This window comes from Haliotis rufescens, unplaced genomic scaffold (genome assembly GCF_023055435.1).
Source record: "Haliotis rufescens isolate VD_foot unplaced genomic scaffold, xgHalRufe1.0.p SCAF_77, whole genome shotgun sequence".
Classification (NCBI taxonomy): Eukaryota; Metazoa; Mollusca; class Gastropoda; order Lepetellida; family Haliotidae; genus Haliotis; species Haliotis rufescens.
In genome coordinates this window covers 1,398,484-1,470,572 of record NW_025964369.1, presented here as the reverse complement: position 1 = coordinate 1,470,572, position 72,089 = coordinate 1,398,484, and the positions used below count along the sequence as shown (strand labels likewise).

At 40.7% G+C, this 72,089-nt stretch overlaps 3 protein-coding genes across 3 annotated transcripts; 1 reads left to right on the top strand and 2 right to left on the bottom strand.

Moving 5' to 3' along the window:
- The first annotated feature begins 13,265 nt into the window (after positions 1-13,265).
- LOC124111653 lies at positions 13,266-15,825 on the top strand. Its single transcript, XM_046471409.2, has 5 exons — positions 13,266-13,535; positions 14,141-14,266; positions 15,240-15,267; positions 15,410-15,462; positions 15,749-15,825. Exons 1-5 carry the CDS (start codon positions 13,277-13,279, stop codon positions 15,823-15,825), a joined length of 543 nt encoding a protein of 180 aa, XP_046327365.2. The 5' UTR covers positions 13,266-13,276.
- A 14,061-nt stretch (positions 15,826-29,886) lies between these two features.
- On the bottom strand, positions 29,887-35,336 carry LOC125376777. The gene is made up of 3 exons (XM_048388697.1): positions 35,256-35,336; positions 30,937-31,068; positions 29,887-30,267 (listed from the first exon to the last, which is right to left on the bottom strand). The coding sequence occupies exons 1-3, from the start codon at positions 35,299-35,301 to the stop codon at positions 29,999-30,001; spliced, it is 447 nt and encodes a 148-aa protein (XP_048244654.1). The 5' UTR covers positions 35,302-35,336; the 3' UTR covers positions 29,887-29,998.
- Positions 35,337-45,814: 10,478 nt separating this feature from the next.
- On the bottom strand, positions 45,815-67,827 carry LOC124111672. The gene is made up of 4 exons (XM_048388719.1): positions 67,747-67,827; positions 52,193-53,067; positions 51,696-51,719; positions 45,815-50,955 (listed from the first exon to the last, which is right to left on the bottom strand). Exons 2-4 carry the CDS (start codon positions 52,986-52,988, stop codon positions 45,854-45,856), a joined length of 5,922 nt encoding a protein of 1,973 aa, XP_048244676.1. The 5' UTR covers positions 52,989-53,067; positions 67,747-67,827; the 3' UTR covers positions 45,815-45,853.
- Positions 67,828-72,089: the final 4,262 nt, after the last annotated feature.

The following is a 72,089-nucleotide window of genomic DNA, read 5'->3' as shown; positions in this document are numbered from 1 at the left end:
ATAATACATTCTCCCTTGTGTGTACACTGTCTCTAAGGGACATACATAATACATTCTCCCTTGTGTGTACACTGTCTCTAAGGGACATACATAATACATTCTCCCTTGTGTGTACACTGTCTCTAAGGGACATACATAATACATTCTTCCTTCTGCGTACACTGTCGCTCGGGGACATACATTATATATTCTCCCTTATGTGTTCACTGTCGCTAAGGGACATACATAATACATTCTCCCTTGTGTGTATACTGTCTCTAAGGGACATACATTATACATTCTCCCTTGTGCGTACACTGTCGTTCGGGGACATACATAATACATTCTCCCTTGTGTGTACACTGTCTCTAAGGGACATACATAATACATTCTCCCTTGTGTGTACACTGTCTCTAAGGGACATACATAATACATTCTTCCTTCTGCGTACACTGTCGCTCGGGGACATACATTATATATTCTCCCTTATGTGTTCACTGTCGCTAAGGGACATACATAATACATTCTCCCTTGTGTGTACACTGTCGTCGGGGACATACATTATATATTCTCCCTTGTGTGTTCACTGTCGCTAAGGGACATACATAATACATTCTCCCTTGTGTGTACACTGTCTCTAAGGGACATACATAATACATTCTCCCTTGTGTGTACACTGTCTCTAAGGGACATACATAATACATTCTCGCTTGTGTGTACACTGTCGCTCGGGGACATACATAATACATTCTCCCTTGTGTGTACACTGTCTCTAAGGGTCATACATAATACATTCTCCCTTGTGTGTACACTGTCTCTAAGGGACATATATAATACATTCTCCCTTGTGTTTTACACTGTCGCTCAGGGGCATACATAATACATTCTTCCTTGTGTGTACACTGTCTCTAAGGGTCATACATAATACATTCTCCCTTGTGTGTACACTGTCTCTAAGGGACATATATAATACATTCTCCCTTGTGTTTTACACTGTCGCTCAGGGGCATACATAATACATTCTTCCTTGTGTGTACACTGTCTCTAAGGGTCATACATAATACATTCTCCCTTGTGTGTACACTGTCTCTAAGGGACATACATAATACATTCTCCCTTGTGTGTACACTGTCTCTAAGGGACATATATAATACATTCTCCCTTGTGTTTTACACTGTCGCTCAGGGGCATATATAATACATTCTCCCTTGTGTGTACACTGTCGCTCGGGGACATACATAATACATAGTCCCTTTAGTGTACACTGTCTCTAAGGGTCATACATAATACATTCTCCCTTGTGTGTACACTGTCTCTAAGGGACATATATAATACATTCTCCCTTGTGTGTACACTGTCTCTAAGGGACATACATAATACATTCTCTCTTGTGTGTACACTGTCGCTCAGGGACATACATAATACATTCTCCCTTGTGTGTACACTGTCTCTAAGGGACATACATAATACATTCTCCCTTGTGTGTACACTGTCTCTAAGGGACATACGTAATACATTCTCTCTTGTGTGTACACTGTCTCTAAGGGACATACATAATACATTCTCCCTTGTGTGTACACTGTCTCTAAGGGACATACGTAATACATTCTCCCTTGTGTGTACACTGTCTCTAAGGGACATACATAATACATTCTCCCTTGTGTGTACACTGTCTCTAAGGGATATACATAATACATTCTCCCTTGTGTGTACACTGTCTCTAAGGGACATACATAATACATTCTCCCTTGTGTGTACACTGTCTCTAAGGGACATTTATAAAACATTCTCCCTTGTGTGTACACTGTCTCTAAGGGACATACATAATACATTCTCCCTTGTGTGTACACTGTCTCTAAGGGACATACATAATACATTCTCCCTCGTGTGTACACTGTCGCTCAGGGACATACATAATACATTCTCCCTTGTGTGTCCACTGTCTGTAAGGGACATATATAATACATTCTCCCTTGTGTGTACACTGTCTCTAAAGGACATACATAATAGATTTGCCCTTGTGTGTACACTGTCTCTAAGGGACATACATAATAGATTTGCCCTTGTGTGTACACTGTCTCTAAGGGACATACATAATACATTCTCCCTTGTGTGTACACTGTCTCTAAGGGACATACATAATACATTCTCCCTCGTGTGTACACTGTCGCTCAGGGACATACATAATACATTCTCCCTTGTGTGTCCACTGTCTCTAAGGGACATATATAATACATTCTCCCTTGTGTGTACACTGTCTCTAAAGGACATACATAATAGATTTGCCCTTGTGTGTACACTGTCTCTAAGGGACATACATAATAGATTTGCCCTTGTGTGTACACTGTCTCTAAGGGACATACATAATACATTCTCCCTTGTGTGTACACTGTCTCTAAGGGACATACATAATACATTCTCCCTCGTGTGTACACTGTCGCTCAGGGACATACATAATACATTCTCCCTTGTGTGTCCACTGTCTCTAAGGGACATATATAATACATTCTCCCTTGTGTGTACACTGTCTCTAAAGGACATACATAATAGATTTGCCCTTGTGTGTACACTGTCTCTAAGGGACATACATAATAGATTTGCCCTTGTGTGTACACTGTCTCTAAGGGACATACATAATACATTCTCCCTTGTGTGTACACTTTCTCTAAGGGACATACATAATAGATTTGCCCTTGTGTGTACACTGTCTCTAAAGGACATACATAATAGATTTGCCCTTGTGTGTACACTGTCTCTAAGGGACATACATAATACATTCTCCCTTGTGTGTACACTGTCTCTAAGGGACATACATAATACATTCTCCCTTGTGTGTACACTGTCTCTAAGGGACATATATAATACATTCTCCCTTGTGTGTACACTGTCTCTAAGGGACATACATAATACATTCTCCCTTGTGTGTACACTGTCTCTAAGGGACATACATAATACATTCTCCCTTGTGTGTACACTGTCTCTAAGGGACATACATAATACATTCTCGCTTGTGTGTACACTGTCTCTAAGGGACGTACATAATACATTCTCCCTTGTGTGTACACTGTCGCTTGGGGACATACATAATACATTCTCGCTTGTGTGTACACTGTCTCTAAGGGACATACATAATACATTCTCCCTTGTGTGTACACTGTCGCTTGGGGACATACATAATACATTCTCGCTTGTGTGTACACTGTCTCTAAGGGACATACATAATACATTCTCCCTTGTGTGTACACTGTCTCTAAGGGACATACATAATACATTCTCCCTTGTGTGTACACTCTCGCTTGGGGACATACATAATACATTCTCGCTTGTGTGTACACTGTCTCTAAGGGACATACATAATACATTCTCCCTTGTGTGTACACTGTCGCTTGGGGACATACATAATACATTCTCGCTTGTGTGTACACTGTCTCTAAGGGACATACATAATACATTCTCGCTTGTGTGTACACTGTCTCTAAGGGACATACATAATACATTCTCCCTTGTGTGTACACTGTCTCTAAGGGACATACATAATACATTCTCCCTTGTGTGTACACTGTCTCTAAGGGACATACATAATACATTCTCCCTTGTGTGTACACTGTCTCTAAGGGACATACATAATACATTCTCCCTTGTGTGTACACTGTCTCTAAGGGACATACATAATAGATTTGCCCTTGTGTGTACACTGTCTCTAAGGGACATATATAATACATTCTCCCTTGTGTGTACACTGTCTCTAAGGGACATACATAATAGATTTGCCCTTGTGTGTACACTGTCTCTAAGGGACATACATAATACATTCTCCCTTGTGTGTACACTGTCTCTAAGGGACATACATAATACATTCTCGCTTGTGTGTACACTGTCTCTAAGGGACATACATAATACATTCTCCCTTGTGTGTACACTGTCTCTAAGGGACATACATAATACATTCTCCCTTGTGTGTACACTGTCTCTAAGGGACATACATAATAGATTTGCCCTTGTGTGTACACTGTCTCTAAGGGACATATATAATACATTCTCCCTTGTGTGTACACTGTCTCTAAGGGACATACATAATAGATTTGCCCTTGTGTGTACACTGTCTCTAAGGGACATACAAAATACATTCTCCCTTGTGTGTACACTGTCGCTTGGGGACATACATAATACATTCTCGCTTGTGTGTACACTGTCTCTAAGGGACATACATAATACATTCTCCCTTGTGTGTACACTGTCTCTAAGGGACATACATAATACATTCTCCCTTGTGTGTACACTGTCGCTTGGGGACATACATAATACATTCTCGCTTGTGTGTACACTGTCTCTAAGGGACATATATAATACATTCTCCCTTGTGTGTACACTGTCTCTAAGGGACATACATAATAGATTTGCCCTTGTGTGTACACTGTCTCTAAGGGACATACATAATAGATTTGCCCTTGTGTGTACACTGTCTCTAAGGGACATACATAATAGATTTGCCCTTGTGTGTACACTGTCTCTAAGGGACATACATAATACATTCTCCCTTGTGTGTCCACTGTCTCTAAGGGACATATATAATACATTCTCCCTTGTGTGTACACTGTCTCTAAGGGACATACATAATAGATTTGCCCTTGTGTGTACACTGTCTCTAAGGGACATACATAATAGATTTGCCCTTGTGTGTACACTGTCTCTAAGGGACATACATAATAGATTTGCCCTTGTGTGTACACTGTCTCTAAGGGACATACATAATACATTCTCCCTTGTGTGTCCACTGTCTCTAAGGGACATATATAATACATTCTCCCTTGTGTGTACACTGTCTCTAAGGGACATACATAATAGATTTGCCCTTGTGTGTACACTGTCTCTAAGGGACATACATAATAGATTTGCCCTTGTGTGTACACTGTCTCTAAGGGACATACATAATAGATTTGCCCTTGTGTGTACACTGTCTCTAAGGGACATACATAATAGATTTGCCCTTGTGTGTACACTGTCTCTAAGGGACATACATAATAGATTTGCCCTTGTGTGTCCACTGTCTCTAAGGGACATATATAATACATTCTCCCTTGTGTGTACACTGTCTCTAAGGGACATACATAATAGATTTGCCCTTGTGTGTACACTGTCTCTAAGGGACATACATAATAGATTTGCCCTTGTGTGTACACTGTCTCTAAGGGACATACATAATAGATTTGCCCTTGTGTGTACACTGTCTCTAAGGGACATACATAATAGATTTGCCCTTGTGTGTCCACTGTCTCTAAGGGACATATATAATACATTCTCCCTTGTGTGTACACTGTCTCTAAGGGACATACATAATAGATTTGCCCTTGTGTGTACACTGTCTCTAAGGGACATACATAATAGATTTGCCCTTGTGTGTACACTGTCTCTAAGGGACATACATAATAGATTTGCCCTTGTGTGTACACTGTCTCTAAGGGACATACATAATAGATTTGCCCTTGTGTGTACACTGTCTCTAAGGGACATACATAATAGATTTGCCCTTGTGTGTACACTGTCTCTAAGGGACATACATAATAGATTTGCCCTTGTGTGTACACTGTCTCTAAGGGACATACATAATAGATTTGCCCTTGTGTGTACACTGTCTCTAAGGGACATACATAATAGATTTGCCCTTGTGTGTCCACTGTCTCTAAGGGACATATATAATACATTCTCCCTTGTGTGTACACTGTCTCTAAGGGACATACATAATAGATTTGCCCTTGTGTGTACACTGTCTCTAAGGGACATACATAATAGATTTGCCCTTGTGTGTACACTGTCTCTAAGGGACATACATAATAGATTTGCCCTTGTGTGTACACTGTCTCTAAGGGACATACATAATAGATTTGCCCTTGTGTGTACACTGTCTCTAAGGGACATACATAATAGATTTGCCCTTGTGTGTACACTGTCTCTAAGGGACATATATAATACATTCTCCCTTGTGTGTCCACTGTCTCTAAGGGACATATATAATACATTCTCCCTTGTGTGTACACTGTCTCTAAGGGACATACATAATAGATTTGCCCTTGTGTGTACACTGTCTCTAAGGGACATACATAATAGATTTGCCCTTGTGTGTACACTGTCTCTAAGGGACATACATAATAGATTTGCCCTTGTGTGTACACTGTCTCTAAGGGACATACATAATAGATTTGCCCTTGTGTGTACACTGTCTCTAAGGGACATACATAATAGATTTGCCCTTGTGTGTACACTGTCTCTAAGGGACATACATAATAGATTTGCCCTTGTGTGTACACTGTCTCTAAGGGACATACATAATAGATTTGCCCTTGTGTGTACACTGTCTCTAAGGGACATACATAATAGATTTGCCCTTGTGTGTACACTGTCTCTAAGGGACATACATAATAGATTTGCCCTTGTGTGTACACTGTCTCTAAGGGACATACATAATAGATTTGCCCTTGTGTGTACACTGTCTCTAAGGGACATACATAATAGATTTGCCCTTGTGTGTACACTGTCTCTAAGGGACATACATAATACATTCTCCCTTGTGTGTACACTGTCTCTAAGGGACATACATAATAGATTTGCCCTTGTGTGTACACTGTCTCTAAGGGACATACATAATAGATTTGCCCTTGTGTGTACACTGTCTCTAAGGGACATACATAATAGATTTGCCCTTGTGTGTACACTGTCTCTAAGGGACATACATAATAGATTTGCCCTTGTGTGTACACTGTCTCTAAGGGACATACATAATAGATTTGCCCTTGTGTGTACACTGTCTCTAAGGGACATACATAATAGATTTGCCCTTGTGTGTACACTGTCTCTAAGGGACATACATAATAGATTTGCCCTTGTGTGTACACTGTCTCTAAGGGACATACATAATAGATTTGCCCTTGTGTGTACACTGTCTCTAAGGGACATACATAATAGATTTGCCCTTGTGTGTACACTGTCTCTAAGGGACATACATAATAGATTTGCCCTTGTGTGTACACTGTCTCTAAGGGACATACATAATACATTCTCCCTTGTGTGTACACTGTCTCTAAGGGACATACATAATACATTCTCCCTTGTGTGTACACTGTCTCTAAGGGACATACATAATACATTCTCCCTTGTGTGTACACTGTCTCTAAGGGACATACATAATACATTCTCCCTTGTGTGTACACTGTCTCTAAGGGACATACATAATACATTCTCCCATGTGTGTACACTGTCTCTAAGGGACATACATAAAATATTTGCCCTTGTGTGTTCTTTGCCCCACAGGGAAAAAACAGGATGCACCTCATATGCTGTCTGTACACTGCCCAACTAATGGATCAATGAGTTTTACGCCGTTGTTATCAATATTCCAGCAATATCACGGCGGGGAACACCAGAAATAGAAATTCACGCATTGTACCCATGTGTGGAATCGAACCCAGGCCTTGGTCGTGACGAGCGAACGCTTTAACCACCAGGCTACCCCACCGCCCCCTGCTTATCAAAGTAATAGAATACATATCGCATGTTATCCGTACACTATACCACAGGGATATCCTGAACACATCTACCAATGTTTGTTTGGTTGGTTGTTGTTTAACGCCGCACTCAGCAATATTCCAGCTGTATCACGGCGGTCTGTAAATAGTCGAGTCTGGGCCAGACAATCCAGTGATTGACAGCATGAGCATCGTTCCACGCAGTTTGGATACGATGGTATGCAACCAAGTCAGCGAGCCTGATCACCCGATAACGTCAGTAGCCTCTTACGACAAGCAACACTGAAACAGAGAATTGTTTGTACATGTTGTATGTACACTGCCGTTTCTTTGAAGTACAGATTTCCTCATCGCAACACAGAGTATATTTAACGGGTTTCGTGTACTCTTCCAAATACCGAAAAAGACAAGGAATAGGTACCCGGAAGTACCAAAGGCTGCTTAAGTTGCATGAAACATTTGGATGGACTTGATCCAATGTTCGGGGTACATGATCATGATTATGATTATTATCAGTGTTTGGTGTTGTAATGATGTCATGGTAGAAAGGTACTGATAGAAGTGGCCACAATTTCAATTTCTGAAGGATTACTGAACTTAAGTCGCATTAGGACATATTGATATGGGTTCATTTTTAATTACCCAAATGAGGAAACAGAGAGTAGATTAGAGACAAGCAATCTTGTTAAAATATTCATGAATAGCGCCGCACAGGCATAACATCCTCTCAATCGGAAGCCGACGATTGCGTTTCCCCAATCTTGACAGCAACATCTTATCAGGTGTTGCATCCGACGAAGGCAAAACTGACACTTGTCTCCAAAGAACAAAGAAGTAAGTAGCTTTCTTTCCTTACTGTTTTCAGTTTCTGTCAACTGTTTTAAGAATTATTTGAAGAAATGTAATAACATTCAACATAATAAATCTAACGTTATCTAACTTAGGAATATTGAAATTAATTACCCTGTCTGTTAACAATATATGTATTTACATAGCGCCGATAATCACACTTATAGTGTGCTCTATAGGATCGTTGACGAAATAGCCCTAGCTCAGAGGGTAAGCTTTCTTGAATACAAATATTTAGAATAGTGCTTTGATTGCAATTTAAGTCATTAGGCCATGGATGCGTGCGTGCATGCATGCGTGCGTGCGTACGTATTATATTATATGCGTAACTGACGAAATTATTCTGGAGCGCCTAAAGTTTAGATTAATCATAATAAGCACCTCAGTAATACATGGAAATCATTTTCAACCCAAAGAACGATTATTTCGCAAGACAGTAAATTTGTACTGAACACCAAGGGCATTTTCCGGTGAAAATGTACAGTAGCAAGGTTGTGAAACGCGCTTTCCTAGGTCAGAATAAAATTATCAGTATTCAAACAATCATGAAACTGTGATTCGAACAATTCGAAACTTACAAAGTGATGTACGGTGCGTATCAACATGCACAGATGACAGGTGATTTTCATACACTAGACATAGTTAATATTTCTATTAAAAAACAACTCGGAGTAATAAACCAAATTATCTGTGACATCACTGTTTGAACACACCAAGAAAACACCATGCTCTATTTTAGTTGACCCATGAAGATCCGGGATAGAATAGGTCTTCAGCAACCCATGCTTACCGTAAAATGCGACTATGATTGTCGTGAAGGCGACTAACGGGATCGGGTGGTCAGGATCCCTGACTTGGTTGATGCATGTCATCGTATCCCAATTGCGTGGATCGATGCTCATGATATTAATCACTGGATAGTCTGGTCCAGACTCGATTATTTACAGACCGCCGTCATATAGCTGGAATATTGCTGAGTGCGGCGTTAAACAACAAACCAACCAACTCTCTCTTAGTTAATCCCAAGCCAAGGCTAAACAATAAGTTTCTCACGTTATAAGTCTAACAATCTATCAACATGATTCAATAGCAGAAAATTCATAATTTTGACATTTTTGGTAACTTTGAGAGAACAGCGGGCGAACTCGCCTGAAGCAACAATAGTTGGTATGCTTCTATCTGGATGTAAACTATCCTTTAGTGAGTGAGTGAGTATGGTTTTACACAGCTTTTAGCAATATTCCAGCAATATCACAGAAGTGGGCTTCACACATTTTACCCATGTCGGGAATCGAACCCGGGTCTTCTGCGTTACGAGCGAACGCTTTAACCACTAGGCTACCCGACCGCACCAAACTATCCCTTAGGAACAGTGAGAATATTAGATGGATGGACTTCTCTAACTTCACTACCATACAGTATATTGACTCCGAGACAACCAGTCCTTGCTTTAGCCCCTTAGTGCCGACAGGGTAACAACAGGTACCATCTTTTAACGTCTATTGGTATGACGTGGCGGGGATAGAACCCCCGTCCTTCCGCACTCCGGGCGCTCTACCACTAGACTATGGAGGTGGTCTTGTAGTATGTGATTAGTGAACCCCCGACCTTCCGCACTCCGGGCGCTCTACCACTAGACTATGGAGGTGGTCTTGTAGTATGTGATTAGTGAACCCCCGACCTTCCGCACTCCGGGCGCTCTACCACTAGACTATGGAGGTGGTCTTGTAGTATGTGATTAGTGAACCCCCGACCTTCCGCACTCCGGGCGCTCTACCACTAGACTATGGAGGTGGTCTTGTAGTATGTGATTAGTGAACCCCCGACCTTCCGCACTCCGGGCGCTCTACCACTAGACTATGGCGGTGGTCTTGTAGCATGTGATTAGTGAACCCCCGACCTTCCGCACTCCGGGCGCTCTACCACTAGACTATGGAGGTGGTCTTGTAGTATGTGATTAGTGAGCCCCCGACCTTCCGCACTCCGGGCGCTCTACCACTAGACTATGTAGGTGGTCTTGTAGTATGTGATTAGTGAACCCCCGACCTTCCGCACTCCGGGCGCTCTACCACTAGACTATGGAGGTGGTCTTATAGTATGTGATTAGTGAACCCCCGACCTTCCGCACTTCGGGCGCTCTACCACTAGACTATGGAGGTGGTATTGTAGTATGTGATTAGTGAACCCCCGACCTTCCGCACTCCGGGCGCTCTACCATTAGACTATGGAGGTGGTCTTGTAGTATGTGATTAGTGAACCCCCGACCTTCCGCACTCCGGGCGCTCTACCACAAGACTATGGAGGTGGTCTTGTAGTATGTGATTAGTGAACCCCCGACCTTCCGCACTCCGGGCGCTCTACCATTAGACTATGGAGGTGGTCTTGTAGTATGTGATTAGTGAACCCCCGACCTTCCGCACTCCGGGCGCTCTACCACTAGACTATGGAGGTGGTCTTGTAGTATGTGATTAGTGAACCCCCGACCTTCCGCACTCCGGGCGCTCTACCACTAGACTATGGAGGTGGTCTTATAGTATGTGATTAGTGAACCCCCGACCTTCCGCACTCCGGGCGCTCTACCATTAGACTATGGAGGTGGTCTTGTAGTATGTGATTAGTGAACCCCCGACCCTCCGCACTCCGGGCGCTCTACCACTAGACTATGGAGGTGGTATTGTAGTATGTGATTAGTGAACCCCCGACCTTCCGCACTCCGGGCGCTCTACCATTAGACTATGGAGGTGGTCTTGTAGTATGTGATTAGTGAACCCCCGACCTTCCGCACTCCGGGCGCTCTACCACTAGACTATGGAGGTGGTCTTGTAGTATGTGATTAGTGAACCCCCGACCTTCCGCACTCCGGGCGCTCTACCACTAGACTATGGAGGTGGTCTTGTAGTATGTGATTAGTGAGCCCCCGACCTTCCGCACTCCGGGCGCTCTACCACTTGACTATGGCGGTGGTCTTGTAGTATGTGATTAGTGAACATGGTGACCAGAAACTAAAGTACTGACACTGCTGATGTGTTACAGGTGATGGTTTCTAGACGCAGCAACACTCATGGCGACCACGCCCTGATACTGATGCTTCTAGTGATGGTGGTGTCATACAGTACGTATTTTCTTTCATCTCACTGATTGTGATGGTGTTGTCATACAGTGCATTCTTTTGTTGATATCACTGATTTCGAATACGTTGGCATTCATTCATTCATTCATTCATTCATTCATTCATTCATTCATTCATTCATTCATAGAGAATGGGTATTCAGAAAGCCATGCTTGCCTGAGGAAGCGACTATGCTTGTCGTAAGAGGCGACTCAGGTGGTCGGGCTTGTTAACTTGGTTGATGCATGTCAATTGCGTGGACTGATGCTCATGATGTCAATCACTGGATATTGGTACATGTCATGGTGTTCCAGAATGGTCCTCAGCCGGCTCCAGGTGTCCCCCCTTGTCTTCGGTATGGGGATCATGTTCACATTCATCAGCCTCTGCCTGGTCTTCAGCATGGATCGATGCTCATGATGTCAATCACTGGATTTTCTGGTCCAGACTCGATTATTTACAGACCGCCGTCAACAACAATAAACTAACAAACAAATCTTTCATTCATCTCACTGAATGTGATGGTGTTGTCGTGGAGTGTGCTCATCCGCCTTCCTAACTGATTCATTAAGTGTATAATAATTGGTGAACATGGTATACGGTATACACAAGCTGTACAATGATCTTGACACATTTGAATTATAAACATACCATTCACTCAATCATCATCACTTGTCTTGTCTGTATTGTCTTGAAACGCTACAAAAAACATTTCTTCACAGGTACAGAACACGTCTTTTGCCCTGAAATAAGTCCGTTGGGTATGCCTGCCAATCTGACCTGTAATAAAGCAGACAACTTAAATGTCCATTCCTACTCAACACCCAGTGGACATCCTGCTGCCTCGTGTGATCTCGCAGATGGAAGATGTGTATCACAGGGGGACTTCACAGCATCTGTCATCAATACTACAAGCAGTGTCCTCACCATACCCAACGTGCTGCAGTCGCATGGAGGAGACTGGGCTTGTGTTGCAGACGCAGATGACCCGCGCCCTTCTACTTGCCGCATGACAGTTGCCAGTAAGAGCGAACAGATGCGTGAGTGTGTGAGTGAGTGAGTATGGGTGTATGCCACTTTTAGTAATATTCCAGCACTATCACGGCGGGGGACACCAGAAATGGGCTTCACACATTGTATCCATGTCGGAAATCAAACCCGGGTCTTCAGCGTGAAGAGCGAACGCTTTGACTACTAGGTTACCCGACCGCCCCGCGAACAGATAGACACGGGCATCCTGACAACCTAACGCTTATCTTAGTCTTAGTCCAGTAACAGCTGTCGGTGTGGTGGTCCATGTTGAAATTGTTTCATTACTTTATTGAATGTATTTATTCATCACTGAGTTTACGTTATATTCCGTAAGTGAAAAGGAACGAACGAAGTGTTCATTTGAGATTTGAGTTTTACTTAATTCGTTTAGTGATTGAGTATGATTTTTCGTCACGTTTGCAATATTGCAACAGCATCACAGCAAGGATACCAGAAAAGGTATCTGCATACCCAAGGGGCGAATCGAACCCGGATTTTCAGCGTGAACACTTTGACCACTGGGCTACCCAAACGATTGCAACGAGCAGTGGAAGAACTTATTCTTACAATAGCGGAACTGTTTTGAATTAATTTGGCACTCCCACAAAAACTCGCGGTTATATTTGGTTAGATTAAGTTCATACACTATACATGTATCTAAAAGATAAATTTATTATAAAATTTAAATTCTTGGGAAAATCAGATTTCCAACATCATTTGTTCTTCGCTCAGTAGTTGAATGATCTAACAGCTTGGGTTGTTGTCCGCAGAGTTCCCGTCCTGCAACATGGTAAGTGTCCAGGAAAGCAGCAGTCTGACTGTGGGACGGGAGCTGAAAGTGAACATCACAGGCTTCTTCTGCTCTGAGGACATGCAGCTCGAGCTTCTGACCGTGACGGATTCGTATTCCACACCTCCTCTACACACCACAGCAGACATCACTGAAAGGGCCTTCAACACGACAGGAACCCAGACCAAGCTTCTCTTTACCTGTGGCAGTCACACCCAGAGTGTGTCATGTGAAGGTGTTCAACAACAGGGTCGCAGTGAGTATGTCAATAGCCTCCACTTCAATTCACAATATGCCCTTGTTTAGTTTAGTAATACCGTAATAGCAATGTGCCAGCATATTTTTGTTAATTGAGGAAAGGGTTCAAGTGTAGGCCTGATGCCTGCTGATTTTTAAATGTGAGGTGAAATGGGGTTTGTGTGTGTGTGTGTGTGTGTGTGTGCGCGCGCGTGCGTGCGTGTGTGTGTGCGTGTGTGTGTGCATGTGCGCGTGTGCATGTGTGTGTGTGTGTGTGTGTGTGTGTGTGTGTGTGTGTGTGTGTGTGTGTGTGTGTGTGTGTGTGTGTGTGTGTGTGTGTGTGTGTGTGTGTGTGCGTTTGTTAGTCCGTACGAATGCTGATTTAATACTGCAAACTCACTCACTATGCCCAGCCGACCAGTCCTTGTTTTAGCCTCTTAATGACGAGCACCAGGCAGGGTAACAACAAGTACCATATTTTAGCGTCTCTTGGTAAGACGCGGCCGGGTATTGAACAGCGACCTTCCGCTCTATGGGCAGACTAGACCACGGAGGCGGCCTTTATGTTGAAAGCGCTCAATCAGAACTGCCCGAACAGTATTGCTACATGTCTTGATGTTCCAGAACATGCAGAATGTCCCTCAGCCGGCCTCCAGTTGTCCTCCCTTGTCCTCGGTATGGGAACCATGTTTATGGTCATCAGCCTCTGCCTGGGCTTCTGGAGCATCTGCAGATACTGCCCTAGTTCAGGTAGACCGTTTACTCCTTCTACCTCCACCAGTGAACCTCCCCCTTCTTTAATCCAGACCCTGATACACCAGCATCCCTGCCTCCAAATGAATGCTGTGTGGAACTGTATAGCTTCCAATATATTACATGCATGGCACCTTGCCTTGAACAACTGAACTGCAATAAAGGTATTACTAAAGAAGAGATTATATGGATCTCATCTTCTGTATTATGAGGAACACAACGTGCTTACTCCTTCATCAGGTGAATGAATGCCACGAAGCCATGATACATGTCGACATGTAGTCCATAACTATTATCCTATTTTCGGATATGTCTGAACTCTAGACAGTGTCCCAGTTGGAGGTATCACCTTGTTAAGGTAATAGAATAACGTATCACAATATAATGATAATCATGCCTTGAATATTTATTTTCTGAGACATTTTACTTTTACTTTGTACTGTTTTTGTTACTGTGCTTTGTTACAAACTAGACCCGGGGATCCGGGGTTAAAATAGGACTTTAGGAACCCATGCTTGCCGTAAAAGACGACTATGCTTGTTGTAAGATGCGACTAACGGGATCGGGTGCTCAAGCCCATTGCCTTGGTTTATGCATGTCATCGATCCAATTTATGTGGATCGATGCTCATAATATTAATCACTGGATTGTCTGGTCCAGACTCGATTATTTACAGACCGTTGTCATAAAGCTGGAATATTGCTGAGTGCGGCGTTAAACGACATACCAACAAGCCAATGTTACAAAGAAATACGCAGAATTTTGCAACATTCAGAAGTGTGATACACATCTGGAAATATTACCACGATGTTATTAGTGCAATGGAAAACTACTTATGGCCAACTGTGTGTTATGAAATAAGACGATAAAGCCACGACCATTACTAATGACTTTCATAGTGATAAAAAAATACATTGCACACCATACACAGTTTATACTTAACACAATGTATTTTTTATTAATTCTAAAGGTGGACGCACAAATGAAAATCACGAAAGGTTGGTAAACTATTTTCTTTCAGTGCTTTTTAAAGTAGCATCATGCTTTTTATTACTGCTTAAGTACGAATCTCTCCGATATTATGTTTTGTTATTTCTGGATCCTATTCAGACTGGAATGATTATGCTTATGTTCTTGTAGTGACGACCCAGATAAACCAGCACCGGTAACATCAATTGGTTCAGGGCCTGGAGGTAAGCATCCAAAACAGCTTTTGAAAATAATATTTGCATCATGCTTGGGCTTAAGTTTTCAAATGAGATATTAATATGTCGTGGTGCAGTTGAACATTCTGCCATAACATCAATATGTTGTAGATGTGCTATCTGTAATTAACAGTTCAAGAAACATCATTACTTTCGGACCATAAATATAGAACATCAAAAAAGAAAATACTATGCAAATGATATTACAGATAAGGACATTAGTTGCTTTGTTTTTTATTAGATGATGTATACTGTCATGCTGACCTTTCATCAGAAATTGGCTACGCGTCCTTGAAGAGAAGAAAGGACTACACTGCCACCTTCTATGACATGGTTGAGGATTATATGTAATCTTGGCCTTAAAGGAACTGAACTGAAATACTGATACTGGGACTTCAATTGAAATTATTCTTCACACTTTCCTTGACAACTTTGATATTTTATGACGTGGTTGAGGATTATATGTAATCTTGGCCTTAAAGGAACTGAACTGAAATACTGATACTCGGAGTTCAATTGTAATTATTGTTCACACATTCCTTGACAACGTTGGAATTCTTACAAATGCCCCTATGTAGCAGTGTTATGTACACAAGCTGTTTACCACAGTTCAACTCAACAGCACTATGCATGTATTGTATAATTCTTTTCTTTTCAATAAAATCATGAAGTTAATCTATGTTATAATATGTTTCAAATCGATGTGACAAGTGAGCGCATTTCACTATTGCAGTGGCATTGCGATAACTGGAAACGTTTTTGTGATTCTATTACAATCCATTTTAAAGCATTGCAATAGTACTGCGATAGTTTCATTGGAACGTGCACCTGCCTAAATCGTTGCCTTATGGACTTTGATACCAAAACAAAACACTACGACAACCCCCAAGTTGCTACGGATTAAAGGTGGTATGGTCTTATTATAATTAAAGTATGTAGTCCAGTATTATTATAAATGTTTTCAGCCTCCGTGGTGTAGTCACTAGAGCGTCATGTACCGACTGGATACTGGTTGCCCACAGATATACCACATCACAGATTACACAAATACCCCGGCCAACACAGACTGACACTACACTGACTCCGAGCCGACCGGTCCTTGTTGATCCCTTCAATACAAAGCCCCGGCCAGGGGAACAACAGATTGTTTCAATAACGTTTCTGAGATATTTGTTTAAAATCCATATAATACTGCATGAATTCAAAAATAGTTGTATATCTGCGTTCTGTTTTAACTACGTATAGACTGACCTTACACGGAGTTATTGCTTTATTCAAGGAAATCATTCACCGTGTGAAATGGCTTTGAATCTTTTTCACAAATGTTATCGGTTAAAAACATGTATGCGTGCTAGTTTGTAAGCCGGGGAATGATAACTTCCTCAATCACGATTTCCTCAAATTCATTGCCGACGTCATAATATCAATCATCAATATTACAAAGTAATTATGTTAAATGCCTTGCAGGTCCACTCAATAAGTCATCTATTCAAAACTTACGGGATATTACTGGATTTAACTTCACGTTCATGCGCCTCTTTTCGAGTGGTACAGAAACTTATGAAACCACAGCATTGTTGAGACAACGGATTGATTCATACTTCCGACTGGAGCCACAGACCAGAGTTGGACACAAGTGTAACAGACAAATGCAAAACGTATTCAATCGGCATTGTAACGGGATGTATGGGAGAGGAATTGTAATACCCAAGGAAATGTTTCTATTTGGCTCGTCTAAACCGAAAGAGGGTTATGTCATTGGATGTAGTGCGTCACATACCGTCCAATCCAAAAATGTAAAACTTAACTCTTGTTTGCAATTCAATGATTCCAAATCTAACCCCGAAGCCTGTGGGGATTCCCAGATAGAGTAGGCCCATAGCAACCTGTGGGGTTCCCAGGTAGAGTAGGTCCACAGCAACCTGTGGGGTTCCCAGGTAGAGTAGGTCCACAGCAACCTGTGGGGATTCCCAGATAGAGTAGGTCCACAGCAGCCTGTGGGGATTCACAGATAGAGTAGGTCCACAGCAACCTGTGGGGATTCCCAGATAGAGTAGGTCCACAGCAGCCTGTGGGGATTCACAGATAGAGTAGGTCCACAGCAACCTTTGGGGAGTCCCAGATAGAGTAGGTCCACAGCAACCTGTGGGGAGTCCCAGATAGAGTAGGTCCACAGCAACCTGTGGGGATTCCCAGACAGAGTAGGTCCACAGGAACCTGTGGGCATTCCAAGATAGGTTAGGTCTGCAGCAACCTTTTTGGGTTTCCCAGATAGAGTAGGTCACAGCAACCTGTGGGGTTCCCAGATAGAGTAGATCCACAGGAACCTGTGGGCATTCCAAGATAGATTAGGTCTGCAGCAACCTTTTTGGGTTTCCCAGATAGAGTAGGTCACAGCAACCTGTGGGGTTCCCAGATAGAGTAGATCCACAGGAACCTGTGGGCATTCCAAGATAGATTAGGTCTGCAGCAACCTTTTTGGGTTTCCCAGATAGAGTAGGTCACAGCAACCTGTGGGGTTCCCAGATAGAGTAGGTCCACTTCAACCTGTGGGCATGGTCAGATAGAGTAGGTCCACAGCACCCTGTGGGATTCATAGATAGAGTAGGTCCACAGCACCGTGTAGGGATTCCCAGATAGAGTAGGTCCACAGCACCGTGTAGGGATTCCCAGATAGAGTAGGTCCACAGCACCCTGTGAGGTTTCCCAGATAGAGTAGGTTCACAGCAACGTTTTTGGATTCCCAGATAGAGTAGGTCCACAGCAACCTGTGGGGATTCTCAGTTGGAGTAGGCCCACAGCAAATAAACTGGAAGGAGAAAACATAGCACTACCAATACCGGATACCCCTACCATGAATTCAGGTAAACTATCAGTTGGGCATGCTGATAACAAACAAATCTGCACAAAAGGAAATTTAATAGTACCACAATCTATCGATCAAATAAAACGAAGAGGCTAATACTGCTTCATCTCCCAGAACCATGGAACGAAACAATGAAATCAGTAAATCATTACACAAGATCTCTGAATAATCAAACCATTATATTCCAACACACAGTTACAATAAGAAAGGCAATGGGCCAAATAAGTGACAGTCTCAGGCTCTTGAATTAATGTTAGCTGAGTGCACTCACGACATGTTCCGAATATTGTCTCTGTTGAATGTCTTGAAAGAGTCCAGAAAAGTGTTGGAAGTCGGCAGGAATTCGTTGATTTCAAACATGTATCCAAACCGCGCTTGATCATTAGATAAAAAACAAGTCAGGTCAAAAGGTCTGGAATCGCGTTCTTGTCTCTCTTATATTGGTACTGCCAGCCTTCTAGGAACTGCCCCATCCGGAAACTGCTCGATCGATCAAATCAGAAGTGTTCATGTACACAACAAGGGCGAATAACTCTGAATTCGAGAACATTCTGGAAAGCTCTAAAACTACCTCCACTGTCTCTAAACACCGCCTACACCAATCTGCCGCTATTTCTATGGTTGCTAGTTTGACTTCCACCGCAGCCCTACATCCAATGCCGTTGTTTTATGAATGTGACTACCATATCACTAACAGTTACGTCTACCACTACACCATACATGCCGTTACCACGGGACCGCCTCCGTGGTCTAGTGGTAGAGCGTCCGCCCGGAGAGCGGAAGGTCCGGGGTTCGATCCTCGACCGCGTCATACCAAAAGACATTAAAAGATGGTACTTGTTGTTACCCTGTCTGGCGCTCGGCAATAAGGGGCTAAAACAAGGACTGGTCGGCTCGGAGTCGTATACTGTGTCTGAGTGGGGTATCTATGTTAAACTGCGGCATGGTATCTCAGTGAGCTAGCACTATAAATCGGCATCAGTCCAGACTAGTACAAGCAGCCACACAAACACACACACGTGCATGCACGTTGCTATATAAGTGCAATAATCTTGGACGCGACGTTAAACCCAATTTCACCTCACCTCTGCTACATGATCTGTCTTGATGCTCCTGTCTCGTTATCTCGAAAGTCAGGATATCTCGAAATTACAACACAGTCACGTTAGTTTCGAGATAACGAGGTTCGACTGTATATGCAATTCCTTTGCAATTACTTGACATTATTGAAAGAGCGACAAAGAAAAGCAATATGTTTCCAGTGTTTGTAAGTAAATCATGACATCATTCAGTCACACAATCTCTCGTTCCTACGATCCAATTATCGATTTCTCTTTCTCAGGATCCTTTGTCGACGTCGCGATACCCATACGTCGACAGGTTGCATGTGTATCATCTCATCAAGCAAACTCGTCGTGATGTAACTGAAATCTGTTCAAACAGGCGTCGTAGCCATTTCACGCACTCACTCACTAAAATGATCTCGCGCTTGAGAAGAGTGAGTGAGTGATTATGTTTTTACACCGATTTTAGCAATATTCCAGCAATATCACGGCCGGGGACACCAGAAATGAGCTTCACACATTGTACCCATTTTGGGAATCGAACCCAGGTCTTCGGCGTGACCAGCGAACGCTTTAACCATGAGGCTACACGACCGACCCCCACTTCAGAAGAGATCACTGGACTCTCACAACAAGGACGATCCTTTGTTGACATCGAGCTGCAGCTTAAAATATAATCGTCTTTGCAGTGAGAGAAATTTCCTAACATGTGGAGTATCATTTATGTATGCAACGTCAGACACAGGTCACCAACGGGGAGCATGCTGTTTCACCCTCCATGTGTGTAAAGGAAGCTGTTCATTTGAGTCATTGGAAATGATTAACCCTCTACATTTTGATGCTCCATGAACTGATGTAGCTTTCATATCATGTGGGCTGTGATGTCACCTTGATTCATGAATTCACATACTGCTCTTTGCGACTGCATCAAAGGCCGACACGAGCCAGCGCGCACGTATTGTTTCAGCTGAGGTACTCTACTCAGCGCTAATAAGCGGTGCTATTTGGTGTGTGATTGGATTAATGTAAGGTTGGATTAAGGTGAGGATCCTCCTGTAAACCTGACAGAGGACATTTTGTTTAGATATAAATCCACAGATGCTTGAGAGGAGGGGGTGTCGCATTCATATTGAGTCGCTTTTTTGGCAAGGGGCCAGCAGTCGCATTCTTTTGGAGACGCATTAATTTCACGTTTTACAGTATATTTCTGTCAAGAAAGTCTACTATGGGGTTGTTTAATTAATTGCGTCTCGAAAAAGTGATTGGTTAGTCTAGTCAGATTTAGACCACAGGACTATTCTTCTAGACTCACTCCTGACACATGCTTGTCCCGCCTTGTGGTAGCTGAGACCTGGGGTGCACATGCACCGTCCCTTGCAGCACAAGGAACCATTGATGTAGCAGTCGTTGTCATCCACACACGGCTGACGCATGCCACCAGGTTCTGCAATATAGAGAGACTTTATTTTAAGTTTGTTTATATGTTTGTTGTTTAACGCCGCACTCAGCAATATTCCAACTAAACTGAGTGCCAAAAGAAACGTTACGAACATTAACTGATTTGCCACTTTGAAAACAAAGATGCCAACCTATTCAAAAACAGTAAAGAACACATCTCACGAATACAGCCTTCATGTTCTCTGCCGTTCTTTGCACGTGCTTTACGGATTTGGGGAATATTTTGGTGTTTTTCGACGTGCCAGACTGACGTGGTGCAGGCAAACTCAGCGATGGCAACAAAGGGAATGGCGGCGAGTGTTCTTTAGTGACGAGAGCAGGTTCCACCTCTTCAAACCTGATGGGCGGTCGCGAGTTCATCGACGACGCGGTGAACGTACAGCTCCTTGTTGTGTCCAGGAGGTGGAACCTTACGGGGGCGGAAGTGTGATGGTCTGGCTCGGCATTTGCGGGGACGAGAAGACGGAACTTGTCATAATCGAAGGCAATCTGACAGCACAACGCTACATTTACAATACCTTACGGCCAGTGGTTCTTCCTTTCATCCAGCGTCAACAACGGACGGTGTTCCAACAAGATAACGCCACACCCCATAAAGCCCGTATTACTAGAGACTTCCTCAACGCCAACAACGTGACTGCCCTGCCGTGGCCAGCTCGATCACCAGATCTGTCGCCCATAGAACATCTCTGGGACCAGCTGGGGCGTCGTCTTCAACATCCTCCCTTCACGAGACAAGCGTTGATCGTTGCCCTCCGTGAGGAATGGAATCGGATACTTGCAGTCAATGTGAGGACGCTTGTCTACTCAGTTCGACGCCGCATTCGAAGATGCACTGCCGCTAATGGAGGTCATATCCCGTATTGAACGGTCTGTGCCGTCGTCACCTTAAAGTTGTAACCAATGTTTTTATCGAATACAGGACGAATCACCCCTTGTCAAGAAATGTCCCTGTTGGAGGTCAAGGACGTTGTTGAATTAGTAAATTCCAATTTTACTGTTCCGATTGATGAATTTCTACAATACAATTGTTATTGCTGCTTCAAATTGTGTTGGTCATATTTTATCCTAGAAATATCGTTGGTAACGTTTCTTTTGGCCGTCAGTTTATATGACGGCGGTCCGTAAATAATCGAGTCTGGACCTGACAATCTACTGATTAATATCATGAGCATCGATCCACGTAATTGGGGGAGATGACATGCATCAACCAAGTCAGCGAGCCTGACCACCCGATCCCGTTAGTCGCCTCTTACGACAGGCATAGTCGTCTTTCACGGCAAGAATGGTTTGCTGAAGACATATTCCACCCCCGATCTCCACGGTTCGAGGCAGGATTTATGGTAGCTACAAGGATTTACACTGGGTGCACACAGGGTTTTATTTTAACACATCCCTACAAAAATACAAGTTAATTCTAAAATAAAAGAATAATTTAACAAACAATTAAAGTGTGTTTTTTAATACAAGTCTACAAAACAGTACTTTCTCGGTTAGCATACTAATTTAAGATACTTATCATGCATCTGTTCAATATAGACTGCTGTTCCACTTCTTCTAAATGTGTCTTCTTTAGAATTAATATTAAAGACAAACTTACGTCCTTTAGTTTTGGGGACACGGGTGCCGCTATTCGCTGTACAGAGTTGCGTCCCTTTGGCACGCCTGAAACCTATGACTGTGGGCTCGAATCCCGGTTCGCCCCAATATTGTTTCTTGGTTTGTCAGCACCATACCCGTGCTCGTGGGTTTCACCGAAGTGGTAAACGTCTGAGACCTGCATCACTTCGGGCTTTCCTCCCACATTAAGCTGACACGCCGTGATATGACTGGAATACGGCGGCGTTAAACACAACTCACTCACTCACTCACCTTTAGTATAGACAGTGAATCCATGCTTGCCCGTTGCTCTCCGTATGCCAAGACAAAACGCCTGACAGGCACCCGTTGCTTCAACAAAGCCAAACGTATAACACCTGACATCAGCGAGACACAGTGATGTGCACTTCAGCTTACTGGACACATTGCCTACGCTCCATGCAATCTCCGTCTTTTCTTCAACCAAGACCCTCTTGAAGTATTCAAACCGAAGATCCGTGCTAACTTCTTGGTGACACATCAGATGGAACGTAACTGCTTTGAATAGGTGTACCATAGTTGGGCGGCAATGGATCAAATAAGTGGTCTTAAAATGTTCTAACAACGACCAAGTTACAGTTTCCAAAATGGGAATAGTTCTCAAAGCTGCAAATGTGCAGTACTCCCTTTCCAACAGACTCAGAACCCGTCTGAGGCCAGTAGATTTGTGAAACAGAAAGGAAAGAATTGCATCCGTCTGCTTAAGTTGGATGATAAACCCTTCTGGGAAATCCCTCTAACAAACATCTTTGCAATGGATATTTTGCTGAGCAACCTGTTTCTTCTTTACAAAGCAATAATGAAATATGGATATTCCTGTGCGCACGCTGCTTCATAATATTCATGTATGTTTCATTCCCAAACCATTCCTGAAGCAACTGTTTCAGGGTTATTTTCTTAAAAGGTTATTAGAGCTTTGCTGAAAAGACAAACTGACAAATTCATGGTTTGAGCAAGACAATAACTCTATAATTTCTAAAAGATATTTTGTGGTAGGTATATGTTAAGATTTCAATACGTCTTTCAACGAAGTAAAAGTAAAATAGGGGGTTGTGCGTTTTCTTGTATCAAGTTACATTTGAAACAAACTAAGTCGAAGTGGAAATATTTTCATTAATTTTTTTTTAATTCATTCAGATTTTGCCCTTTGATGTGTTCCAGAGTATAACATTATGTTCTCATGAAAATCAAACAGAAGTAAGATGTGTATTAAACAGAAGTTTTCAATGTACACTGAACAGCATAAGAAAGTAGCCACCAATTTCAAAGCCTTTAAAAAGTCTAGTTGGTAAATATCAAAACTGTTTACTTCATAGACAGGACAGGTGTTTACTGGATCACGTAACCCAAATGGCTCACAATCAGTGATCCGCCAATATTCAATTAGAGTGATGAAAGACAGAGGGGTCTTGAACAAAGGTTCAGCAAAAACATTGACTGAGTGGGGCAGGTGTGAGCTTCTCTTAGTACAGGATATGGCAACTATATGCGTTGACACGGACAGTGCAAGGTCTTCTTATAGACGTCGTTAAAGTCTGGAAGAAGACCGGGGCTACTTCCATCCATTACCTGACCAGTACTGCCTCGAAGGTCCAGCACAGTATGTGACACACTGGAAGCAGAGATTCGGTGTCCAAGAGATGCTCATTCGGGGCCATATCCGGTGAGGTTGAGGGCCTTGACATATGAGCAAGGGTGTTGCTTTTTAGCAAGGAGTGAGTGAGTAAACATTTCACGTCACATCAGCAATATTTCAGCCATATCGTGACGAAACAAAACTACACAATAATAACATATATAGGTAGAGTGTATCAAATACTGTCATCGATGGACAGTACAATAATTCGATTATCGCAGACTGTATTTAAAACTTGCTTGCGGGCATGTGAAAGATTAAACTATCATCTAACGACACAATATATAAAGGGCTATAGATTGCGATCAACTAAAGTTGGGCCACGATGCTAGGGAGCGTGGGGACTTTTTTGGCAAGGAAGTCCAGAGAAGCACGTGCAGTATGCAGTATTTGGCGTTGTCACCAACACTGCTCCAAAACCATTAATATTTGTAAATGCAAAGATATTCCAGGCTTTCAAATGCATGCAATCGTTACTTACCATACAACTAACCATAATTACTTTGCTTACTTTGAAATTAAGAAATGTCACGAATGTAACATTATCGGCGGTACACCAACATAGATACATATGCATAGTTGCTGCTGCTACCCGGACTGGACATCTGTCAAATAGCAGTGAAAAATGTGCGTTCCCTAACATTAATGGTGTTTATGCAATGACAAGCTTGTGAAACACATCAGCCAAATGAAAGGTTGTTGACGAACACTTACTTTTATATGCAAAATTGTGTGAGTGGCGGGTGCTACCTGTTTGCTTATCCTTTTTGCAAAGATCTGGTGTCTTCACTCATTTTCAGTGATCCATTCATATAATCTTTCATCGCTATATTGCCTTTTACCCTCACTGGAATGTCTTTCATCGGATAATCGGCCCCGATTCTGTTTCTAGGTTTGTCAGCACCATACCCGTGGTCGTGGGTTTCACCGAAGTGGTAACGTTTAAGACATGCATCACTTCGGGCTCTCCTCCCACATTAAGCTGACACGCCGCGATATAACTGGAATACTGTTAAAAGAGGCGTTAAACCCAACTCACTCACTAAACTAGCAAAACATTTCTTATATCATATTCACACGTTTATACTTAGAATATCAACTTGTAATACATAAAGAAACAAATATTGAAGATTAAATGTTAGGGCCAACGATTTGATATCTGGTAGTCTGCTTCCGAAAATACTGGAAAATATTATGTTGTAGGTCAAATATACACTGTTTTACTCTTTCTTTCAGACAAGAAAGGTCGCATGTCTTGAAGCGTTTACTGTACAAACGATCTGCCCCAAACAAACATGTTCGATCCCCATGGCCTCGTTATACAAACGACATACCCTGACTTCTGCTCGGCATTAAGAGCGTGAGTGAGTGCGCCATTTGGGTTTGGCGAGTCCAAGGGACGTAACTCCTCACAACGGATTGTGGCGCCTCTGATGACTCGACAGCCCGTGCCTCTGATAAGAAACAAGGTCTGTCAGGGTACTATTCGCCTACGAGACCAGTGCTTGTTTAAGCCCCTTAATGCCGAGCGCCAGACATGGTAACAACAAGTACCACCTTTTAACGTCTTTTGGTATGACGCGGTCGGAGACCATCTCCGGGCACTCCTCTCACTGGGCGGACAGTCTACCACACGACCACGGAGCAGGTCTTGTCATTATTGGAACGCCAAGGTTACTTTTTCAATAGAGCATAGACGTTGAATAACTCTAATAAAGAGGTAAATGAGTGTGTTGACACATCATAACCTGTACATGCTCGGAACTTCAAGAGGACAACTAAAATATCAATGATGTGACAGTTGTGTGTGTCCCCTTTTAACATGCATTTGTTTGTAGAGATACAGACAGTCTCCAAACAATATCATTGATTTATTCTGCACAACAGGGATGTCAGGTCAATATACCAGGAACAGGCCATATGAGCAGGTATGTGAATCACAACATCATGCGGTCAAATTCACAATACAGTAAACTACGTTTATAACGAACACGCTTATAACAAACTGATCGATATAACGAACTTATTTTTTAGTCCCGGCCATGTTTTGCATACATGCTGTATAAATTCATATAAAAAACAACGGTTATTACGAACTAAAATTGGTGATCTCTTTGAGTTCGTTATGACCGTAGTTTACTGTATCTTGTTCCTATACGTCTTTACCTATTTCTCAGCGTTGAGCGTTAAGTAAGGAAAACGTACACCTTTATGGATAACATCTTATTTATTGCATAAATCGACGTTTCAGTGTAGATTCGTACACCATTATCAAGCTTGAGTGAACGTTTTGATGGAGATTCTTACACCATTATCAAGCTGGAGTGAACGTTTCAATGTAGATTCTCACACCGTTGCCAAGCTAGAGTGCACGTGATACTGCGATACTCCAAAAACACACAATGTAACACTGATCCAAATTCAGACTAACTCTGACTGTCCAAGATGCTGTTCTTCTCTAACAGTTTGTTTGTTTTCTTGTTGTTTAACGTCGCACTCAGCATTATTCAAGCTATATGACGGCGGTCTGTAAATAATCGAGTTTGACGGTATGAGCATCGACCCATGCAATCGTGATAAGATGACATGCATCAACCAAGTCAGCGAGCCTGACCACCCGATCTCGTTAGTCGCCTTTTAGGGCAAGCAGGGACTGCTATTCTACCACGGATCTATTCGGGTCTTTTCCCAACTGATTCACCTGACATTCAACGTACAGAATCAATATTTAATGACCCCATTCACGTTTATGTACAATCGTCTGTAACTACTGTGTCTTTAAATTCACTTGTAAGTATTAATGAAACGATCCTTACAAGTAATGAACTACCATTTACCAATCACTCAACCACACAGGTCTTATGATTAGAGGGTATTATATGGCCGTTTTCATATCATGCCTTACATCAGCTCGAAATCCCAATTTCAGCCATTTATCGTATACCATAACATCAAAGTGAAAAATATATCGATTTGAAAGTGGCTCTACTGCATATGCAAAATACCTTTAATTATCTTTAATTTATCCCATACTTTCTGAGGTGTATCGACCAATAGCCTTACAGTTATAAGGTACACTGAGTCTCCAAGGAAATGTGGATATAACTTTCTTATTTCCCTTTCATAGGAATGTAAACTTATTTATGTTGCACAAATACAACGGGATGAAAATCACAAATTGCTTAATGATTCCGTAAAATATTTAAACAAGCGGTTTAAGTCATAGATTTAATAGCATTACAAAAGCGTTTCATTTGTCAGAGTCCTGTCAGCATATGCGTTACGTGTCTACACTGAAGGATGATAAACACTGACAAACACTTAAATGTCAGTTCAAGTCCCCTGTACTTCTTAATTTTGAAATATTTGATTTTACAGGTTCAATCGCTGAGATCACAACTCAACACTTTCTTAGTTGAACAAGGGAGATTCAGTAAACTACTGATTATAACGAAAACGCTTATAACGAACTGACGGATATAACAAACTTATTTTTGGTCCCGACCATGTGCTGTATATATGCTGAAATATTATTATAACGAGTGAGTGAGTGAGTGAGTGAGTGAGTGAGTGAGTTGGGTTTAACGCCGCTTTTTACAGCATGACAGTTATATCACGGCGTGTCAGCTTAATGTGGGAGGAAAGCCAGAAGTGATGCAGGTCTCAGACGTTTACCACTTTGGTGAAACACATGAGCACGGGTATGGTGCTGACGAACATATAAAACATAATCGGGGCGAACCGGGATTCGAACCCACTATCACAGGTTTCTGTTGTGCCGAACGGTTCGATAATATGCTTATAACGAACATCGGTTTTAACGAACTAAAATTAGTGATCCCTTTGAGTTCGTTATAACTGCAGCGTACTGTATATATATATATATATATATATAGCTTCCTTAAGACAATCAATGCGATGTGTCGGTTTAGATACCGTTATCAAGCAAGCACTCGCATTGATTGTAATAAAGAAGTTGTATATCCATAGAATTATCTCCCTTGTTAGTCGTACCATGTTCCAAATGCCAGTTAAAGACCCTACTCAGTTGTCACAAGTTGGCAGTCTTAGGACAAAGGTATCCCATGGCAACGAACCGGAAGTAGCGTATAAGTGATATAAGACGTTATGATGATGCAGGAACCCTGGTGTTCACGAAAACCTCATAAAAGATGTAAATGTTATAAGTGAGTGATTGAATTTTGTTTTTAGCACTATTCCAGCAATTTCACGGTGGGGTACACCAGAAATAGGCTTCACACAATGTACCCATGTCGGGAATCGAACCTGGATCCTCGGCGTGACGAGCACATGCCTTAAATACTAGGCTGTCCTAACAATTGCCGTCAGTTATAACCAGTCACCCTAACATTCACACATACGGCATGTTACTTGTGCGACTTGCATGTTTTAGCATTGTGCTTGTGACGTTTGATACTGTTCAATTAACTGTGTGGCTTTGATACCAACACACGCTTGTCCCATCTGTCAACTATGTTATTGGTTCAGTATGCAAAGCCTAAAGGAAGCTTTCGTATACATACATATGCACCAAAGCTTCCTTTATGTTTTGCATACCTGAAAGGATCCGCTGACGTATTTCTTCAGGTGTTATTGCACTCGGTAAAGTTTGAGAGCTTCTTATCCATAATATCAAGCACAACTTTTGCACCAGGAGAAGGAAAGCGAGTACTTGACACTACGACTTTTCAACTTTTTGCATCACTATACCACACGATAAACTTGTATGGGTAAGGCATAAGTAGAACCATGGGGGAACCAGTTGTGCTCTCCTTTTTGCTGATCTGAATCGTTATGCATTTGAATCCGAATGGCGGTTCGGATGGGCAAAAAAACAAAACATGGTCTATTTGGCCAAGACCTTTACATTAAGCTTCACATATATGAATATGTTATTATATTGTTGAATAACGTTCACAAAGGCAATTCCTTTCCATTGATGTACCTACCTGAACAAGTGATAGAGGAGACAATTGAGACCGCCTCCTCCGTTTCATACCAAGATATGTACATAAAGATTCAAAGACAAAAAACCTCTCCACAAGACTATGCTAAGGGGGATGACACCAACTGTCCAATATTCTAGCAGTTTCAGCTTTTGGTTGATTTACTTTCAGTAGAGCATGCTCTTTCTACGAAGTTTTCAAAGAGCCTCACATGAGTGTTGTTCAAACAAAACTGTTCGATCAAGTTCCCAACATTCAAGGCATCAGTAAAGCAATCAAAAATTGTATGGTAGACATCTGAATGATGTATGTTTGTTTTGTTTTGTATTTTTAAGGAGTTTAATGCCGCACTCGGCAATATGCCAGCTGTATGACGGCGGTCTGTAAAATAATCGAGTTTAGACAATCCAGTGATTGACATCATGTGCAACGATCCTCGCACTTGGGATACGATGACATGCATCAATCAAATCAACGAGCCTGACCACCCGATTCCGTAAGTCGCCTCTTACGAATAATGTATGATGTTTGTAGCTCTGTAAAAAGTAGCTTACCTGCTGTGGGCGAGTCTGTCTAATACATATAGTACCATAACAGGTGAGCTGCACAACCTAGGGCTCAATTGTACAGTTCTGTTCAGACATTCAAGAAAACAGCGAAAGGATGAACTCATGTACATAGCATTATTAATATTTAATCTTGATTACCTTCTTTCATAGATAGTGTATGTTTTACATGAGACATTTAATTTCAAAAATGACTGAAAACTGTTCTGGCATTAATAGATGACGTCACCTACTTTGGTTCATTGTGGTCAAGAGGGATTTCACGTCCATACACCAGCGACAAACACAACGGGAAAACTACTTGAACACACAACAGACAATAGCATTATTTAGGGGTATTCACAATCTCGGGTTCCAAACAGCCAACCAACATCTCCAGATTGTCTGTCGCTTTTGCTTACGTCAAGGTACCCGGAGCTAGACAGGAGGCAAGTGGTGCCATTTGAAGACATGTCCACACTCAAACACAAAAAGCTTTTTTCAGCCGTACACTTATGGATGCATTTTGCATTTGGTGTCAATTGCGATACGAAATCATTGTGCTCTGTTATGGACAGCTCTTCGTAAACAGACATGATCTTCCCATACACCCTGCACCCTGAAATACAAAGGTGCGAATTAGTCTCTGTTGATGGCTAATCTATAAAAAACATTTATACCATGCCAGTCAAAAAAACTAACAGAGAATAGGCCGGAGAAAAAAACTCCCTTGGTCGATCCAGTCCACTGGTATGACATTGTTTTAGAATAATATACTTTTCAACACTTTGCCTTGAAATATCCAATCCTCCCTGTTGAGGATACCCTGACCCGTGAAGGTCCGTGGTAGAATAGGTCTTCAGCAACCAATTCTTGCAGTAAAAGGCAACTATGCTTGTCGTAAGAGGTGACTTATGGGATTGGAAGGTCAGGCGCGCTGGCTTGGTTGATGCATGTCATCATATGCCAATCGCATGGATCGATGTTCATCGCACGAATATTTATGGACCGCTGTCATAGAGCTGGAATATTTTTAAGTGCAGCGTTAAACAATAAACAAACAAATGTGGGTCCCAGTTCTTTCAGATATTTCACGTTTTCTCTATAGTAATAACCTGTTTGAACCCCTTGAAAAGACTCACATATAATTTGATTTGCAATCGAAGAGGTTTTGACAAAAATGAACACCAAAATTCTCATTATATTTTAGTGATAAAAGACAGCGAGAATCATGAGATCATAACTGTGTCCGAACATGATTTGTTTGTTCGTAATTTTAATGACTCACTCCTGACACATGCTTGTCCCGCCTTGTGGTAGCTGAGACCTGGTGTGCACATGCACCGTCCCTTGTAGCACAAGGAACCATTGATGTAGCAGTCGTCGTCATCCACACATGGCTGACGCATGCCACCAGGTTCTGCAATCCAAAATGACTTTATTCAAATTGTGTTCAATGTATTGTAATGTTTAATGGATTATCTGAACTGAACGACAAAAGAAACCTGATGGAAATGACTGTAATTAATCAATTTAAAATAACAAGAGTTTGAGGTAAAGTGTATTTAATAAACCTCCAATTACACAAAGTATTGAACAAGGTGACAATTCGTGGTTAAATATTGTACACCAGACAAACAAAATCAGTGGTAGCTTAAATCTCAGTTGTGAAGTTTTCACTGCAATTCATTCAAACAGGGAAAGTGGTCACAGACACTAACTTAGTCACTTTAATACCGAATGTGGCTACCCCGTGCCTCCATACAAGCAAAGACTGAGTTGGCGGGAGGGTGTCTCGCCTGTCCAAGACGTCCCAGAGGTGTCCTTTGTGTGATTAGTCAGAAGAACATGCCGGACACGGTTAGATGTTGACGTTGTTGTTGGCGACTTCTTGAACGCAGCAAACAGCTGTCCGTTCAACTTTGCGACGGTAAACACGTTTGCCATCAACTCTAAACAAACAAAAACCAGATTTCGTCCGTAAAGACCACACGTTGCCAATCCCGACGCTTCCACCGTCACACTCTATTAGCCAATCTTATTCGACTGCGTCGATGTTCAGCGGTCATCATCTGTCCTCTAAACAGTCGGTAGGCCCTGATACATGCTGCCCAAAGTCTTCTGGTCGCTATGTGTGCTCACCCGCCGACCTAAAGCAGTCACTGCCGAAGACGTCACTGTGAGGAAGCGCTTGCGGAGGTGCAACGTTCGCAGATACAGGTCTTCCTGTGGTGTAGTGACCCGTGGTCTCCCTGTCCCTGGCCTGTCCGACGTCCTTCCAGTCTGTCTGAAACGGTGCAGCAAGTTTCCAACGGCAACTTGGGAACAGCCAAAGGTTATTGCCATGAGGGTGTGTATGGCCCCCATCTAGACTATCTCAAATGCTCTCTCGCGTTGTTTTGATGTTAGTCTTGGCATTTCAATAGGTTTTTCTATTGTTATTCTATCTTGTGTTTCCTTTGCACTTCACTTTATATTGACTAATAAATCTAAACCCTTATCCTAAAACCCATTACCACTTACATTTCTGCATATACCATAAATCGAAAGTGTCGATTCTGATATTACGTCTAAGAGTCAGATTATCGCTTAGGAGGACAGGCATTGAGACTCCTTTGACATCACACCACACTATTGTACTATCTGTGTTCTAGGTGGACAGGAGGGGCGGTGGGGGAGCCAAACGGTTAAGGCGTTCACGTTCACGCCGAAAACCCGGGTTCGATTCCCCACATGGGTACAATGTGTGAAGTCCATTTCTGATGTCCCCCGCCGTGATTTTGCTGGAATATTGCTTAAAGTGGCGTAAAACCTCACTCACTCACTCACTCACTCAAAAAATCAGGTAAAATGTCTACCGAATGAACAGATTCAGTTTCCAAAATATTTATATAAACTATGTCACCTAACGTTTTGGGATTGTTATTCAATATACCAATCTAAAGATAATGCAGATTGAATGTGTTGTTTTTTTGGTGTGTGTCAAGAAATACATTGGTGTTGGTTAAAACAATACCTTGAAATATTAATTTTCATGTGATCAGACGGCGGAAAAATGGACAATCGTGTATACCCACCCGACACTAATTGCCATGTTAATCCCCAATCCACAATGAGTTAACGTTTAGTTCATCTTGCAAATGAGCTAATTAGGGAGTTAATAAACATCAAATGTGGGTAAGCAATGATCATGTGTTCTGTAGAAGGGGTGATGTCACATGTTTAAAGTTTATTTAGGATTATCTTGATCCCTTGATGCTACCAGGTTGCCCTTGAGATTATCAGACAGATTGTCTTGACACAACCTGATGTCTCAACAGTATTGATTAGATTCACCCTTGTAGCAATCAACGTGTCAGACAAGAACTTTGACCACTCTGTGCAGATGCATAACAATGCGTAAAGACCGTGGGTTAGAAGATTCAATAATGGTACGCAAGTAAAAGTTGGGTTTCACTGTATTTAGAAAAAGACGATAGATCCAAAACTTTATAATATTCAGATGAGTGTTCGAATAGGATATATACACATAAATTCACAATTAACCTTTAAAAGTTCCAAAACCGGACAGAACTTTAATAATTTTGATAAACTTTGCCAGACCAATATATATTGAAGTTTTCCTGTTATTGGTAATCTTCATTAAATTAATTTTCAAATGATAGGATAGATGATAAAAAATACCATACTGATTTTACTCATGAATATTGCCAGTAGTTGCATTAAGGTCAGCACAAACTAAACCAGCTAATGGGTCTATAATCTAGTGAGTGGGTCTATCATTAAAAAGACTTTTGGACTTAGAATAAGGCAGATATAGATTTAAAGCAAGGTAATAGATACAATCCCTGTAAAGTGAGTCTTTGAAACCTGAAACATCCATCTATATCGCATCACCCGTGCTGAGCATTGTTTTACCAAAATGGTAAAGAAATGCTGACTAAAGAAACATAAATAATTGAAGGCATTCTACTTTCACACGGTGTATTAAACTCATCAGAATTTGAACTTTTGTTTTTAATAATAGAAACGAAAATAGATTTCTTAAATTACTAATTTGAAATCCTCCCATGTTCGTCAACACTGTTTCACATATAAACAGCATTGTTCTAAACTGGCACTAGCTTCTCTTATTAAAAGAGACACGTTAATTATTGAAGGACCTGGTGTATCATTGTTTAATGAATTAGTCTTCGTATTGTCTGTTGGAGTATTTATAACCTTGTTTGAAAGTGTTCTCTGGGACTATCATAGCTTTTCACGAAAGGAGCGATCATCTGATATACTGGGTGTGGGAGCGGTGGGGTTGAGGTGTGTGTATGTGTGTGTGGGGTGGTGGTGGGGGGAGGTGGATTGGGGTTTGGGGAGGGTCTGGGACTTTATCTGAAAACAACTGACCCAGAATAGGATAGCAACAAAATCAGTGAGCTAATAAGGCAAATAGTAACAAATCGCGAGGAGATCCACCTTTCAGTACATCGGTCACTACTACAGATAACTGATGTGTCATGTGTACTGTGAGCGTATTTGTTAACCCAGATGTTATCGACACACTGCATTGTTAGCAGTTATCAATTTATCCGTGTAGATCCGGGGTAGAATAGGTCGTCAGCAACCCATGCTTGCCGTAAAAGGCGACGATGCTTGTCGTAAGAGGCGACTAACGCGATCGGTTGGTCAGGCTCGCGGACTTGGTTGATGCATGTCATAGTATTCCAATTGTGTGGATCGATGCTCATTTTGTCAATGACTGGATTGTCTGGTCCAGACTTGATTATAGCCCGGGTTATACTTTTCAGGGATCCCACACTCATTTCCTTTAATTAAGCTCGCGAGAACTTGTTTAGCATCATTGTTCAACAGACAATCACATTTTAAGAGTCCCTGGGCCTATTGATCCTTTACGTTCATGGGTAAGGAGACAATTAATGTTTACTCAAGAGTTCATAGGACAGCCTACCAAGGGCGTCTGAAAGTTTCAATGTGACATTTTTAACACTTCCCCGAGGAGGTACAACTGACTGACTGACTGAGTATGGTTTTACGCCGCTTTTAGCAATATTCCAGCAATATCACGGCGGGGGACACCAGAAATGGGCTTCACACATTGTACCCATGTCGGGAATCGAACCCGGGTCTTCGGCGTGACGAGCGAACGCTTTAACCACTAGGCTACCTGACCGCCCCCGAGGAGGTACAAGCGCCGCGAGTGCTCTCCAACGAAAACCCGAGAAATAGAAATACTGGTTGTCAATCACGAATAGGGAGGAGATTGATAACATCCTCCTCTCGCAGTAAATTCCAGTGTCATTTTTTTTTTTTCAACCAATGCTTATAATCGAAAACCCCCGATGGTGTCGGATTTGGAGTGTTTATTGAGGTGAAAAAAATATAATAATTTCTTGCACAATTTTGCTTTCATAAATGAAAAAATAAAAAAAAGGTATAAATTGAATTGTCGAAACACATAAGCACATATGTTTCAGATTTCAATATATAGAAACACATGCTAAACCCATATTATAATAACAGCATCTTGATACTCCATTGCATCAGAAAATGTCACACATGTATATCTTTTTAATTTTAACAAATTCTGGACGTCACCTTCAACACAGGCTGCCTTTTCAGATCCAGTCACCAGACACCTCATGCCTTGCTTGCAAGACTTGGAGGAACAGGGGCCTTCAGGGACCTGAAGACAGACAAATGTTGATTCACTGCATATTGCCTTAGGGTCGCTTGATCAGGGTTTTTCAAGGAAGGGCATTATGTATGTTGCTATCTCTCTAGACGTGAACATAATGCACAGGTTATGACACATGCATTTATTTCTGTCTCTAGATGTCTTTTTATCAAGTTTCTTAATATGACGTAAGGGGGTACGTCTTTCACCATGCACCTACAAATTAATCAAGCACCCCTGACAAAATAAGAACAGTGATATACTCGTTTATAAAAATTCAAGTTTCATGATACTCATTCACAGAATGCCTGTCGATCTCGACATGATAGTCGCCCAAACACACAGACATATGAAGCATGAGACCCTCGAGTTTCAGGAAAAGGACTTTGATGTTGATGCAAGTAAGGGTATATAAAGTCGCAGTTATCCTGTTGTTTAGTAGCACATGCAACCATGGTCCGCAGGAGAGTGCCAGAAGCACTCTGCATGCAAATTATTAGCATGCATGACACAGATATGTCACGCAGAGCCATTGGACGCCAACTTGGCTATGACTATAATGTCATCAACAGACTCTTAAGAACACCCCCACAGACACGAGAAGTAAAACGTCCTTCCACGACCAGGGCCACCCCGAAAGACAACTGTAGAGGAAGTCAGGGCTTTAGTACAACTTGTGAGGCGACAGGCATCTGGCTATCAGAACTCTCTGAAACCGACTTAATCATTTGGTTTGAATTCCTGAAGGGTCATCAGATGTCCCTTGTGAACTGCTCATCACCGGAGACTTCGATTGACTTAGTGTATGTCACATGGCTGCATTGCATCGGGAGTGGCAGCAGTTACCTCTTGATCGTATCAGGAGACTCACTGGAGGTATGAGGAGGAGGGTGGAATCGGTCATAACCGCACAGGACGGTGACACTCGCTGATGTTTTCAGGATTGTGATATCTCATCATGGAACTTCCCAGATCCATTGTTTTCGGGGTTATCAATTTTCCTCAATATAAGTTCTATACCAACTTTGTTATTACTGCAATTGAAGTATCAAATATATGCAGCATTGTCATTCAATAGTCAGGAACATCATCTTACCTACGCAAGACATTTAATTCTCCAAATTAGCTCAGACTTGACAGAAATGGTATTTTTATTGTTCAGACATGGTCGCAAAACCAGGATATATATAATGGTTTGATATTTCTTGACAAAGAAGGTTTGGGTATAGGACATATTCATCATTACTTCAACGTTCACATTAGAGGGCAAGTCAAATATCTGGCCCAGACATGTGGGTTGAGAGAGAGGATGCATTCATTTCGTCACTTCTTCAAAACACGCTCTTTACTGTGAAAGAGAAAAGAGTTTCTTTTCTTTCACAAGATGCTTTGTCTCTCGGGAGATTCAGCATGTCTTTACCAAGTTATTTTAAAATATGAGGCCAAATTGTCTAGAAAAAACCAATTGATGTCACATAATTCCTTGCAGAAATTACAAGTCATAATAGTTGTTTTGATAAATTCAAATACAACAGACACCTCCAAAGAGTACATGTTATTTTGTGTATTCATTTACAGTTAAGGAGATAATAATAGAACATGGACAGTCCCAAATGTCTAAAAGTTAAACAAAACCTAATGTTTTATAATCAATTATGTCAAAGAACCCAGCCTTCGATCAACGATTACAACAAATTACAGTGTGTACACTGACAACACACTACTCACATCTGAGTCAAGTTTAAGCCGAACGATGCATCCTTCTTCTGCGTTCTTTAAGTCCATGCTTGATAGGCGGCAGGTTAAAGTTTCAATGTTGTATTCAATACTCAGGCACAAACCATGCTCAGTACATTTGACTTGGCATAATGTGATGCCAATGTTCTTGAAAGAAAGAAAGACACCTGCCGCTGTGTCTGTCGTCCGATTTTTGCAACTTGAAAATCTGATTGCCATGAAGGCTGTCAATGCAATGAAGAAGGTTCGAAAGCTGCCTTGAAGCACCATTCTGTTTTCTGAATACAGCTTAAATAAAGATCTAACCCGGCGACTGCTTGCGCTAATGTTCACAGAGCATCAAGTCAGAGACAGCTCACTTCTGGGTGTCCGGGACTATAGTGAGTAGATGTACACGTGCCTACTCATATACTAATAAAATCAATAGTACCTTGAGAGACCGATACTACTTGCTAGCATTCAAACTCAAACGTGTGTACGTCCCTTTTATTACACATACATGTTCCCAAAAGCAATCTTTATTGTCTGATAGACTAGGTTTTCAAACTAACAGGATTCCCCATATTAATGGTAATGTGCAGCGTGTGGTCATTTGAATGTTGCAGGTAAAATGGCACCAGGGAACAAGACGGTTTACGAATGTCATGCTGTATTTTTTATCAATGAGTGTTTGGATCCAAATGTCCACAAAGTAGTATCAGGCTCGAATGTATACATGTGTCAAGTTATTTATATTTTCCAACAAACAAGATAGTTTAATATACAAAAAACAGAACATCAGTGAATGGCAACCTTGAATGGAACTACACCACTAAGAAGGCATCAGATAAAATGGTGCTAGGCAACACGAAGATTTACAAATGCAAACAATGTATCTTTTGTATATAAAATGGTCTCCTGTGTCAGATCAGTAGACATATCACACATCATGTTTCCTCAGAATATCATCCGACTCAAGTCTTTGCCGTAATGCCAAAATGAAAAGAGGATACAAACTTTAAGATAATTTTGCAAGATGTTACTTTTCCAAAACATGTACATAGAATAGCCAGTCCATTTATGGTGCAGTATTGGTGGATAAGGTATATGTATGGCATGCTGAAAAAATAAAACCTTGTGCACTGTTTGTGTAGCTTTTTTGAGCGATTGGTTGAATGTTGTTTTGCACCACAATCAGCATTTCCCCCAACCAATCCAATCTCGAGTGAGACGATAGAATGTTCCCGATAAATATTAAACGTCAACACCAGAGAATAAACATTTATTTTACTCGTGACATATTTTCCGTAATCACTTGTACCTCGTGGGTTATTCTATAATTAGGGGCCTTGTGTAAAGTTCCGTTGACTCAAAAGCAAAAACACAAGTTTCAAAGTAAATGTTAATGCACAGCTGCCTGATCCTGAGGACAAAACAAACGCATGTGATTCATTTCATATGATGAAACAGAAATTATTCTTAATTATTGTTCTAAGTGATCCTGATTTCATTAATCTTCATCATTTTATGTCAGTTCGTGTAGGCCACAGGCCTTTGTGTAAATACATATGGCAATGCACAAACCAGTGTGCATTACATACATATAAGAAATAATAGAGACATTACATATATTATATATTGATAATTGTATTTCAGATATAGGATCTTTCCACATTTGCATAGAACAAAAACTTTGCTGTGTTACTAATACTATTTGTACTTTGATAATTACATTTGGAGATGATAGCAGTAAGTGAAACGTCTGTATAAGTCGCTGTGCAAGAGCTGTTGAAAATCGCCCTTTAGACGCTGAGTAAACACATTTCAGGAAAGATTTTGGTGCTGCATCCTTGCGAAATCCATTACATATTAAGCAAGACTTACTTTTGTGAAAGCCTCATGTCGTGAGTATCCCACAGCATAATCATATTACCAGTTGTTATCATTCCCCTGGTCAATGTGTAAATAGCGATATCACCCGTCTGCCCCTGCGCATATGTATGTTTGGACGATGGCAGTGGTACAATATAAAACTGTTTATTATAGTGTCGCCATTTGTACAGTACATAGCATTGAAAAACTGAAGTCAAGTTCCATAATACATGGTGTACACGTGCCACCCAGAGAGGGTGATGCGAGACATATGTCATTAACAGTATTAAATATACAAAGTAATGCCAAATACGGATATACATTCCCCCAGACACACACAATCACACACAATCTCTCACATACACACATACAGACACACACACACACAATCACACACACACAGTCACACATAATTACACACTCATCAACCCAACTACGCACGCAATATATATGCCTACCATTAATATGTACACAGACACATGTGCACACACATGTATGTAAATACATTGATGAGTACATAAACGCATTCATTCTTAATCCAAAGCGAGCGCATATTCGTACACACAAACACTGGATCCCGCCTGACATACATGCACAAACGCACACAAACGCACACCAAGCTGACATATTCGCACACGCACTCACACACACAGACGGACACAAACATATACACTTAAATTCAAACAAACTTATTTACATGGGTACATTTATTATATAATTCATGTAAACATAGCATATTTGAATACTGTATTCCTAAAGAGATACAATGGATGAAGACTTAGTAAACTTATAAGACATACAACTTGAGTTATGATTTTAAACACAATTTTCTATGGGTAAGCAATTTAAAACACGTGGTATCTACTGTAGGTACTAGATCATTAAGTATTCATGTCAGGAGTATAGTTTGGGTTGGATATGGCTGGTAATTCTGCAGAGCGGATGTCATCGTAAAAATGGCATAGGATATTCTGAAGGAAATGATTCTCATCTTCGACAGAATCATTATAAAATATTCAGAATCGTGGAGTTGTTGGGATAGGTTGGTTACTAAATCCGCCCGTGTCGACCTCTAGCCTAGCTACAATATACATGCCATATGCATGATGATAAACTGAATATTTTAACAGAAGTAAGTGGTCATGTACACCAATTTGGTGTTATGGGTGGTAAAAGACTTGTATACATGCAGGAAATATAGTCTCACATTTTGGATGAATTTACTGATATCAAGATATCTACATTAATACTTGTTTTCTTTTTGTAAAATTAACAGTAACAAGTAATATTGTGTTAACATCAACTCACTCAGTGTAGAAGAATGGATAATGTCTTATATCATGAGTTATGGAACAGGTAAAGATGTAGTGTGATACATTTTCATGTATATATCCACAAGAAAAAGCTGCATTGTCAGAAATGTGTCTTTCACATGGATATTATCACTACAACCGAGTCTGGGGCGAGAATGTACAATAAAATGATATAAGATGGTATACAATTCTGTGCACAAACCAGACTTTAACAGTTTATACGTTCAAAGCTTTGGTATTGACCGTACGTTTTGAAGCCATCTTCTTTTATCTATGGCAGTAAGTTGTGTTGAAATATTGTTCAAAACCCAGGTAGGTGATCTGTAGTTGGTCATGTCAGTAAGCACAAGATCGTTGAAAACAGGTTGAGTTTTTCTTTATCAGGATTTCCCCCTTGACAGTGACCACTGACGAATGCTGTGGGCCAGTCGGTTTTAATTTCAAGCAATCGTGCAAAGTCGAGTCTCAGCCGGTGGTCCTGCCACCCCATGTCGCCTTGAATAGCTAGGTTACATGTATTTCTTCTTACTCAAAGAAATATTCGGCTCTGTTTTGTATTGAATATACTTCTTTATATTTACATGCACCCCATATGCCTTATCAATATAATAACACAGACTGTACAATACTGTATTACAATCGTGTAACAATATTAAGATGCATACTACCACATGAATAATACTTATGGCTAAGGAAATCCAGTGCTTCTGATAACAATTGCCGATTTTACCATTTCCTGACCGCTTAGCGACTACAGCAATGAGAATGCAACAACAGCCAGAGGTCCATGACACGGTAGCTGACAGCGTAGTCGATTGTCACGTAACCACAGGAAATCCTGTTATTTTGGCGTACGCTTTCCCTTTTGAAACGTACAATGCTTGTCTTTCTTATGCTCATGCTCAATCTCCACTTCCATGCATGTAGGATGTTTTCATCACTTGAAGACTGTCAGTCTTCAGTCATGCAGAAACACTTCAACGTTAACATCATCGATCTGTGTTCCACAGCTGTTTCAATTATGTTGCAGGATCGTTGATATATATTGCAATATACAATGTAGGAGATGAGGTGCATCCTTATTTTACACCCGTCTTGATACCTTTTTTCATGCTTGTTAACGTGCACAGTGCATAAAACGTTGTCATACAGTGATCTGATGGCTTGTATAATATTCCCTGAGATGTCTTATTCCATTAGTTTGACTATAGCAGAGTCAAAGGCCCTTTGAAGTCTTTGAATCGGGTAAGTGTTTTTACATATTATTATTGTTATTAACAACACTACAAATACTATAAACATGGTCTGAACAAGATCGCCCTGTTCTGAATCCTTTCTGTACGTCTACAAGGATATCCAAGACTTCAAGATACTGGAATAGACTCTGGTTTATGACACAGGCGTAGATCTTGGAGGGGATGGATAACATGGTAAGTGGTCTGTAGCTCAAGGGATCACGTGGGTCACTATCCTTACTATGCTTCGGGATTGGTTTTGCCTCGGTTACACATGCTTGAGTGGAACATGTGTGACATAATGTAAATGTACATCATTAAACACGACACTTATATTATTGAGTCCTGTTGCCTTTCCCTAGTGGTTCTCATTTGGCGTTTTCTCTTCTCTGAGGTAATCGTTGAATCAACGATTGGGTTTTTCATATAGTTTGATCATTGATGGGTATAGTGGCTCGTTTGGCATAGTGCCTGGAATCTGGAAACATGGCGCAAGATCCAGTTATTATTAAACATATTTTATTGTCCTAAAAGACAAAGGGTTGAGCACAAGTGCAACACTTTTTACCGCCATATCCCTATATACAGTTAAACATAATATTGCAAAATGGAAATGAAAGTTTACAATTGAAGTTTGACATTGTAGAAACATAGTGCACAATATATATACAGTGAACATATGAAGGATATATACAATGTGCTGGAAAGTGAAGACAGTGTGCATCTCATACATATGCAAATATTATACATTTTAATGTTTATCTATAAACTTAGCAATATTAATGATTAACAATTTGGAAACAATAATATGCTAGCTACTGAATCTGTCAGTCGTTTCTACAAATTTGTGTACAGACAAGAATAATTTTGTATTCAGGAAAAGATTAAGGTTTGGGTCACCAAAAAGAATACTATTTAGAGTTATGTGTCATCCAAGATTATCTATAGCTGTCAGTCATCATCACAAAAGGTACATTCGAAGAAGAAATGGAATGAATATTTACAAGGAGCTCCGCATTTACAGGAAATAGTATTAGATAAGTGAACACGAAACAGATCGGAATTTAGTGTGCTACAATTGTGTCTCAATCTAGTGTACAATATGTTTGTAGATTTCTTACAACAATAAAAGTGCATAGGTGGTGATGTGGGCTGTTCAGATGCGACTGCTTTAAAAGACGATATTGACGAACTATCCCTTATTTCTGATGATAGATTATTCCATTGGCCTTATGTGTCGATAACATAAGAGTGAGTGAGTTAAAGTTTAACGTCACATCGGCAATATTTCAGTGACGAAACAAAATTTGACATTAACAATATATTTTAAACTGTATAAAATTCTGCCAATGAAGGGCAGTATAATAACTAGAATATCACAGATTTACATAAAACTAGTTAGAGAGCATCTAAAAATATATTATCATTTTGCAACACAATATAAAAACAGGCTATAGATCGCCAACAACTGAAGGTAGATCACCACGCTAGGGTCCATGGGGACTTACAGTACTTTTGCTACCTGCATGGACCCCAGCAGGATTTACACCATCCCTTCAGTGGTTGGCGAATATTGTCAATTTAGCCGAATTAAAAGAACATATATTCTGCGATCAAAAACGTGGTAGTAATAAATATACTGTGAATGACGTGGATCTCCGGGGGACAATCCTTTTACACTACTTCAACCCCCTTCGAGGTACAGCCACTGACAATCTTAGTTATCCAATTTATTCTACCAATATTAAAAGATCATATATTAATTACATAACACATTTATCAAAATTTATGTACAAGTTCTATTTCTTTTAAAAGACTAAGGATTAAATGAGAGCTGATATTGTTAAACAGATCCTTTAACGATGAAACTTTGAAATATTTATCCCTTGTGATAGAAAAATCAATACAGTCAAGCAAGACATCGGCCTTTGTGTTACCAATGATTCCAACATGGCTGGGTAACCAACGAAAAACGATGTCGTATTGGCCTGTAGCAAGTTGATTATATAATTCAATAATTTCAATTAAAAGTGGATGCTTACATGATATATTTTTAATAGCATGAAGACACGAGGGAGTAAGGAAAATAATATAAATTGCTTATGCCTAGTTTTTTTACCAATATATTTTATGGCTGTTAAAATTGCATGGGATTAGGCTGTAAAAATAGAACTATTATCGGGTAGTCGTGAAGACATAATCCTAGATCCAACGACGGTCACCATCTTTGGATCCCTCTGTGAATATAGATTTAAATGTGTTATATGTGTTCCGCAATTCATTAAATTCTTGTTGATAGATGAGTTGGTTTGTTTCTGATTTCTTAAACTTAGTTAATGACAGGTCAATCTCTGGCTCTACCAACTGCCATGGGGGAGAGGTCAAAAATAAGTTGGAGCTATATTTTTAAGATTAATTTTGGCAGCAGAAATGTAAGATTTGATTCGTAGACCAAGTGAAGGAATTAAGGATTAAAAATGCAATCATATGGAGGATAAGTAGGATTTGAATAGAGCTTTGTGAGGTATTGCAATGAGAGTTTTATTCGACGTTGTTTTAGTGAGGCCTCTACATACAGACTATTGATGGGGGATGTTCTGAGGGCTCCATGGCAAAGCCTCAGGCCTTGATGATGAATACTATCTAATAATTTTAAATTACTTTTGCAGGCTCCACCATAGATGATGGAGCCATAATCCAGTTTAGAGCGGATAAGTGCCCTGTACAGATGAAGGAGGGTTTTCTGAACCCCTCCCCACTTTGAATTTGAAACGACTTTCAGAAGGTCCAGAGCTTTCAGGCAATTATTTTTCAAATATTTGATGTGTGGTAAAAAGGTTAAATTGTGATCAAAAATAATCCCCATGAATTTAGCCTTTTATTTTTACAACTTTAATTGGAGTGCTTTTTAAAACTAAATCAGGGTCGTAAGGAGGTTTATATTTTCTACAAAAAATAGATACAATTTGTTTTTGAATTTAAAACCATTTTCCAACGACCATTTATTTATCTTATTTAGACACAGTTGCAATTGTCTTTCTATAGTATGCATGTTTTTACCACAACATGATATGTTAAAATCATCCACAAAAAGTGATCCATCAATTGAACGATAACATAAGACCTTATAAACGTAGATGTCCATGCAAATGGTACTTCAAAATCATGTCCGTGTCTGAGATTATATCTGACGTTCTGTGACACAGATGGTGGTATAAGATCAGTTACATATGAAGGACATTGCTTATTTATTATTTTATACATAGTTACAAGTTTGCTGACGTTTCATCTATACGCTAAAGGCTACCATACAGTTTCGTGATACAGGCTGCGACGGGAGGAATACTTAGTTAATTCTGTTACTATTCTAGCTATTCTACTATTCTATTATACATATGGAGTTTTCAATATATATATATATATATATATATATATCTGGAGATGATATGCCAATGCTAGTATCATCTGCGAACAAACATTCATGGCATATATCATTAATTTAAATAAAAAATAATAATGGACCAATGACTGACCCCTGAGGGACGCCAGCGTGTAGAATTTGTTCACTGGAGAGACAGCCGTTAACATTTACTTTTTGGCCAATATGTGAACTGCATTAGATCGGGAGTGGCAGTTGATACATCTAAATCGCATAAGGCAAAGAAGGGTACATGATAAGAAAGGTACATGCATCAATATTTGTGTTTTTGTGAGTCAGGAGACTCATCTTTCAGATGAAATTTAGTTTGGCATCTTATCTCAGATGAGACGGGAGATAGTAAGTCCAGAGGGTGCTTAATTAGGTTTTCTGTGTATGTTAACACGAAATTACTGTATATATTAGGTAATGCATCTTGATATTGTAGCATCGTCCTAAACATTCGAATATGTTTTACATCAGAAACATATGGTCCTTTACTCTTAGACGTATTTAGAACATCACCAACATCAAACATATGCCCTACAGATTATACATAGATGACCATTTCTTGCTAGTTTCAAATGTAACACTGACCTAAACTAAGTATACATATATACAAAGCAGCCCATCGGCTGGTGTAATCAAGTTGTCTTAATGTTCCCTGTCAGTCGCCCTTCATCGTAACAGTTTATTTTATATGAACACATCTAATGCCTATTTCTGTTGATACATGACAAGGTCATCTTCTATTTCTAATTGAGATGTTTCAAGTGTTGTCAGCACCATACCCGTGCACGTGGGTTTCGCTGAACTGGAGAACATCTAAGACCTGCATCACTTCGAGCTTTCCTCCCACATTAAGCTGACACGCCGCGATATAACTGGAATACTGTTAAAAGCGGCGTTAAACTCACTCACTCACTCACTCACTCACTCTAATTGAGAACATATTTGTGCATCCCTTACTCCAGAAGCTCTTTAATAATGGCACGACGATTCCCATTTTCAACATATTCAAGAGCTGTCCGTCCTTTGTGATCCTGAATACTGGGGTCCATGCCTTTCTCAATAAGCTGTGCAACACAGTCAGTGAGTGCTTTCATGTGAATATTGTAAAAATACTTCTTGTATACGATATTCCCCTCACACATAGATTTGAAAACATGAACTGCATAGTGAAAAGCTGTCTGTCCTTGGTGGTCTTGTATAGATGGGTCACTGGTTTTCTGAAGAATATTTGCAAAAATGCCTCTGTGTAGTTTCTTTGTAGCGCAATGAAGAACAGTCCTGCCCTCATTATCTTGTATGCTTGGGTCAATGTCCTTCTGTAGGAGTTGTTTGACACACTCGATATTTCCCTTTTCAGCTGCATAGTGAAGTGCTGTCATGCCTTGCTGATCTTGCATACAAAGACTAACACCATATTCAATAAGTAGAGTCATAGTTTCACGTTTGCCAGCCCATGCAGCATGGTGGAGGGCTGTCATGCCCCTGTCATCTTTGATATTGACATTATTGCTACTTTCTAAGAGTACTTGGGCAGTTTGCTTGTAACATGTGTCTTGTACAACAAAATCGCTATCAGATCCCCCTGTTGCATAGTGAAGTGCTGTTTTACCCAGCCCATCTTGTATATTTGCGTCAACACCTTTTAATAAAAGCGCCTTAACACTGTCCAATGTTCCTTTCATTGCAGCATAGTGAAGGGCTGTCCTACCACTTAGGTCCACTACGCTGGGATTCGCCCCTTTATGGATTAACAGTTTCAGAATGTCACTCTCTTTTCTCTCTGCAGCATAATGAAGTGCCACCTTTCCCTGTCTATCCTGTTCGTTTTTGTCGCAACCTTTCTCTAAGAGCAACGCAACATCGTCAGTTATTCCTTCCTGTGCAGCATAATGAAGAGCTGTCCCGCCAGTGTTGTCTTTTACAGCCAGGTTAACACCCTTTTCTAACAGCAATTTTACGCCACCACTATTCAAACTGCATGCAGCATAATGGAGAGCAACCTTTCCTGTTTCATCTTTGATGCTTGGGTCAACACCCATCTCCAGGAGAAGGTGAATTGTCTCTTCACATCCTGTCTCAGCAGCGTTGTGAAGGGCTGTTCTCCCTGTGTGGTCTTTCAATAGGTGATTGACACCTTTTTGAAACAATAGTTTTATTAAATTGATATTTGTATGTAATCTTGCCGCATAGTGAAGTGCTGTTCTCCCCTTTCGATCTATGATAGTTGGAACAGCTCCTTTTTCCAGCAGTAGTTTCCATGTGTATTCTGACCATGCATAAAACCATAACGTTTGGCCCTCACTGTCAAGTAAGTTTGGGTCTGTCACTTTATCGAAGAGCAGTGCAATGTTCTGGACATGTTCACGTTCTATTGCACATGAAAGTGCTGTCATACCCTGTTGGTCTTGTACGTTTGGATCCACACCTACATTTAGGAGCATTCGTACATAAACGTTATCCACCACTGCAGCAACGTGGAGGGCTGTTCTCCCTTTATTATTTTGAAGCATTGTGTCTATGCCTTCCTCTAAAAGCAACTCAACCGCTTTCATCCCGCCATGACTTATAGCAATGTGAAGGGCTGTCTGTCCTTCCTTATCCTGCGCGTTTATATCTACATCTTTTTCAAGGAGAAGAAGAATATTAAAGATGTAGTCAGATTCTGATGCATAATGCAATGCTGTTTTGCCATAATAATCTCGTATATTTGCATCACAGCCTTTATCTAATAGGCGTGAAGCAATTGGCCAACATGAAATCTGTGTTGCAAAATGGAGGGCGGTGCTTCCCTTGTAGTCTTGTAAATTGAGGTTGACCTTCTGTTGCAGTAGCAACATTACTCTTCCAATTTCCTTTGACTGAACAGCAAGGTGAAGTGCTGTCATCCACCTCCAATTCTGTGCATCCATATCTGTCTGGTGTTCTAGAAGCAGCTTCATAATGTCAAGGACATTTTGCGGTAGAGGGCATTGTGCAGCATAGTGTAAAGGCGTTTCTCCATAGTTAGTCAATTGACTCGCATTTGAGCCATTTTCAAGAAGCAACCTGACAATCTCCTTGTTCTGCTTCTCAATTGCCAAGTGGAGAGCTGTTCTACCTTCAAGATCTTGTTGATTAGTATCAACATGTGCATTCAGAAGGATTGTAATGGCTTCTGAAAAATGTTTTGGGTTTGGACAATGGGTAGAGCAACGTATCATTATGTATAACAAGGTGTGTCTATTTAATTTATCCTTGTGGTTAACACTCAGTCCTTTGTCTATCAGAAACGCCATAGGCTCAACATCGCCTGTATCCACTGCTGATATAACTGCTTGAAAAAGAGCTGTTCTCCCCCCATTGTCTGTTGTATGAAGAGGAACCTTTTTCACATTAAGCAGATATTCAAGTTTTTCTACTCCAAGAAAGTGTGATCCTGCTGCTGCATGTATAACGGTTTCCCCTTCCGTGTCTAATGCATGAACATTGGCTCCAATTTCACACAAATATTGCACTTTTTCCATATCAGCATGTCTGCAAGCAGCATGAAGTACCGTTTCAGCATAAACAGTATCCCACTCAATGTGCGTGGAGCGTTTTTCCAAACCCATATGTACATCAATCATTTTGCACAATAATCTCAAAGCCTTCAAGTCCCCAAATTCAATTGTTCTGCGAACAAGCTCTTCTTTCAATTCGATTTTAATATCAGTAACCGACTTTAGTACGTGATTAATAATGTCTATGTTTGTGCATGAAGAAAGAGGTGTCCCATTGAAATTGTCCTGCACAGCAATAGATGCTCCTTTATCCATCAGTAGCTTTACACATTCAGTATGGTTGTTTGATACAGCCCAGTGTAATGGGGTCCTCCCAATGAAGTCCGTCGAGTTAACAGGCTTGCCTAATCTCAGCAACATTTGAACACATTTTGTGTTTCCATGTCCGGCTGCAATGTGAAGCAAGGGCCTTTTACCTTCATCAATGGGATTTATGAAAGGAACACTGCTATGTTGTAACAGAGCTTCCAAACAGTCTGCCCCACCATATGCTGCAGCTTGATCAAATGGGTTTTTATAATCTGAAAATATGCTCCATGCAATATATGTATCAGATTCAACTGTAACTGTCTTGTTGAGTTCCAGAATCAGTTTCAGAGCTGATGCATCAACGTGAGCCGATGCTAAGCAGCAGAGGTAATAAGTATCGTTGGCATGATAATTGTTCAGTAGAATCTTCATTATCTTTGTCAAGTTGTCCATGTCGTACGGTTTGAACTGTGGATACGGGTTAGTTGTCTGAAGCTCAAGTAACAGCTGTCTTAAAGAATTTTCAAATATGATGTTGTTTTTTCTCTCATGCTTCAATATATCTGTTAGCAGTTTCACAACAGCATAGTTTCCACAAAGTACTGCCAATGAAAAGTGGCTGTAACTCAACATAGGCACATTATCTGAGTTGTGTTTATACTCGTTTGCCTGTTCATCCCAAACGTTTGTAAATATTCTTTCCGTAGTGTGTGTAGCAATGCCTCTTGCAACGCAAAGAGCGCTGAAGCAGCTCACATTTGGTTTAGCTCCTTGGGCTAAAAGTGTCTCTGTAAGTATGTTACTCCCTACATAGATAGCACAGGGCAAACAACACTGCAACACATCAGTGGTAAGGCTGCACCTTTCCGATAGAATGTTGAACATGATTGTATTTTTAGTAAGAATGAAAAGCTCCAGCAACGTATTGACTTCTAAAATCTGTGTCACATAACATGTGGGTATGAACTCCAAAATTGCCCTTGGCTTTCCAAGTTTATGAGAAACAATATCCCTAACTTTATTTTGAGAAATCCATCTCTCTACTAAGTAATTTACAAATGTTTCATTTCGTAGAGTCGGGTGGTTTAAAATACTATGACCAGTGACCATTTCTTCACTCAGCATCAGTTGAGTTATTCGGTCAGCAAACGCTTCATGATGTTCCTCGTTCAAGAGCACCTGGTTTCTTCTGTTCTCACATTCACCTTCTGATGTTCTGACAAATTCTACAAGTATGTTAGCAGGACACAAGGGAATGTAAATGTCAGGATACACTTGGGAAATGTTAATGAAAACTGCGTCGAATATTGACTGGTGCTGGAAAACGTATCCCTTTCCAGTGTGACACAGGTATACACCACAAAGTGAATCAGCCTTCTGTTTGATGTCATAAAGACTTGGATTTTTGGATAGATTTGAGCCTAATTCTATCAAATAATCTAACCTTTTTTTAAACTCTTGTGGGCTTTTGTGAGGATGAAGATACTTGTTATCAAGATATCCCTTTTCAAATAACACTATCAACAGAACCAGATAGCCAAGCCCATCACTCTCTTGCAAACAGTTTACTTCCTCCAACACATACTCATTTGGTTTTAGGAAAAAAATGACCCTTTGACTCTGTGCTTGCTTACTTCTTGCGAAATAGTGACAACACTGGGGGAATCCAAGTGTTGTCTTTAACTGTACTATCACATTGATCTCCTCTTCAGTAAAGTTCACTTTTGTTTGGCAAATCCTTTTGAGTAACAACTTCTTTTCCTTCGGTCGAAGTGTAAATTCACCTTCATCTAAAGTTAGATGGAACATATGACTGTTAAGTTTGTATTTTTTCAGTCGGGACTGGCATTGGTCACTTATGTCTGGTCGAGATGTCAACACCAGCATTACATGGCCAGATTCAACTGAAGGATGCATGACATCAAACACTCTTGTCCATTCATCAAAACGAGATTCAACAAAATTAGTCGATCCGAAAATGTCATCTATTAGTACGACATAATTATTCGCTGGTTTTCCAGATGCTACATTTTTGGGTTTCTGGGGGATATCTCTCCACTGTTCTGCCGCTGTCAAGACTATAGGTATCCTATGTGTCAACCTTGAGACGTCAGCAAGGAGTCTCAGCCCTAATCTAGATTTCCCAGAACCAGATCGTCCTTTCATAAATATTGCTCCACGGTGTTGCAGATGTTTCAATGCCAACCTCTGTCCAAAAGTTGACACATACACTGATTCATGCTGTGTGATCATTGTCTGAGTTGTTTCTAGAAAAGAAATGATTCAAATAGAGTGAAATCTCAGTGGCATTGTCACCTGTATTTGGACCATCATACATTGTAATGCCAGACCGGAGCATGTCTTGTTACCCTGTCTGGCGCTCGGCATTAAGGGGCTAAAACAAGGACTGGTCGGCTCGGAGTCAGTATACTGTGTCTGAGTGGGGTATTCATGTTAAACTGCGGCATGGTATCTCAGTGAGCTAGCACTATAAATCGGCATCAGTCCGGACTAGTACAAGCAGCCACACAAACACACACACGTACATGCACGTCGCTATATAAGTGCAATAATCTTGGACGCGACGTTAAATCCAATTTCACCTCACCTCACCTCACCGGAGCATGTCACAATAAAAGGATATGTATAGTAATCAGCTTGCTTGAAAGAAACACAAGGATGAAGTCTAAGGTAGGTCAAAGGAGAACTGCGGCCCCTGGATATTGTAATATTATGTTACTTAAGGCTTTGGTAATTGCTATTGGCTTCAAGACTGGCATTGTTATGAATGAAAAATATATGTTATCATTCCAATTATTGCCCTGAAGCTAGAAATGTACCTTCATACATTTTAGCGCAATATATTGAAATCATAAAGTGAGGCAAAGTCGTGCTATGTGCCTAAGGCACCCGTCAATTTTATGATCGTTTCGTTTCACAAGTATTAACAAATTGGTAAATATCCAAGAACTGCTTGAACTCACTCACACAGTTTGCAACTACTCACCACAGATGTTTCTAAAACGTTGATCTGCAATAAAAAAGACAAATCAATAATTCCATTCTATGGCATGACCAGATATGCTGACATGTGAAACATACTTGCAATAAAACATTCATCAACAAATATTTGATGTAATGCCAATACAGAAATACTTATTTGGGGCAATAAACACAAGCAAAATGGTAGTTTTGATGGTAGCAGAAAATAACTTCCCACATGAACAGTCTCTCAATTTTACACATGACATTAATCAAAACCTCCGGACATGGAAGTGAAATTTGTCAAATTTGGTTACGCTACAGAGCATATATTCCTTTGAATGCACTTAATTTAAGTTGTTTGTGTGTGGTTTGATCAAATGTCATTGTGGATTAAAAGTAATATTTGTCAAATGTATAATCTATGTCCTTTGAGTACATGTCTGCCAGACAATATAATGTCAATGACTTGAAGAAAGACCGCAATAAGTAACATCGACTGCAGAAGTATTATGTTCCTACCTATTGTTTCTTGGTCATTTTCTGGTGCTACAGGCTGAGGGTCCGTTTTATTGTCTGGTGTTTTTTGGCTAAATGATGGAGCATGTATGAATGAGAGTCCTTCGCCTGCAGTCGCGACTGAATTTACATGAGTGATATTTGATGTCTCTATGGCTGGAACATTTATCCCTGAAGTCTGGAGGGATGGAACCTGAACATTTGCAAAAGCGTCTGACTTTGGAAGATTGGTTCTGGGGAGATAAGTTTCTCCAGGCTGTTGATTTGGTTGAATGACCTTCAAACCAGAAGACCCAGGGTCAATAACTGTCAAATTAGTTTCTCCAATTTCAATGACTGCTTGGCGGGGTGAGGCTTGATCGTCAGAAGGCAGATTGGCACTTTTGATAGTGTGATCTCTTCTCTTGTTCTCCGCTATGTTAGACTTTCTTCTGTTTAAGTTTCCACTTTCACCAATCAGGTTATCTGTTGTTCTATCTATGTTATCAGTTTCCTCTTGGTGTGTGTCATTAGGGACACTGTGGCCATGTGGTATGAAAGGTGGCCAGGTATCTGTAAGGATACTTTTAGCTCCATAGAGGACAGCTGGTATGACTTGTTGCATAACTCGTTTGAAGGTTGTCTTTTGTGTTCCCTGCAGCTGCGTACCCGTTTCTCCAGTCTCTAAACATGGGGTCTGAATCTCTCCATGACTGGGACGCTTTTCCTCAGGATCACCGTCAGCATATCTCTCGCCTGGCTTGGGTCGTTTCTCGGGTTCACCTGCGCCTTCCTGATCCATGTCAAGTGACTTGTCCATTGTCCTAATCTTGTCGGTTAGTGACCCCAAATGTTCATCCAGCTATATTTTATAACTGCTATAACATATGTCGTCAGTTCTGAAGTAGGAAATAAAAGGGACATCATTACGGTAATCATCATCATCTTCATCATCTTATCATCATAATCATCGACACCTGGATTTGCTCAGAGAATGTTTTGGGATACCATATGTGATTACGTTGGGGATTAAAGCATTTTATTATTTAACTGAAGCATTTATCCATGACATAAGCTTATGACATAAAAATGTATGTCATACCTCAATGACATAAGTATGAGTTGCTATATGGCTGGAATAATGCCGATGCGACGTTAAATTTTAACTCACTCACTCACTCACATAAGTATGCAAATTAGATCTTCAAATTAGATTACCGGAAGTGGGACTTTTTCGCCGGTGCACGTGAGTAGGTGTTTACAAACAACATGGATACCTTTGATGTTGAAGACAATGTTTTAATAGATCAAAGGGGAAGTGCTACAGTGATATCCGTGTTGACAAATGGATATTACAGGTTACAGGTTGATTGTACAGAACTTGAATTTGACTGTGATGAAGGCAGATTATCAAAACTTCTCTGTAGCCAACGTTTCATCATCAAAACGCCATCATCGAGCATGGCGAAGCAGACGACGAACACAAAGCCTAAAGATGCCAAAGGGAGATTTGTGGCTGTTGAGGACGGCATGGTCGATGGTGTGATCCTAGACAATCAAAACAAAAACGCAGCAAAAAACTTTGTACGATTTGAAACTGTTCGTTAACTTTCTAAAAGTCCAATATGAAATTCGCCAAATGCTTGAAATCCCCCAAAACGAACTTGACACGCTTCTCTGCAACCTTTTCATTAATGTTCGAAAAACAAATGGGGAAAATTATGAACTAAACAGTCTCACGGGTTTTCTGAGCAGCATCGAGACATCACTAAAACGAAGGGGGTATGGCTATTCACTCACGTCATCTTTAGAATTTTCACGATCACGGGAAGTGTTAAAGGGCAAAAAAATGAACTGAAGAAAAAAGGGCGCGGCAACTTACCAAGGAGAGCCGACCCGATTGGTGATGAAGAGATGGAGTCCCTGTGGCAGTCCGGATCCATTGGAATCAGTAATCCAATGAGCATAATAAACTGTCTAGGGCTCTACAACACAATCCATTTCGGGTTAAGAGGTGTTAATGATCACAACAACATGTGTTCGGGGGACATCACGTTGAATGTTGATGGAGACGGTCACGAATATCTTGAACTGTGCATGAGACAAGAAAAGAATAGGTCCGGTGAGAAACCTCGTGATTGTCGCGACGTATGACCCAAAATTTGGTCTAATGTTGCTGATCCCTCTCGGTGCCCTATGCAGGTGTATATGTTGTATGCCTCCACGCGTCTTCTTTTGAGATGACGATCCTTTTTACATCGGCACACACGCTTTCAGTATGCCTTAACCTGGCGACCAGTAGTTTATCCGCTATCGTATTGGGAAAAACAAACTTTCCTCTCTCATGAAAAACATGTGCGATGCCGCCAGTCTCCACACATCGAAATGACTCACAAATCACTCTGCGCGCAAACACATTGTGCAAAAGTTGAATGAAAATAATGTTCCGCCTAATCAAATAATGCAGATAACTGCCCACACAAACATCCATTCTGTGAACAATTACTGCCATATTAATCCTGACCAGCACAAGCAAATATCAAACATCATTTCACGAAACACTCAATTCCACACCCCAACATCGATATCCCAGCTTATTGATGAAACTCGCGTCATGCAGAGCGGCCCCACGCGTAATGTCCAAATCGATAGTAGACAACAGTCAGCAGTCTCAAGTATTAAATGTTTCTGGTGGTGTCAAAACTATGTTTGCTGGCAACATTACTGGTGGAAACATTAGGATTAATCTCGTTAAACCTCCAAGCCCGGTCCCAGTCAAAAGACACCGGATTGTCATCGAAAGTGATGGTGACAGGACTAATGCATCTACTCTGACCTCTCCTCCGCGGGGATTCTTCAAGTGAGAGAGCGGTTTGATTTGAAACTATATATAATTGAAGGCACACCAGAGATATCATCAGATTACACAGAATCGTTGTTGTTACCGTTAATTATTTATTATGTACCGTTTCAGTTATTCTGCAAATGCCTGGTCAAGTATTTTGTTTAAAATAATCCGAGGAACTTTTTCTCTCAGCGAAAGAATATGCCATAAAGGAGTTAAGAGGTTGTTTATTTTGGTTCACAGTAACGTCTCACAGCTATGGAAACATGTATCACTGCGCATGATCTACACATCAGATTTCGAATGGTTGCTGATGTAAATGTTAATTCAATTATTCTTTAAAAGGGAGGCAAAAGTGAAAATGATAAATAGAATACATCACTCGTGTTTTTTAATATCGGAAATATCAACCTCGACCCGTTTATCGGTATTTAAATACCGATTAACTAAGGCTCGGTTTATATTTCCCACATTAAAAAAAAGCACTCGTCATGAGTCCTCTATATTAGTATTAAGATACCAATTGTTGGGTTTACGTACCTCCAGATCTAAACATTGAACTATAGTTGTTTTCATCCTGTTAACCCACTAAATTTGTTGAGGTCACTTTCGGTAAGCAACAATATAGGTCAAATGTTACATAATGATTTAGTTTTAAGTCCTAAGATTGTTTTTTAGCCATGAACATCAACAAACTATTTACTGATGTATAAATTTAATAACAAAGTCCTCATTATAAAGGAGATCGAAACGTGACTCTTCCGTGTGTAGTGGCTGGTAAACATGTCATGTGTAAGTCTAAGCAACAAAACCGTTTGCCATAATCATAAGAAATATCTACTGAAAGCAAAATCCATTTTGCGATTCTGACTACATTATACGCACGAGTGCATGAACCTAAATGACCTGAATAGCGATTGTACCGGGTATTTGCGAATAGGTGAGGGTACCCTGTCTCACGAGTGAAAATGAACATATGTTACAAATCAAAATAGGAAATGGCATCATACGTCATATTTGTCACTGTTATGTCAAATTTGAAAATGTCTCCCACAAGAGCCCTATGACACCATGCTTGAATATTGCTCGACATAAAGGAATGTTGACTTACATAAAGGAAAGTTGAAGTGCAACTTTTTGTCATACTGTCTTCTGGAGAGGTCACCCTGAGTGCATAGATGTAAGTATGAAACAAATAAGTATGTTTCACTAGTCTCTTTTCTTTCAAGCTCATGTGAGTAAATCAGTAGAATGTAATTGGCTATTAATCATTCTTAAGTGATTCCAGGTAGTCGATATGCCTGAAAACCCTTTCCATATTAATAAAGAAATCTCTGCTAAAAGCAGTCGACTGCACCATTCCGTTCAGGTTAACTGTTTCAGTGTTCAGGTTAACTGATCCACTATTCAGGCTGTCATGTTAACTGATCCTCTGTTCCAGCTTACTGTGTCACAGGTCAGGCTATTCAGGTTAACTGATCCAGTTTTCCAGCTTACTGTGTCACAGGTCAGGCTGTCCAGGCTAACTGATCCAGTGTTCCAGCTTACTATGTCACAGTTCAGGCTATTCAGGTTAACTGATCCAGTGTTTCAGCTTACTATGTCACAGGTCAGGCTGTCCAGGTTAACTGATCCAGTGTTCCAGCTTACTATGTCACAGGTCAGGCTGTCCAGGTTAACTGATCCTCTGTTCCAGCTTACTATGTCACAGGTCAGGCTGTCCAGGTTAACTGATCCAGTGTTCCAGCTTACTATGTCACAGGTCAGGCTGTCCAGGTTAACTGATCCAGTGTTCCAGCTTACTATGTCACAGGTCAGGCTGTCCAGGTTAACTGATCCTCTGTTCCAGCTTACTATGTCACAGGTCAGGCTGTCCAGGTTAACTGATCCAGTGTTCCAGCTTACTATGTCACAGGTCAGGCTGTCCAGGTTAACTGATCCAGTGTTCCAGCTTACTATGTCACAGGTCAGGCTGTCCAGGTTAACTGATCCTCTGTTCCAGCTTACTATGTCACAGGTCAGGCTGTCCAGGTTAACTGATCCAGTGTTCCAGCTTACTATGTCACAGGTCAGGCTGTCCAGGTTAACTGATCCAGTGTTCCAGCTTACTATGTCACAGTTCAGGCTATTCAGGTTAACTGATCCAGTGTTTCAGCTTACTATGTCACAGGTCAGACTGTCCAGGTTAACTGATCCACTGCTGCCCTGTTAATGTTAACTGATCTTCTGTTCAGGTTAACTGATCCACTGTTTCAGCTTACTGTGTCACAGTTCAGGCTGTCAAGGTTAACTGATCCACTGCTGCACTGTTAATGTTAACTGGTCTTCTGTTCAGGTTAACTGATCCACTGTTTCAGCTTACTATGTCACAGGTCAGGCTGTCCAGGTTAACTGATCCACTGCTCCACTGTTAATGTTAACTGATCTTCTGTTCAGGTTAACTGATCCACTTTTTCAGCTTACTGTGTCACAGTTCAGGCTATACAGGTTAACTGATCCACTATTCAAGCTTGCTGTGTCACAGTTCAGGATGTCCATGTTAACTGATCCACTGTTTCAGCTTATTGTGTCACTGTTCAGGCTGCTCAGGCAAACTGTTCTACTGTTCAGGTTAACTGTTCAACTGGTAAGGTTAACTGTTTAACTGGTAAGGTTAACTGATCCACTATTCAGGCTGTCATGTTAACTGATCAACTGTTACAGCTTACTGTGTCACAGTCCTGTCTATTCAGGTTAACTGATCCATTGTTCCAGCTTACTATGTCACAGGTCGGGCTGTTCAGGTTAACTGATCCACTGCTGCACTGTTAATGTTAACTGATCCTCTGTTCATGTTAACGGATCCACTGTTCCAGCTTACTGTGCCACAGTTCAGGCTATACAGGTTAACTAATCCACTTTTCAGGCTGTTCATGTTAACTGATCCATTGTTCCAGCCTACTGTGTCACAGTTCAGGCTGTCCATGTTAACTGATCCACTGTTCCAGCTTATTGTGTCACTGTTCAGGCTGCTCAGGTAAACTGTTCCACTGTTCGGGTTAACTGATCCACTGTTTAGCTTAACTGTTTCACTGTTCAGGTTAACTGATCCACTGTTCCACTGTTCAGGTTAACTGTTCCACTGTTCGAGCTGTTCAGTTAACTGATCCACTGTTCCAGCTTATTGTGTCACTGTTCAGGCTGCTCAGGTAAACTGTTCCACTGTTCGGGTTAACTGATCCACTGTTTAGCTTAACTGTTTCACTGTTCAGGTTAACTGATCCACTGTTCCACAGTTCAGGTTTAACTGTTCCACTGTTTGGGCTGTCGAGGTTAACTGTTCCACTGTCCAGACTAACCGTTCCACTGTTAAGGTTAACTATTCCACTGTTCGGGCTGTCCAGGTTTACTGATTTACTATTCACGTTAACTGTTCCACTGTTCGTGGAAACTGTTCCACTGTTCAGAATAACCAATACACTTTTCAGGTTACCCTCCCACTGTTCAGGTTTACTGATCCACTGTTCATGTTAACTGATCCACTGTTCAGTTTAACTGTTCCACTGTTCAGGTTAACTGTTCAACTGCTCACACTAATTGTCCCACTGTTTAGTTTAACTTTTCCACTGTTCAGGTTAACTGTTCAACTGTTCAGATTAATTGTTCCACTGTTGAAGTTAACTGGTCCACTGTTTGGGCTGTCCAGGCTAACTATTCCACAGTTCAGGTTAACTGTTCCACTGTTCAGGTTAAATGTTCCACTGTTCAGGTTAACAGTTCCACTGTTAAGTTTAACTGTTCCACAGTTCAGGTTAACTGATCCACTGTTCAGGTTTACTGTTCCACTGTTCAGCTTAACTGTTTCCCTGTTCGGGTTAACTGATCCACTGTTCAGGTTAACGCTTCCACTGTTCAGCTTAACTGTTTCCCTGTTAAGGTTAACTGATCCACAGTTCATGTTAACTGATCCACTGTCCGGGCTTGTTGAGGTTAACTGATCAACTCTTCAGGTTAACTATTCCACTGTTCAGGTTAACTGTTCCACAGTTCAGGTTAACTGTCCCAATGTTCACTTTAATTGTCATCCTGGTTTTGTTATTCAGCCATGTTATTCAGCCGTTCAGGTTAACTGTTTCACTGTTCAGGTTAACTGTTTCACTGTTCAGGTTAACTGTTTCACTGTTCAGGTTAACTGGTTTACTGTTCATGATAACTGATCCACTGTTCAGTTTAACTGTTGCACTGTTCGGGTTAACTGTTCAACTGTTCATCTTAACTGATAAACTGTTCAGCTTAACTGTTTCACTGTTCAGGTTAACTATTCTACTGTTCGGGCTGTCCAGGTTAACTGTTTTACTGTTCGGGTTAACTGTTCCACAGTTCAGGTTAACTGTTCCACTGTTCAGACTAGTTGTTCCATTGTTCAGTTAAACTGTTCCACTGATCAGGTTTACTGTTCAACTGTTCAGACTAATTGTTCCACTGTTCAGTTTAACTGTTCCACTGTTCAGGTTAACTGATTTACTGTTCATGTTAACTGATCCACTGTTCAGTTTAACTGTTCCACTGTTCAGGTTAACTGTTCAACTGCTCAGACTAGTTGTTCCACTGTTCAGTTAAACTGTTCCACTGTTCAGGTTAACTGTTCAACTGTTCAGACTAATTGTTCCACTGTTGAAGTTAACTGGTCCACTGTTTGGGCTGTCCAGGCTAACTATTCCACATTTCAGGTTAAATGTTCCACTGTTCAGGTTAACAGTTCCACTGTTAAGTTTAACTGTTCCACTGTTCAGGTTAACTGATCCACTCTTCATGTTAACAGTTCCACTGTTAAGTTTAACTGTTCCACTGTTCAGGTTAAATGTTCCACTGTTCAGCTTAACAGTTCCACTGTTAAGTTTAACTGTTCCACAGTTCAGGTTAACTGATCCACTCTTCATGTTAACTCTTCCACTGTTCAGCTTAACTGTTTCCCTGTTAAGGTTAACTGATCCACTCTTCATGTTAACTGTTCCACTGTTAAGTTTAACTGTTCCACACTTCATGTTAACTGATCCACTGTCCGGGCTGTTGAGGTTAACTGATCAACTCTTCAGGTTAATCGTTCCACAGTTCAGGTTAACTGTTCCACTGTTCAGGTTAATTGTTCCACTGTTCAGTTTATCTGTTCCACTGTTCAGGTTAACTGATCCACTGTTCAGGTTAACTGTTTCACTGCTCAGGTAAACTGATCGTCTGTTCAGATTAACTGTTCCACTGTTCAGATTAACCGATCAACTTGTCATTTTAGCTCTCCCACTGTTCAGGTTAACTGATTTACTATACATGTTAACTGTTTCACTGCTCAGGTTAACTGATCGTCTGTTCAGATTTACTGTTCCACTGTTCTGGTTAACTGTTCCACTGTTCAGGTTAACTGTTCCATTGTTCAGGTTAATTGTTCCACTGTTCAGTTTATCTGTTCCAATGTTCAGGTTAACTGATCCACTGTTCAGGTTAACTGTTTCACTGCTCAGGTTAACTGATCGTCTGTTCAGATTAACTGTTCCACTGTTCTGGTTAATTGTTTTACTGTTCAGGTTAACTGATCGTCTGTTCAGGTTAACTATTTAACTGTTTAGGTTAACTGTCTCACTGTTTAGGTTAACTGTTCCACTGTTCAGGTTAACATTTCCACTGTTCGGGTTAACTGATCAACTGTTCAGGTTTTTCATGTTAACTATTCCACTGTTCAGGTTAACCGTTCCACAGTTCAGGTTAACTGATCCACTGTTCATGTTAACTGATCCAATGTTCGGGCTGTTCAGGTTAACTGTCCCAGTGTTTTTATTAATTGTCATCCTGTTTTTGTTATTCAGCCATGTTATTCAGCCGTTCAGGTAAATTGTTCCACTCTTCAGGTTAACTGTCTCACTGTTCAGGTTAACTGTTCCACTGTTCAGGTTAAGTGTTCCACTGTTCAGATTAACCGATCAACTTTTCATTTTAGCTCTCCCACTGTTCATGTTAACTGATTTACTGCTCATGTTAACTGATCCACTGTTCAGTTTAACTGTTGCACTGTTCGGGTTAACTGTTCAACTGTTCAGCTTAACTGATAAACTGTTCAGGTTAACTGTTTCACTGTTCAGGTTAGCTGTTCCACTGTTCAGGTTAATTGTTCCACTGTTCAATTTATCTGTTCCACTTTTCAGGTTAACTGATCCACTGTTCAGGTTAACTGTTTCACTGCTCAGGTAAACTGATCGTCTGTGGAGATTAACTGTTCCACTGTTCAGATTAACCGATCCACTTGTCATTTTAGCTCTCCCACTGTTCAGGTTAACTGATTTACTAATCATGTTAACTGATCCACTGTTCAGTTTAACTGTTGCACTGTTCGGGTTAAATGATTAACTGTTCAGCTTAACTGTTTTACTGTTCAGGTTAACTGTTCCACTGTTCAGGTTAATTCATCCACTGTTCAGTTTATCTGTTTCACTGTTCAGGTTAACTGTTCAACTGCTCAGACTAGTTGTTCCACTGTTCAGTTAAACTGTTCCACTGTTCAGGTTAACTGTTCAACTGTTCAGACTAATTGTTCCACTGTTGAAGTAAACTGGTCCACTGTTTGGGCTGTCCAGGCTAACTATTCCACAGTTCAGGTTAACTGTTCCACTGTTCAGGTTAAATGTTCCACTGTTCAGGTTAACTGTTCCACTGTAAAGTTTAACAGTTCCACAGTTCAGGTTAACTGATCCACTCTTCATGTTAACTGTTCCACTTTTAAGTTTAACTGTCCACACTTCATGTTAACTGATCCACTGTCCGGGCTGTTGAGGTTAACTGATCCACTCTTCAGGTCAATCGTTCGACAGTTCAGGTGAACTTTTCCACTGTTCGGGTTAACTGATCAACTGTTCAGGCTTTTCAGGTTAACTATTCCACTGTTCAGGTTAACTGTTCCACAGTTCAGGTTAACTGATCCAGTGTTCATGTTAACTGATCCACTGTTCATGTTAACTGATCCAATGTTCGGGCTGTTCAGGTTAACTCTCCCAGTGTTTTTGTTAATTGTCATCCTGTTTTTGTTATTCAGCCATGTTATTCAGCCGTTCAGGTTAATTGTTCCACTGTTCAGGTTAACTGTTTCACTGTTCAGGTTAACTGTTCCACTGTTCAGGTTAACTGTTCCACTGTTCAGATTAACCGATCCACTTTTCATTTTAGCTCTCCCACTGATCAGGTAACTGATTTACTGTTCATGTTAACTGATCCACTGTTCAGGTTAATTGTTTCACTGTTCAGTTTATCTGTTCCACTGTTCAGGTTAACTGATCCACTGTTCAGGTAAACTGATCGTCTGTTCAGATTAACTGTTCCACTGTTCAGGTTAACTGTTCCACTGTTCAGGTTAATTGTTTCACTGTTCAGTTTATCTGTTCCACTGTTCAGGTTAACTGATCCACTGTTCAGGTTAACTGTTTCACTGCTCAGGTAAACTGATCGTCTGTTCAGATTAACTGTTCCACTGTTCAGATTAACCGATCCACTTATCATTTTAGCTCTCCCACTGTTCAGGTTAACTGATTTACTAATCATGTTAACTGTTTCACTGTTCAGGTTAACTGATCGTCTGTTCAGATTTACTGTTCCACTGTTCTGGTTAACCGTTGTACTGTTCAGGTTAACTGTTCCACTGTTCAGGTTAATTGTTCCACTGTTCAGTTTATCTGTTCCAATGTTCAGGTTAACTGATCCACTGTTCAGGTTAAATGTTTCACTGCTCAGGTTTACTGATCGTCTGTTCAGATTAACTGTTCCACTGTTCAGATTAACCGATCCACTTGTCATTTTAGCTCTCCCACTGTTCAGGTTAACTGATTTACTAATCATGTTAACTGATCCACTGTTCAGTTTAACTGTTGCACTGTTCGGGTTAACTGATTAACTGTTCAGCTTAACTGTTTTACTGTTCAGGTTAACTGTTCCACTGTTCAGGTTAATTGATCCACTGTTCAGTTTATCTGTTCCACTGTTCAGGTTATCTGATCCACTGTTCAGGTTAACTGTTTCACTGCTCAGGTTAACTGATCGTCTGTTCAGATTAACTGCTCCACTGTTCTGGTTAACTGTTTTACTGTTCAGGTTAACTGATCGTCTGTTCAGGTTAACTAGTTAACTGTTTAGGTTAAATGCCTCACTGTTTAGTTAACTGTTCCACTGTTCAGGTTAACATTTCCACTGTTCGGGTTAACGGATCAATTGTTCAGGCTTTTCAGGTTAACTATTCCACTGTTCAGGTTAACCGTTCCACAGTTCAGGTTAACTGATCCACTGTTCATGTTAACTGATCCAATGTTCGGGCTGTTCAGGTTAACTGTCCCAGTGTTTTTGTTAATTGTCATCCTGTTTTTGTTATTCAGCCATGTTATTCAGCCGTTCAGGTTAATTGTTCCACTCTTCAGGTTAACTGTCTCACTGTTCAGGTTAACTGTTCCACTGTTCAGGTTAAGTGTTCCACTGTTCAGATTAACTGATCCACTTTTCATTTTAGCTCTCCCACTGTTCATGTTAACTGATTTACTGTTCATGTTAACTGATGCACTGTTCAGTTTAACTGTTGCACTGTTCGGTTAACTGTTCAACTGTTCAGCTTTACTGATAAACTGTTCAGCTTAACTGTTTCACTGTTCAGGTTAGCTGTTCCACTGTTCAGGTTAATTGTTCCACTGTTCAGTTTATCTGTTCCACTGTTCAGGTTAACTGATCCACTGTTCAGGTTAACTGTTTCACTGCTCAGGTAAACTGATTGCCTGTTCAGATTAACTGTTCCACTGTTCAGATTAACCGATCCACTTGTCATTTTAGCTCTCCCACTGTTCGGGTTAACTGATTTACTGTTCATGTTAACTGAACCACTGTTCAGTTTAACTGTTGCACTGTTCAGGTTAACTGTTCAACTGCTCAGACTAGTTGTTCCACTGTTCAGTTAAACTGTTCCACTGTTCAGGTTAACTGTTCAACTGTTCAGACTAATTGTTCCACTGTTGAAGTTAACTGGTCCACTGTTTGGGCTGTCCAGGCTAACTATTCCACTGTTCAGGTTAACTGTTCCACTGTTCAGGTTAAATGTTCCACTGTTCAGGTTAACAGTTCCACTGTTAAGTTTAACAGTTCCACAGTTCAGGTTAACTGATCCACTCTTCATGTTAACTGTTCCACTGTTAAGTTTAACTGTTCCACACTTCATGTTAACTGATCCACTGTCTGGGCTGTTGAGGTTAACTGATCCACTCTTCAGGTTAATCGTTCCACAGTTCAGGTGAACTTTTCCACTGTTCGGGTTAACTGATCCACTGTTCAGGCTTTTCAGGTTAACTATTCCACTGTTCAGGTTAACTGTTCCACAGTTAAGGTTAACTGTTCCACAGTTCAGGTGAACTGATCCACTGTTCATGTTAACTGATCCAATGTTCGGGCTGTTCAGGTTAACTGTCCCAGTGTTTTTTGTTAATTGTCATCCTGTTTTTGTTATTCAGCCATGTTATTCAGCCGTTCAGGTTAATTGTTCCACTGTTCAGGTTAACTGTTTCACTGTTCAGATTAACTGTTCCACTGTTCAGGTTAACTGTTCCACTGTTCAGATTAACCGATCAACTTTTGATTTTAGCTCTCCCACTGTTCATGTTAACTGATTTACTGTTCATGTTAACTGATCCACTGTTCAGTTTAACTGTTGCACTGTTCGGGTAAACTGTTCAACTGTTCTGCTTAACTGATAAACTGTTCAGCTTAACTGTTTCACTGTTCAGGTTAACTGTTCCACTGTTCAGGTTAATTGTTCCACTGTTCAGTTTATCTGTTCCACTGTTCAGGTTAACTGATCCACTGTTCAGGTTAACTGTTCCACTGCTCAGGTAAACTGATCGTCTGTTCAGATTAACTGTTCCACTGTTCAGATTAACCGATCCACTTGTCATTTTAGCTCTCCCACTGTTCAGGTTAACTGATTTACTAATCATGTTAACTGTTTCACTGCTCAGGTTAACTGATCGTCTGTTGAGATTTACTGTTCCACTGTTCTGGTTAACTGTTTTACTGTTCAGGTTAACTCTCCCACTGTTCATGTTAACATTTCCACTGTTCGGGTTAACTGATCAACTGTTCAGGCTTTTCAGGTTAACTATTTTACTGTTCAGGTTAACCGTTCCACAGTTCAGGTGAACTGATCCACTGTTCATGTTAACTGATCCAATGTTCGGGCTGTTCAGGTTAACTCTCCCAGTGTTTTTGTTAATTGTCATCCTGTTTTTGTTATTCAGCCATGTTATTCAGCCGTTCAGGTTAATTGTTCCACTCTTCAGCTTAACTGTCTCACTGTTCAGGTTAACTGTTCCACTGTTCAGGTTAAGTGTTCCACTGTTCAGATTAACCGATCCACTTTTCATTTTAGCTCTCCCACTGTTCATGTTAACTGATTTACTGTTCATGATAACTGATCCACTGTTCAGTTTAACTGTTGCACTGTTCGGTTAACTGTTCAACTGTTCAGCTTAACTGATAAACTGTTCAGCTTAACTGTTTCACTGTTCAGGTTAGCTGTTCAACTGTTCAGGTTAATTGTTCCACTGTTCAGTTTATCTGTTCCACTGTTCAGGTTAACTGATCCACTGTTCAGGTTAACTGTTTCACTGCTCAGGTTAACTGATCGTCTGTGGAGATTAACTGTTCCACTGTTCAGATTAACCGATCCACTTGTCATTTTAGCTCTCCCACTGTTCAGGTTAACTGATTTACTAATCATGTTAACTGATCCACTGTTCAGTTTAACTGTTGCACTGTTCAGGTTAACTGTTCCACTGTTCAGGTTAATTGATCCACTGTTCAGTTCATCTGTTCCACTGTTAAGGTTAACTGATCCACTGTTCAGGTTAACTGTTTTACTGTTCAGGTTAACTGATCGTCTGTTCATGTGAACTATTTCACTGTTTAGGTTAACTGTCTCACTGTTTTGGTTAACTGTTCCACTGTTCAGGTTAACAATTCCACTGTTCAGGTTAACTGTTCCACTGTTCGGCTTAACTGATCCACTGTTCATGTTAACTGATCCATTGTTCGGGCTGTACAACTGATCCACTCTTCAGGTTAATTATTCCATGTAGATTTCATTAGCTGTTCAATATAACCGTTCCACTGTTGTTTAGCTGTTCAGGTTAACTGTTACACTATTTAGAATATTCAGCTGTTTAGTTTAGCTGTTTCATTTTTTTCAGTTATATTCTGCTACTATTCCGATTTTTTCATGAACTGTAGCTTAGGGTTTTTAGTTCACTTGTACTTATTTACTGTGCAGTGTCTGTGTTATTTTTACGTCAAAATATTATAATCAGTATCACAAACAGAGAAGTTCATTTGAAGACTGTATTTTATCTGTTTAAGCCTGTTTTTTGCACGAGGCAGTATCTCTACAAAATTTACGCGACGTTACGTGCCCTAACATACACAGCTTTCACTAACCACGATTATACTTGTGAGGCGTTATGCTCATTTCTTTTCATACTCTGCTGAGCAAGAATTCTATAAATAGCTGAATTTTCATTGCTGAGAACGAGTTTGTTTTGTTGTTCGTTTCTATACTCACGAAAAATTCGAAAGCATGGCTGTCACATTGAAATGTTTGGTTGACACACCCGATTTTATTACACCTAACATAATAGATTCACACATGTGACTTTCGATTTGAATTAGTCTATCCTACGTCTGCACACATGAATTGTACCTTTACTCACTCGAGTCGACATTTCTTTTCCAAGAGGCTACATAAACAAGGTGTAATGTAATCCTGTTACTGTAACATAGCTCCTCGTGTGATGAATAAAACACAAGCTTAATGCTGGTGCTATAGTGCGAACACTACACTACGACCATTGCCGATTTGGATATGTAAAGTACGAGAGGCACGATGTAAACCTAACGATCCAACACAATGTTGAATATTGTCCATCAACGCGAGAAATATGAAGCGGAAATTAACAATTTAACAATTCAGGTTAACTGTTCCACTGTTCGGGCTGACCAGGTTAACTGTTCCACTGTTCAGGTTAACTGGTCCACTGTTTATGTTAACTGATCCACTGTATAGGTTACTGTTTCACTGTTAATGTAAACTGATCCACTGTTCAGTTTAACTGTTCCACTCTTCAGGTTAACTGTTCCACTGTTCAGGTTAACAATTCCACTGTTCAGGTTAACTGTTCAACTGTTCAGCTTAACTGATCCACTGTTCCGGTTAGCTGTTTCACTGTTCAGGTTAACTGTCTCACTGTTTATGTTAACGGATCCACTGTTCAGGTTACTGTTTCACTGTTTATGTTAACTGATCCACTGTTCAGTTTAACTGTTCCACTCTTCAGGTTAACTGTTCCACTGTTCAGGTTAACAATTCCACTGTTCAGGTTAACTGTTCAACTGTTCAGCTTAACTGATCCACTGTTCCAGTTAGCTGTTTCAGTGTTCAGGCTAACTGACCCACTGTTCATGTTAACTGATCTATTGTTCGGGCTGTACAGGTTAACTGATCCACTCTTCCAATTTAATTGTAAATTGTTAATTTTCGCTTCATATTTCTCGCGAGATTTTGAATACGTCGCTCTACACTGACATATTCATATAAACTCGTTTGGAATTTTGTCGTCCTACATTTACATGTGTACTAGATAAACCATCAAAGTGACACTTACTGAAATGTGGTAATATCAGACAAATGTCCTACCTGAGTATCACGTATCAAATCAGATCCGCATTCTGCTTTAACTCGCCTGAAAGAGCAGCCGTCAGCCGCCCTCGCCATGGGTCTGCCACTAATGCAGTGTGTGGTGTAACTGTTGATTCACCAGATCTCTTTCAACACAACATCCGGGCACTTTTCACGAGTTCAAGCATGACGGATTTGTCGTGAGTGAACACACTGCCCTCTTCTCTCACCCAAACGTATTCAATTTCAATTTTAGGATAATATTATACACGGATGTAAAAGAGGGACGATAGGGGGTTATCATATAAACATTAATCTAAAACATTTCTCAGGATATAATAAGCTGCAAGCAATATTCAGTCGGCAGTTACCAGCGAGTTAAGATTATGACACATACAATGGTGTTGATTTTAGTGTACAAAAAGTTTACATATTATTTTTGGGGGGAATAAAAAAAAGAAGTCCTTTTCGGTTTATACCTGAACTGAGTTCTTTTACCTTATTTTAATATCCAAATAAGACAACATTACTTAATCATCCACGAGTTATCTCCCTGTTGTTTGATGCTGTGATTTGTTTACGAGCATTCAAGCAAGGAAAAATTATTAAACGCACATTTTTATTCTGTTCATCATTAATCAGTAGATTGTCTGGTCCAGACTCGATTATTTACAGATCGCTGTCATATAGCTTGAATATTGCTGAGTGCGGCGTTAAACAACAAACCAACCAACCAACGACATGCATGTCTTGTAACTATAGGCTTATCAATTACTGTAATACCTCAGAAAGGAGGATGTGGAGTTATTATATATTATTTTAGCGTATATATATATATATATATAGCGGTATGCAATAGTCCAATAGTGTGACGAGGAGAGGTTTTGTTCAAGATTACTGCACTCACTAGTATATAGCGTCGTGCATGCAATTGTGTGTGTGTGTATGTGTGTATGTGTGTATGTGTGTGTTTGTCTGCTTGTACTAGTCAGTAATTTATATGGCTAGCCCACTGAGATACCACGCCGCTGTTCAAGTGTGGATACCCACCCAGACACGGAGTCGACCTGGGGCGCTCGGGTAGTCTAGTGGTTAAAGCGTTCGCCAGCACGACGAAGACCCGGGTTCGATTCCGACATGGGTACAATGTGTGAAGCCCATTTATGGTGTCCGCCGCCGTGATGTTGCTGGAATATTGCTAAAAGCGGCGTAAAATCATACTCACTCACTCACTTTTCCCATGTTACTCTCAAATATACTTGGATAGTATAGTCACAATAGAAGCTGGGGGCGCGGATGGCCCAGTCGTCTAAAGCGCCGCGATTCGCTGTGCAGAGTTGCGTCCCTTAGGCACGCCAGAAACCCATGATTGTGGGTTCGAATCCCGGTTCGCCCCGATTATGTTTCTAGGTTTGTCAGCACCATACCCGTGCTCGTGGGTTTCAGCGAAGTGGTAAACGTCTGAGACCTGCATCACTTCGGGCTTTCCTCCCACATTAAGCTGACACGCCGCAATATAAGTGTAATACTGTTAAAAGCGGCGTTAAACCCAACTCACTCACTCACTCACTCACTCACAATAGAAGCTAACGGATCTGAAGTGGGTCAGTGAATGTCGCGTTCATATGGTTAATGTAGTTTTAAAGCATGAGTAATTTACGCTCTGTTGACATATGAAAGAAAAACATAATCAGGTGATACACTCGTATTAGTGACACTTTAACTATGGGCGCTTTGATCTGATTGTGAGTAGTCTCGGAAATGTGTTTCAGATTTCATTGTGTACTGTCTAACCAGGTACACTGTTAATCATCCAATGCCGACATACATTAATATAAACAGTACTCATTTAGACGTTCTGAGGCGAGACTAGATATGATCGTTGTGGTCGTAAATATTCTCCAATCAGTGTGTCATGAAAGGGTATCGCAAAAAGTGGCATTTGTATTTCTTTCATCATGACCGGATAGTATTAATTGTTTGTTTGTTTGTTGTTTAACGTCGCACTCAGCGCCGCGCCGCGCCGCGCCGCGCTTATCAAAGTAATAGAATGCATGTCACATGTTATCCGTACACTATGCCACAGGAAAATCCTGAATACATCTCCCAATGTTTGTTTGTTTGTTTGTTGTTTAACGCCGCACTCAGCGCCGCGCCGCGCTTATCAAAGTAATAGAATGCATATCACATGTTATCCGTACACTATCCCACAGGAAAATCCTGAATACATCTCCCAATGTTTGTTTGTTTGTTTGTTTGTTGTGTAACGCCGCACTCAGCGCCGCACTGCGCTTATCAAAGTAATAGAATACATATCACATGTTATCCGTACACTATCCCACAGGAAAATCCTGAATATATCTCCAAATGTTTGTTTGTTGTTTAACGCCGCACTCAGCGCCGCACCGCGCTTATCAAAGTAATGGAATACATATCACATGTTATCCGTACACTATGCCACAGGAAAATCCTGAATACATCTCCCAATGTTTGTTTGTTTGTTTGTTTGTTGTGTAACGCCGCACTCAGCGCCGCACTGCGCTTATCAAAGTAATAGAATACATATCACATGTTATCCGTACACTATCCCACAGGAAAATCCTGAATATATCTCCCAATGTTTGTTTGTTGTTTAACGCCGCACTCAGCGCCGCACCGCGCTTATCAAAGTAATAGAATACATATCACATGTTATCCGTACACTATCCCACAGGAAAATCCTGAATATATCTCCAAATGTTTGTTTGGTTGTTTAACGCCGCACTCAGCGCCGCGCCGCGCTTATCAAAGTAATGGAATACATATCACATGTTATCCGTACACTATCCCACAGGAAAATCCTGAATATATCTCCCAATGTTTGTTTGGTTGTTTAACGCCGCACTCAGCGCCGCGCCGCGCTTATCAAAGTAATGGAATACATATCACATGTTATCCGTACACTATCCCACAGGAAAATCCTGAATACATCTCCCAATGTCTGTTTGTTTGTTGTTTAACGCCGCACTCGGCAATATTCGGCGGTTTGTAAAAAATCGAGTCTGGACGAGACAATCCAGTGATTGACATCATGAGCCTGGATCCACGCAATTGAGATACGATGACATGCATCAACCAAGTCATCGAGTCTGACCACCCGATCCCGTTTGTCGCCACTTACGACAAGCTTCTTCTTAACATGTGGAACATAAACTCTGTACAGTGGTCGTTCAGAAAGCCTTCCCTTGAAGCACTGACTATGTGCTGGTTTGATATATCACCTCGCTTGGTTGACACTCCTCATTTCTGTACCGTCGAGCAGTGCGAGACCATCAACTAAATCACCATTGAGATTACGGCATGCATCCTCGACTCCTTGACAAAAACTGTGGAATGCCTTGTTTTCATCAAAAGTCTTGACATGCTTCACAAGAGGATCATCAGACAATAAAATATGTGCAAAAGTACACATTTCAAATCACACAACGCCATCCCACTGTACTTGGTAAATACAAGCGATTGAGTGAGGGTTGTAGGATCCACTGTCTGACATGATTCTACGTGTGATCATGAGGATGTCAGTACCCGGAAATTCTTGTTTCGCTCAAGGAGGGGTATAGTTTGACTTTTTGTGGCTTGTATTTTATTGCGAGCGTTCAGCTCTGAGCTCCCCATTTTTCTTCTTCTTTTTCTTCTTCTTTTTCTTATTATTAATAAAGGAAAAAAGAGAAGGAAACCTTGTTAGAAAATATATCCAGTATATCCATGCCATGCTAATAATGAAAACCTTGGTGTCATGGTTCGACCTTTCTATTTTAAATCAAAGTAAGCCGGTGAAGAGGGGAATAGACAAACATAAATCTATCACGAAAAACAACAACAACAACAACTACAAGGAACGTTTGACGTCCTTTTAGGAATATAATTGAAGAATGTTCAATCCAATATACAATAGTTACACATTGTGTTAAACTGTCATTTACTTGAATACTTGCAGTGGATGTAATGAAAAATATGAAGGGAATGTAGAACTGAATTTAAAGAGAAGATGAATCTCCTCTGTTAACAAACAAAACAGCCACACAACTTGCAGATGTGGAATGGGCACTTCTTTTGCTTTACGAGCATAGTTGATGTTACCTTTAAGCTGACAATAAGGAAGTCAGTTTATGGGAGTATCAGGTACCGTGACATCATCGTTTGATGCCATGGTGACGTAAACAACACTGGCTCGTTTCCTAAATTGTATATTTCCCCCTGCTTACATCAGTCAGATGCATGGGAGATTATTCTTTATTCATGTGGCAGTGGCACACAGTTGCCGATCTCAATGAAAGGGCACCCATTTGTTTCAGTTGCCTTTTATGTTATACGATGATACG

Coding starts and splice junctions, on each gene's coding strand:
- LOC124111653 (XM_046471409.2), top strand. CDS start 13,277: ATGGTAAGTGTCCAGGAAAGCAGCAGTCTGACTGTGGGACGGGAGCTG. Junction 14,267..15,239: donor CAGATACTGCCCTAGTTCAG/GTAGACCGTTTA, acceptor TTAATTCTAAAG/GTGGACGCACAAATGAAAAT. Junction 15,268..15,409: donor ACAAATGAAAATCACGAAAG/GTTGGTAAACTA, acceptor ATGTTCTTGTAG/TGACGACCCAGATAAACCAG.
- LOC125376777 (XM_048388697.1), bottom strand. CDS start 35,301: ATGAGGTGTCTGGTGACTGGATCTGAAAAGGCAGCCTGTGTTGAAG. Junction 31,069..35,255: donor AAAGGCAGCCTGTGTTGAAG/GTGACGTCCAGA, acceptor TTTGGATTGCAG/AACCTGGTGGCATGCGTCAG. Junction 30,268..30,936: donor GGGACAAGCATGTGTCAGGA/GTGAGTCATTAA, acceptor TTTGTATTTCAG/GGTGCAGGGTGTATGGGAAG.
- LOC124111672 (XM_048388719.1), bottom strand. CDS start 52,988: ATGGACAAGTCACTTGACATGGATCAGGAAGGCGCAGGTGAACCCGAG. Junction 51,720..52,192: donor AAATGACCAAGAAACAATAG/GTAGGAACATAA, acceptor TTTTTATTGCAG/ATCAACGTTTTAGAAACATC. Junction 50,956..51,695: donor ACGTTTTAGAAACATCTGTG/GTGAGTAGTTGC, acceptor TTTCTTTTCTAG/AAACAACTCAGACAATGATC.